Below are 72,089 nucleotides of genomic sequence, written 5' to 3'. Positions count from 1 at the left end.
AAGATGTAATTGGTATCTATTGATTTTTCCATGTTCAATGTGATACTAATTAAATTTAAATATAATTGAAAATATTTCCTTGCAGGAAATAGTCGTTGTCTCTGGGTTGCAGGATTAAAAGTGACTTTTGTTTCCCTCTTTAATTTTTTCTGAGTTTTAAAAGTTTATGACAGACTACACATTTATTATGTTTATTGTTGTTGTATTAACAATTTATTTGTTTTTGTTTTAATAAATAAAGGGTCATTTTTGAAAAATAAAATTGTACTAATGGTTTGTATAAAATAGATAGATATACTGTTTTCCTTTCTGCACCATCTCAAGGTTACTCTTCAGGAGTCATGGCTTTATTCTTTTTGCCTTGTTTTTGTTTATCTCCATTGTACAAAATAATATGCATATCTTGACATGTGCTGATGCAGTCATTTAAATCACTGTTTATTGATTTTCTTTTATGAAAGACCGCATTTCCCTTTCTTTCATACCACCCTTCCAAATTCCCACCTACTTTCTTTAAAAAGCTCAATAAATTTTTTTGGTTAACTTGATTGTAAATTTGTATATTATAGGACAATATAAGTATTATCTAGTAGTAAGAAAATTGCGTACAATGTAGAAGTTTTATTACCTATGTAACTTATTTTCCCTGAAATTAATATTTGCTTCATGTTTTATTTGCTTAGTTTCCAGTGTACCCATTTTTACTCATTATAAACCTGTCAACAACATTATTCTGCAAAAGCTCAATTCCACTAGAGATTTTATCATTTCCACTTTTTCCTGAGTGTCATCTTTCATCCTATCCTGCGAGCCTGAGGCATTTGTTTTCTAAAACTGCTCTGTCCATAATTGCATAACTAGGTGTGCTGTGTTGTTTGGAGTTTCCTGTGTTTTAAAGACGTCTCCTTCTTCTCTCTTCTTGCTAAATCTTTTTACCTCATTTAGTTTATCCTCTTGTTTTTTGGATCACATGTTCTAGTAGCTCTGTAAAAATCAGAAAAACGGGCAGTATGTTTCTTAAAACTTTACATATCCAAACATAAATTTATTTTATCCTTCCAATTAACAAGCTAAATGCAGAATTCTATTGAAAATCATGTCCTTTCAGAGTTGTGAGGACAATGCATTGATCTATTGTTTTCTGGCTGTTATTATTGAGAATTTCTGAAATACTGTGATTCCAATTCTTTTATATAAGATCTTTTCACTCCAAATATTTTAGGAACTTTTTGCTATCCTTGATATGCTGAAAAATTTAAATACTGTGCTTTAATTCAGGATTTCTTTATTGTGCAGGACCGTTTGTTAGCTCTTTATGTTCAGAGACACATGTCCATAATTTATAGGTAATATTGTTGTATTATTTATTTGATAGTTTTTTCCGCCTGTTTTTATCAGTCTGATTTTCTTTAATTTTTGTCATTGAAATACTGAAACTTTTAAATAGTCTTTTCAAATTTCAAGATTTTTTTTTAAATTTCCATAGCTTTAGTTTTTGAGCATTTTTCTTGACTTCATCTTACATCCTTTCCTTTCTTATTTCAGTGTTGTATTTTTAATTCCCAACAACTATTTTACTTGATCTAATTGTCCTTTATTCTTCTTATTTTACCAATGTAATTTTTATTTTTCTCTTCTTTTGTTGTAGCTTGGTAAGTTTCTACATGAGCTGGCATTAGCTTTTTAGATAGCTCAGTCCTTGCCATACTTCAGGTCTTAGCTTAAAAGACATCACCTCAGTTTTCTTTATAGCAATTCAAATTTGAATTTTGAATTAATCATTTTTTACTTGTTTATTATCTCTTTACTACTGCTAATATGTTTTATGATGACAGAAACTATCTTTTGCTTATAACTGGGTACCCTCAGTCATGTGTAATGCCTGGTGCATGATAAATATTGGTTAGGGTTGATGAGAAAGGAAATAAAATGGTGTACAGTAGGAAAGAATATATTGGGTAAAGTAATAAGTGCACAAAATGAATGCTATAATAGTAGAATTTGAATGTGCTACATTAGTGGATATAGGAAACCCTATGCTGGCAAGTAAGATATTACAGAGAATTAGAAAATGTAAGAAAGCAGAAATTCAAAGAGTGCTTAGATTCTTAACAACACAGAATAAGAAGCCAGAACACAGCCAGAGTTTGATAAAGTGGGGAAGAGGGCCCAGGTGAGATGGATGAACTGCCAGGTACGATTCGGAGTTGGTTTGGCCATAAGACCCAATCCTCAGGATAATGACATTAGGATGAAAAACACTTCATTCATTAAATTAATAGTACTAAGGTATGTAATACCATTGGCTCATGCTTGCTTCACCTTGGAATAACCTTTTGGAAAGAAATTATTGGAGGTTTCTTCAGAGCATAAGAAAATGGCTTTGGTTGTAAATATACTGCACTGAATTTACAATGCAGAGAGCTTCCCGGTGCCTTAAACCTTGAACCCACCGTAACTCCTGTAGATGCTCTTGTAATCAGTAATGGAAAACTACATTATTTCATTTTTTTTCCTTGGTTCCTTTTTTTTTTTTTTTTAGTAAGGAAGGAAATCCCTGGGCTGAAACAGAATATGACTCATTGAACCCATTCTTCTGATGGTTTTGTGAAATAGCTTGGGGTAAAAGCAGTTGTAAGAGCTTGTTGTTTTCTTAGTGCCTTGCCACCGCCATGGAGCGAGCATAAACCCCATGTAAAAAGCTAAAACAGGTAGGAAAGGGGAACTACCAAAAAGTTATGTCGAATAAATTCGATGTATCTTTATTCATTTCTCCAGCAGGAAGGTGTGTGACCTTGTGAAGGTCATTTAGCTCTGAGTGCTGCCTGAGAATTGTGACATCTGCAGTGTGCGCTGTAGGTCTTTTGCAGAATAAGTGTCATGAGGGACAGTCAAGTAGGATGAATCATTGCCTAGACAGAATATAAAAAACAGTCCTGACATTGAACTGAATGGGTGGCAGAAGGAGGTTATCACATTTTGGTTATCATCAGGACCTGACACACAGTGAGAGGCTCAATAATCACTTTGGATATAATGACATTTCAATATTAAATTTGTAGAAATGCTGATGCCATTTTGACATGGGAGCAGCCCAGGTTCGGGGGTCTTCCACGGTGGGAAATTGCACTACGAGGAGAGTAAAACACACAGTGGTGTGTAGGGTTGAGAAATTGTATGAAGGAGAGAAATAAAGTTCCAAAACAAACTTCTGACAGGCATGAAAAAGTATAAGGAAGTTATAAGTAGAAAATCAATCAAGGGATAGGTCTAAATCATTAATCAGAATAAAAGCCACAAATAAATGATTACTTAGACACTTTGAAAAAGAAGAATTACCACCACCAGGGACTTTTTGAGGTTAAAGTTGTTTCAAATAGAACTATTTATTTAGGAAGTAATATAAGTTTCATCTTTTCAGAGGGCCACTGGCAGACACATTGGGTGAAAGCATTTATTCTGACAGAGTGTTTCTTTATTCTGACTCATTCGTTTTATTAACTATTTATCTCTTGGGGAATTGTTTAAATATTTAATCCTTCTTAATATTTATTATGCAGCAGGCCAAAGACGGCTATGTTTTTAAAGGAACTACAGTATCTTATCGTTCTGATGGTCTGGAAGTTTATATTCACATCCAAGAATTCTTCCTGCTTCTCCAAAAACTCATCCTTTGCTTTATTACTCTTCATGGGAATAAGGAAACAGCTGTGCAGTATAAGTTATGTGCTCTTTCTTTTCTTCTTGACAACTATTATCAACTCATTCTTACCAAAAAATGACTTAATAAACTTCTCTCTTCTAGCCTCTTTTAAAAGACCTATGTAGTTTCCAAAACTCTTAAACACTGTAGGAACTTTTTCAAAGCCTATTTCAAATTGGGGTCTGTATCAGATGTAATAATCTTTAGAAAACCTGATCAATATTAATTATTTAGACATGATACCCTCCTCATTTCTAATTAGCAAAAGTTTTATTTTTTTCTTTGTATTTGATATGAGCACTTTATGTACCCTTTACCCCACACCCCAACAAATCTAAGAAAATAAATTATGGGCCCAGACATTTTATTGATTTTAAAATTAACTTATTCATCTGTGAAAAGCCTAAAATGAGAAAGGTAAAAAACCCAGGTCATAATATATCCTAGAAATTCCTCTTTTAAAAATATCCCGTATTTTGTTCAATGGATTCCCATGTTTCTAATGAAAAAGAAACACCCATTTTTCCACTCAATTGCAATATTAAGAAAAAAGGCAGGGGAGAATACTTTCTATGGGAAAAAGATGCCAAATTGCATGGGTTTGAAAACATTTGATTCCAGAAGACATTATGAGATCAGTCTATTCTGAGATGTCCTCAGAGTTATCCCTGAGCTGTCTGCAACCTGACCTTTCAGTTGTTGATACCAGTTGTTTGTGTCCTTGTTTGATTGTTCCTTTTCCTCCCTATCACTTACAACAAAAGTTACATTGTTCTTAATCCTAGGATCTTATCTAAATTATTTGCCGTTCCACTAAACCTCAACATTTTTTTGCTCAGGCTTTCGATAGTTTGAACTCCCAACTTAAAAATTCTGTAATTTTTTTCCATCTTTCATTGTTTATTACTATATGCTTTTATTTAGAAACCATAGATTCTAACAAGAAATCAGGATTAAAATTGCGGGTCTGAAACTAATGAGATGTTTGAACTTGGGCAAGTTCCTTAACCTTGTTGAACTTCAGTTTCTTCATCTGTAAAATGGAAAAATCAATACCTACCTCATAATATTGGTGTGAGTAGCAAGTGAAATAATGTGTATAAAGGAATAAGAACGGTGCTGGCATTGTTAAAGCTAAAAATACTAGTTTGCCTTCTCATTCCTCATTGATTTCCTTTTTCAAGCTAAAACTGGATTCACTTTGTCAGAAGCAACTGGAATATAATGTGCAGAAGAATATGGCTAAGCAGCTTAAATTTGTTGTTATCATTGTATTAAATGATCTAAAACTGTATCAAATTGTGTACAATGAATTTGCTTACAAAGGAGGACTCCTAAATTTAGTTGGTCACTCATTTTTGTCATTTTTTAAAAAAGTTCCTGCAAAAATCTTGAATTGACATTATTTAGCCAGCAATAGCATCAGCTAGTAACAGAAAGCAGTTATAAGGAAAATGAGCATTAGGAGATTATTATTATGTCAAAATATATGTAAATAAAAACATCACACACACACTAAAATGTAGAAGAACAAAGCCCCACTGGAAAACAAAACAAAACAAAACAAAACACAAAAAAACAAAAAAACAATGGTAACTGCTTGGCACATAGTCATCTAATTGGAAAGCACAGTTTTGATACATCCTTACTTTGGCAAAATATTAAGTCCATTTTCCACTGGATTGTTTGGAGACTATTAGTATTCAGGCTTGAATCCATGGAATAGGGACATGTATTTGTGCGTCACAGATTGAAGGAAATAATGATGACAGAAGCAGCCTCTGCCTCCTATCTAGTGCTGCAGAGACATCTTAATAGAGGTGAAAGAAATACTTTTCTTTTTTAAAACCATTTTAGGAAGTAGTTATAGACCTCCAGGGCAGAGCAGAGAGGTAGATCAGGAAATATTTATGCAGAGGAGGGATACCTATAAAAACTGTAGAACATTGATCATAAGGGATTGCAGAATTACTCTGACACTAATTCAAATTGGAGCACGACAGTAGCCACCAAAGGTGTTTGTTTTCAAGACAGCACAGGCAAGTGGCAGATAGGCAACTGTTGGAACAGAAAACAAAGTCATTGTCTTGAGAATTTGATCTTGTAATCATGCAAACTTCACTTCTAAATAATAATGAGAGTTCTAAGGAGCCTTAAAAATTATAGCCTAATTCTCTCCCTCCCTTGCCTTAGTCTCTCTCTGGGAGAAGTCATAAGTGGGTACTCAAAGAAGCTCATTCACACTTGGAGGCTAAGAGGACACTGAAGCAGTAATATGCTAAGTGCTCCCCTAGTGGGATAAAAACCTGAATATGCTTCCCTGAGTGTAAAATGTTATCAACAAAGACCTTGGCACTAGAAAGATAAAAACCTCATTGAACACATGGATATGTTTTCTTTGACTCTGATTTATAGCAAGAATGTCCAACAGACAAAATCATAAAATTCGACTTCCATACATTTGTACTATGCTCAGCTCGACACCAGATTTTCTGAGGACAGTAGCTCTACATCGCTTCCTCCTTTACTATCAGAACAAACTTTGAGCTAGCTGTCACATAAAATGGAAGGTGATAAAAGAAGCCAATTCAAATTAAGGATTTAATTATACAACTGTTTAATTTGCCCTTTCCCTCCAAAAGGGGGAAGGGTTAAAATAAGTGTTGTGGAGACCATGGTTCTTATTATGTAGATGAAGTCTCATAGGTGGCCTTCCTAATAAATGGTAAATGTTTCCTGTTTAGACCTTTAAAAGGTGCTAGCCTCTCAATTCATCTCTTCAGGATTGGGAGGGCCTGGAAAGGGAAAGATCTAGTTATATTAATATAGAGATTATTCATAGATGGAAATATTCCCTCAAAAAAGATGCCTTTGCAGGTCCATTTCAAAATATAGAAGATATTTAGGGGTAAAAATATCTTGATTTCTTTCTTTTTGTGTTATGTGATGTTATACTAGAGTCAGATTGGAATTTGATATCTTATTGCTACGAAGAATCTGTTTTGTCAGTCTTAAGATCACTGTTTTAACGTTAATGCTGGTCAGTTGCGTCTAAACTGGAAAGGGAGGAGGTTATAGTGAAGCATGTCTGACATTATAATTACTGATATTCTGAATTACTGTCATGGCCTGAACTAGTTTTTCAGGTTGCTTTGGGATCACCTTAGCCAACAAGAGGGTCCATTCAGTCTGTTGGGGGGCTTAGAATTTTATTTTTGGTTTACAACATGGCATATAGCAGGCTCTGAAGGAAATCAAAGTATTTTACCCCAAAATATATTTCTTTGACCTATTTTAAAGTGGCCCTACAAAGCTGTCACTTGTAGGGGAAATCTGCATTCTGTGGAGACTCTCTCCCTTATTAGGTCTTTTTGGGGAAGTCTGACACAGTTTAGATTTGATAAGAGACATTCACCATCTATTTTCTCTGAAGCCTCCTACCTGGAGGTTTCATTATATGACAAGAACCTTAGCTTCCATAACCCCCCACCCCTTACTTTAATTTAAGCTGACTTCAGTTCTTGAGGCGGAGCTTAACTCTTTCAACCAATTGCCAATCAGAAACTTTCTGAATCTACCTGTGACCTGGAAGACACCCCACTTCAAGGTGCCCCCCCTTTCCAGGCCAAGCCGTTGTATACCTTACATGTATTGATTTATGTCTTTGCCTGTAACTTCTGTCTCCCTAAAATATATAAAACCAAGCAATAGCCCAACCACCTTGGCCACATGTTCTCAGGACTTCCTAAGGCTGTGTCATGGGCCATGGTACTTAACCTTGGCAAAATAAACCTTTAAATTGATCGAGACCTGTCTCAGACACTTTTTGGTTTACACTAGAAAGTGATTTCACTCTGACAAATCACTTTAGCAATATTTCGTATTCTGTTGCAATAACTTGAAAGAGTTAATGCACCACCTGAAAAGCTAACAAATACAACCATCAGGAAGGGACTTAGGTGCTGAAGGAATTGGATTCATTATGTAAAATGGTGCATGAACTCTCACTTTTTCAAATTCCTGGAGGACTTTTTGAAGCAAATGGAAATTTTGTGCTTGCATTAGTCTACCATATAGATTACTGTGATGAATTTAAAATCTTTGCCAAATGACTTAACAAACAAAACAAAACAAAACAAAACAAACCCTCACACAGATGCCTCCAATTTGAAAATACAACGTAAGCATATCTATTTTGTTACTCCCATTTATAGATTTTCCAATAATTTGAAAATAAAACCTTCTGGGTTTACATGTCTGTGGGGAGTTTGGGACTTTAGGTACACATATTTGAGAATCTTTTGCATAAATCTGCATATGTTTACATGCAATGACAGACATACTGCCGCTTCCCAAATGTGGCTAGGGTAATTTAATCTTCTGCAACATTTTGCATGGCATATGTAGGTGTAATATGCTCCGAAACTTTACCTGAATATATGCAAAGTACACTTAGCTCATGCTTACATAGTTCTCATACCACAAGATGTAGTTAGATCTGAGATAACACTTTATAGCTTTACATCTGTACATTTAAAGAACTCAAACCAAATTATCCATTGCAAGAAATGAGCTTTTTAAAAATTTAAAGATACTCCTAGATTTGCTTATTGTGCATTCTTTGAGCTGATTTGTATTTCTTTAACTATTTTCTTGGTTTAACTTTGTAACTATTGATATTTATTTTTCTAAATTATTCAACAGTTGTAAGTTGGGGCTATTGAAAATTGTTATAACACTGATTGTAAGAGCATTTACTCCAAAACAGTAAAACTATAAAGAGTAAAAATAATAAAAAGTAATATTGGTGTAAGCATAAAGAAAGCACTTATACATTTTTTAAAGGGGTAATATTACAAAATTTACAAAACTTATTAAATCATATAGAATATTATGTTTTTACTTTTGTGTTGCTAGAAACACACTTTCTTTTCTTATGAGCCTTTGATTTCATAGGCTGACTCTTTGTTCCAAATTCCTTAATTTGAATAAATACCTAATGTTTTGTTTACCCAGAGAATATATATCTATTATAATATTATAGAAATACAAGTAAGCAAAAAGAAAAAAATAGCACCTTTAATCCTGTTATCTAAAGCAATGTTACCAGTCCATCCAGATATTTTCTTCTATCATACTTATTTGGCTAAAGTTTTTCATATAGATTTTTTCACCAAATTATATATTTTTATATATATTAAATATTTTTCATGCCATTTGAACATTATTCTTCTATAACATCTTCTTTACTGGCTGCATAGTTTTCTAATCATCACAGTTTTGAAAGCAACTTTCCTGAATTCTCTCTTTTATGTATTATAGCGATAATCTTCAAATGAAAAAATATCTTTTTGAATAAGAATTTTTAAAAAAATCTTATTTTCTGAAAAAGAGTTAAAAACAGCTCATCACCTGCTCACCAGTGGCTCCCTTCCATCATCTTCTCCTCCTTCATGACTGGAATGTTCTATAATGAGTGCCTGTCATTCATACATCCAATTTACCTCCATCTATATCATAGTTATTTGGAATAGCACCTATGAGAGAATGAAGTGACCACACCTGGAACATTATTTTCCCACGTTAAAAGAACAGAGCTGCACTTCTTTTTTAAGGCATATTATTTAGAACAGCTAATGAGCCTTATATTCATGCATGATGGTAAAAATTTAAAACTCCTGCCATTTTATTTTATAATTATGTCCTAAATTCTCAAAAAGTTAACAGATATATATATAAATTTATATATATATTATATATATTATATGTAATATAAATATATAAAACCTGATTAGGTCATGACACTGCTTAAAGCACCTGGACCAGTCCTGTTTCTTTTGAACTAAACTAAAATCCTAAATGAGGCACAGCAGCTCTTCTATTACCAGTCCCTGCCTTGCTCTCTAACTTCTTATTCCATCACTACCTCACCCAAAATTCTCTATTTGTATTGAATTTTAGCTCACATAGAGACGCTGCTCTTTTCTGGTTGGAATGCTTCTTCTGTTTTCACTTGATCTTCTCTTCCTCCAAGGTTTAGCTCTGGCATGTTCTCCCTTAGAAGCAGTCCTTGAACTCCCTATTTTGAGTCAGTTTCCCTTTCTCTGTGCTCATAAAGAACTGTAATGCTATGTTTTGATGTTCCTTCAGCTGTGAGCTCCTTGAAGACAGGAATGAATGAAGGAAATTAGTTTGCTTGTGCCTTTGAAAATGATCTTCAGATGTGTGCTTATGTATGTGGCCCTGCAGATGGCCTTTAGGATGCTCTCTTTGATTCCTTCCAAGAATAAATTGTGCATGTGCAAATCTGTTCTCTCTGCATATTGCAGAGCATATGAATGCCAGAGCCCAGTGGCTTGCTGCTGCTGGTCATAATCTAGCCTGAGTAATAAGTATGCTCTGTGTTATATAAACAGCCTTATTTTTTTTGTCTCTGCCTCAAATCTATGGCTGAAAGAATATATATGTGACATTTGTTAGTGTCTCTCATTCGTTCATTTCCCCGTCCATACTCTAACTTACTAGGCACAATTATAAGCATCCAGGACAAAATGATGTTGCTATTGATACAGAGCTACCAATTCACCCATAGTCTTTAGATTTCTGAGGTATGCCTTTGCCCTACCACATTTTTCCTTTTGTTGCCATGTTATTAAGCACTCAGACATTAGAAGCCACAGAATATAATTAAAAACATGGTTCCTGACCTTGAGATACCTTCAAAATACATGAGGGTGAGAGTGTAAATAGATAATGTGTATATGGGGCACAAAAGATATAAACATTTTAGAAATCCTAGTAATGTAAGCAACAATATCAACTAGTATTTAATACCTGCCTCGTAAAGTATGATGATTAAATGAGTTAATATACATAGAACATTTGGAGAGTGTCTGGAAGTATTAAGAATTTTATAAGTATTTGCTATTATTATTATTTACTAATTATACGATAGATGCTGTTGTAAGCATTTTACAGATATGAACCTTATATAACTCTCATTTAAATCTTTATAATAGCTTATGAAATTGATTGTATTATCATCCCATTTTATATGTGAAGCAACTGAGGCTCAGAGACATAAGTAACTTGACATAGGTCATCTAGAATTCAGGCCCCCTCTCTCTAAACTTACTGACCTTTCCACTGCAGACAGCTGCCTCAAATTTATCTAGCAGTTAGAATTTCTTTTATTGTGCTACTCTGAAGTTATCTCCGAAATGATTTTACTTCATATTTATTGGAAGTACTAAGTGCCTCTTGGTTATAGATAAATACAGGGTAATAGTGTCAGTGAGGCCTAAGAAAAATGGTAGAACATTTTCCTTTTAATTTTCTACTCACTTAATTTTTTTAACATCATATGGCTCTAGTATAGGTCACATAGAGTTCACTTTTACAGGGAATGGTTATTTTAAAATACTTTACTCAAGTCTCCTCTAACTCAACATACAATTAATTTTAGATTTGGTATTGATAATTTTCCTCTGCAAAGATAAATTAACTCTTCAAATCAAAGCTGTAGAAGTTGAGTATTGACTGTAGTGAATAGTAAGGCTTCCTTAATTCTTTCCAGCATCACCTAAAGAGTTGTAAATTTTCAAATCTCTGCTTCTGTTGGTGGGAAGCACAGTTATTTATAAGCATAAATTACAAATCAATAACTAGCTATTGAAGACAAATTTTAAAAAAACTTCATTCTTATTTGTGTTTTTCTAGTTATATCTTCCTCCCTTAAAGGTTATTTTCAACTGTAAGTGTTAACCCTCATGTTACTTTGGGTCTCTAAAGGGACTAATTATTCACATCTGCTTCCTCTGAATTTTAACCGGATTGAGACATGAGCTTAAGAGCCAAATACAGAATGAACTGTTAACATTATTATCAGTGAAATGGGCATATAGCTTGGATTTAAAGCTAAATTGGGTTTAGCTCTGAATTTACTTGTCTCATGTCATTGCACATGAGAAACTTAGCAACTCAACCTCATCTCTTCAAGGGGCAGCCCTTCTCTCTGTGGTATGAACTAGGGGAAGAAGGAGTGGTACATTACTTACAGGAAGGCAGGCTCTATGAGAGACTGTGCTATCCATCCATGCTCAGGCCCTCTTCCTAATGCTCTAATCAGATTATCCCATGGCTCTTCCATTTGAGGTGGTGGGTAGAGGTTAGAGGTGAGGTAAGTGGTGAGGTGGAGAGATTGGACAGTTATCGGGGAACCTGCCCTGATAGTCATGTAGGTTCTTTTCTATTTTCCCTAAGCATCAGCTGGGTTGAGAAATAAAGGGACAGAGTACAAAAGAGAGAAATTTTAAAGCTGGGTGTCCGGGGGAGACAACACATGTCGGTAGGTTCCATGATGCCCCACAAGCCGCAAAACAAGCAAGATTTTATTAGGGATTTTCAAAAGGGGAGGGAGTGTACAAATAGGTGTGGGTCACAGAGATCACGTACTTCACAAGGTTATAGAATATCACAAGGCAAATGGAGGCAGGGCGAGATCACAGGACCACAGGACTGGGGTGAAATTAAAATTGCTAATGAAGTTTCGGGCACCATTGTCATTGATAACATCTTATCAGGAGACAGGGTTTGAGAGCAACTGGTCTGACCAAAATTTATTAGGCGGGAATTTCCTCTTCCTAATAAGCCTGGGAGCGCTATGAGAGACTGGGGTTTATTTCATCCCTACAGTTTTGACCATAGAAAACGGCCACACCCAAGGGGACCATTTTAGAGACCCACACTCAGGGGCGTATTCTCTTTCTCAGGGATGTTCCTTGCTGAGAAAAAGAATTCAGCAATATTTCTCCCATTTGCTTTTGAAAGAAGAGAAATATGGCTCTGTTCCACCCGGCTCACCGGCGGTTGGAATTTAAGGTTATCTCTCTTGTTCCCTAAACATTGCTGTTATCCTGTTCGTTTTTCAAGGTGCCCAGATTTCATATTGTTCAAACACACATGCTCTACAATTTGTGCAGTTAACGCAATTATCACAGGGTCCTGAGACAACATACATCCTCCTCAGCTGACAGGATTAAGAGATTAAAGTAAAGACAGGCATAGGAAATCACAATGGTATTGATTGGGGAAGTGATAAGTGTCCGTGAAATCTTCACAATTTATGTTTAGAGATTGCAGTAAAGACAGGCATAAGAAATTACAAATGTATTAATTTGGGAAACTAATAAATGTCCATGAAATCTTCACAATCCACGTTCTTCTGTCATGGCTTCAGCCGGTCCCTCCATTTGGGGTTCCTGACTTCCCGCAACAGGCAGTGGAAGAAAGGAGCAAAAACTGTGTCCCAATATTTCTTAGGAACTCTTATTTTAGTCTGAGGTAAAGACATGAATAAGTTTAGGGTAGGTTCTTTTACATATACATATTTATAAATTCTGAAAAGATCTAAGGTGATAAAGCAAAACAGTATGTCATATAATAAGAACTTAGTGGGAAAGACAGACTTTTTAAGAACCCGTAACCCATACCAATGGAGTGTATTAAATACAATAAATACAATGGAACCCCAAAGCACAGGATACTATGGGAAACAGTGGAGAAACCCTCACTCAGCTTAGGAAGATGGGAATCTTGGGGAAAGTTCCCAGAAGAGGCACTATAATATCAGAATTGTCAACATAGAAGATTGCCATGTAATGAAGAATGGCAGTGGTGGTGATGATCTATGGGGAAGAGCGTCTTCTATAGAACTTTGGGCCCAGAGAAATCTTGAAATTCAAAGGAATGTAAGAACAAAGACTGTTCAGAGAAAATCACATCATTCAATATTGGAACACAATGAGAATGAAATTAGAGATGCAGTTAGAAGCCAGATAATGGAGGTCCTATAACTTATGTTGAGAAATTCGTATTTTACTGGAATGGTAGTTGGGAGTTATCACTAGACATAATGAAGGGTTTGGTATGGTCATACATGAAGTCTTTTGGTATCTCTGTGGTGACATATTGTAGGGCTATGAGTCCAGAATCTGGAGAAGACTTAAGAGTTATAATAATCTAGATGAGAGCAAATGAAGTTGTGGGAAGGAGTGTTTTTGAGAAATTTGAGGCAATCCAATCCATGAAGTAGGTAGAAAGGTAGATACAGTAAATTATTGAGTGTGGAGTTAAGGCACAGAAGGAGTTAAAAGGGTGTTTACATACATTATTCACCATGACATGCAATACTTTGTACTTATTTCTAACATAACATTGAATATAATTATTTGTTCCTTATATGATTATTCTCTGAACTCTCATAAGTGTAATATTACCAATATTTTTTTCTGGAGTACAAAGAACTAAGAGATTTTACTGATAAAAGATAGTAAAATTTGCTAATCGAACGGTCTCTCTGGATCAAATTCAGCCAATATGAATGAGGTTAAGTCCATGAGGAGAATATAAGATAATCTTCATGTTTTGTTTTAATCTCAAAATCCTAAAACTGTATTTGACAGAGGAGAATTTTTTAGTAATTGATAAACATGTCTAACCATTAGTAAGAAAAGTATTTTTGTTTCAGCAGCAGGGTTTATATTTATAGCATTTACATTGTGTAAAACCCATTATATTCCTATATCCTCAAAGGTTATATTCCAAGGGCAATTTCTGGCTTTATACTTTTGGGATCTGTGTATTTATGAGTGTGTGTGTGTGTCTGTACATATAAAATTTGACTTCAGCATATATTTTAAATACTTTTTTAATGTTTTCCTTATTCTAATGATGGAAATGTTTTCAGTTATTTGTACTGTTGTGTCAAGTCTCCTTTGAAGACCAAAAACAAGGCAAAACATAATAAAACAAACACAGAAACAAACAAAAAATGTCCAAATACTTCATTGTACAGTACGGTGCTCAGCAAATTCGTTTGTCTGGCCACCCTTTCTCCACCCCTTCCACATCCTTTGTCTAGGAAGTTCCTTTGAACATTCTTCATCTATACAATATGATATTAATGTAACAAAGATGCATAATTTACTGTGGCAACCAGTTGTAGGGGCACCTCACTTAGCCCAGTGGGAGTTGGATATAGGAAGGTTTACCTGAAGAGATACTGTAATACCTGAATAGTGATGGTCAGTGTGGGAAGACCCTGTGTAATGAAGAGTTGTGGAGGTGGTGGTGGTCACACAGCATAAACCAGCACCGAGACAGAGTTAAATACTTTTCTGAAGGTGATCAGTATACTCATACTGAGTTCATTTAATTTCTTCCTTGAGGACAGATAATACAGGATAACAAATTCCGTCTCTTTCTGAATACTCTTTTTGAGCAGAGGAGTAGGGACCTGGGAAATGTTGCCAGGAAACATTTTATTTCAGGTGGCTTAGGAATTGGAAAAAGCCTGCCCAAATTTAGTGGAAGAATACAGTACATCCGTGGAAAGAATCAGAGATTAGAAATAAAGAGAGGGTTTTACAGCACTCTCTACCCTGATTTTAATGCATTTTTAAGATTCAGCTGCATCCCTGCTCTTGGGTTTCTTAAGACACTAAACATCCTTGGGATGTATACACTATACTCAAGGAGTTTTCTATTATTCCAAAACAGAAGGGTGCTATATACACCGGAAAGTTTCTTTTTCAGTTGTTGATTAGGCTGCCAGAAAAGACAAAACAACAACAAAAAACCAAATATGTTTTGTGATAATGTGGTCTATCTTTAAAGCTCATTCCTACATGTTTTTCATTTGACAATACTTTTACCAAAGTATTATAACTTCTAAGGTATAGTATTTTTCAGTGGTTGTGCTTAAGAATGCATCCAGGATTTTAGAAGGGGTAGGAAGAGTATCTCAACAAAATCACTATAAATTGACCTTGTTAAGCAAAAGTCTAACCACTCAATCAAAGTAAAATTTACTAGAGTGAGAGATAACTGTGGGAAGGGAGAGAAGGACAGGAAAAAAATATACTGTTGCCCAGGTTGTTCTATGGAGTTCAGAGAAATATGGCAAAACAAGCTCACTTGCCTGGGATGGATGTAGAAAGATAAACACTGGGGTAAATGTGAGTTCTTTTCGGTGGAAAAAGGGGTAGGTGAATTATCTCTCCCAAGTTGAAATATGCCCAGTTTTCTTAATTTTTATTTCTAAGATAACAATGATAGATCCACCAAACTAATTACTATCAAGGAGATTGAATGCAGTGGCTGTTTGGGATAGCTTACAGTGTAATGCAGTGACTACAGTTGCTTGGATATACAAAACCTTAACCCAGAATCATTCTTAGAGTAGTGAGAATTTGATATTACAGAGAACTGATGGGGGCTGGGTTTATGAGATCTTATATATGATGCCAGACACAATGTGTGATTCTGGAGAAGAGAATAGAGATAATGATTTGATATCTTCATAGCCCTAGAAACTAGTTTGGTATCTGGCTCAAGATAGGCCCTTAGTAAATGTTTAGTAAATGAATGAATGTGGATGTTCACTTCTCTTTCCTATTTAGTGGGTTCTGTGTTGGTCAGATGCTTACTGCAAACAACAGAATTAAATTCTATCTGATTTAGGCAGAAAAATAATTTATTACATTCCCTTTGGGTTATTCCAAGTATTGATTGCAAGGCTAGAAAACTAGTTCAGAGATGACAGAGTCAAGAACAAAGCCAAAAATAACAAAGCAGAACTGGCACTATGAGAACATCTTATGCCACTACAGTTGAGCATTATTTGTTGAAACTTACCTCTCAACACATCTGATAAGAGAAAATGGATCCCACTTTTACCACTTACTCTTATTACCCAGAGACCAGTTACAAAGACCATGGAGGAAGGGCAGATTTCTTAGCTCCCATTTAAAGTCTGGAGCAGACTTGTCTAATTAGAGGAGTCAAAGACACCCTCCCTGGGCAGAAGATAGGCTACAAAAATAAATATCTGCCTCTTTCAGATTTTAGGGTGAGAGGTGGGCTATACCTCCCACCAGGAATGCTAAAATGGAGGATTTCCCAAATATAGAAACAAGATTTAGAATATGAGCATCAAAAAAAAAAAATGCCTACCTCAAATGTCCTCTGCAGATAGACTTGAAAGGTTTATATATACAAGATGTCATGCATCAGCCCTGGTTCCTGATTCTGTAGATAATACAGAATAAATTGAGTATTATTTAAGGAGTTCATTTGCACTTCTTCACACAACACAGTGATTACCAGCTCATCATCAATTCCTACTTCCCCTTTCCCGCTTTACATATCCATCACCAGTAGGACTGAAATATTTTTCAGGTTTTAAGCATATGACTGAACACATATGATATTTGCGATTCTTTGAGTAGTTAAATCAATATTCAGCAACATAAGGTTATTGACTAGAACTTCAATACAATGGAACATTATACTATTTTAACTACAAGATTTAAATGGAAGAACAATTCCACAGGGAACTGGGAAAAACACAAAATAAACAATAATTATCAGAAACATTTTAGATAATCAATGATTAAAGTGAGCAGAATGACTGGATTTTAATCCCAGGTTCAACACTTAAAATTGTGTGACTCTGTGTCATTTACTTAATCTTTTCATGCCTCGGTTTCTTCATTATTACCTAACTCAGATGATTGTTATCAGGATTAAATAAGTTAATGACAGTAAAGTGCTCAGACTGTGCTTGTCATGTAGAAAGCATTTATATGTTTGCTCTTAATTTTTGTACTATAATATTAAATCATTATTATTTAAAATATGCACTTCCTTAATATGTTCATCCATAAAGGAGCTTGATCTGCCTCTTTGATGGACTGTTCCCTGTGGATTTTCTTCTTCACTGCTCACCTTGCGGTTGAGGACAGTGGCAAGAGCTTTGACACTGGCATTGGGAAGAAGCCAGGGAGCTGAAGATAAGCTACTGCTCTGAGTGGCCGTCAGTAAAATTGTGACGTTTGTTTTCTGACATTTTGTACTTGGTGACTCTGCTACCTCTTTCTTCAATGGCCAATACCCTTTATTATTTTTCCATTTGGACCTCTATCAAAAATGATGTTTATAATTATTCCCTATATTTGTATTATGCTTCCAGTTTACAAGGTATATATATATATATGTACATGTTTGGTCCTAGTAAAAACTATATGACAGTTGAGACAATTTAAAGATGAGTCTGAGCTTAAAGATTTTAAGCGACTTACTCAGGGTCATGCCAATAATATCTGGCAGCATTAGAATCAAAGCCCAGGAATTCTGATGCTTAGTCTAGTATGGTATCAAGTTTTTCACAATAGTCATGTCCTTTTTAAGTGGAATATTCTCTAATCTCAGGCATATTTGTACAGGAAATAATAGGCATCACTCTAGAATGGTGGGTCTCTACATAGGAAATTTGAAGCAACTTTAAGTCCCAAAGGAAGAATAGAGAAAAAGCTTTTTAAAGGGCCTCAAATTACATCAGGTAGCATGGTCCATAAAGAAGACAAGTACCATTGTGCCTTGAATTTTCTGAAGAGTTATAAATGTGATTCATGCTATCTAATGGCCATGATCAAGATTACAACTGAGAAATTTCAGATTCCAGTTAGTGGTGGCATCATACATGCTTATCACCCTCTTAATAAAGAGCAATTATGTAAATATAAGAAATATTTAGATTATACTCTAAATGAGAATGGGTATTGGCTATTTTAATTGCAAGATACTTATATATTTTTTAGTTCCATAATATTTTATTTGAATAAAGATTATTTGTAAAAGATATAGAGCAGAATGTATAGTAAACTACTATGTATAAAATGAAAGGGATAAATCAGACTAATTTTATTGTATATACATGAATAAATTCTAGAATGGTACAAAAACTTACAGCAATAGTTACTATGAAGACAGGGGAATAATTGGGTATAGGACCCACAGCAATTAATGCATTTTTAAAAATTAACATATAAATGTATTACCTAGTTTTAAACTATATATTCAATTTTTAAAAAATCCAGAGAACTTAAAAATATGTAATATAGCTAGGAACACTCTGACAAGGAGGAGCATGAGAACCAGTCTAACAGATATTTTTATATATTATAAAATATTGAAAATTAAAATGGTGTGGTAATAGTGCAAGAATAGAGAGGTATATCAAGAAAACGAGTAGATATTCCAGAAACAGACAAATACATATGCGGATTAAGTACATGTTAAAGTAAGCATCTAAAAATCAACTGGAGACAAGATGGAGTATTTAGTAAGTGGTATTAGGAGAACAGAAGAGATATCTAAAAAAATCATTTGGACTAGTGTCACAATGCTTCTTAGGATGTATTTCAAATAGGTGAATATTTAAATGTAAATAATAAACTATAGAAGTGCTAGAAGAAAATATGGGATAATTGACATGGAAGGAAAAGAAATTTCAGAATTGGACTCAAAGCAAAGGACATAACAGATTGTTAAATAAGAGAGAGAGAAAAAAAATGTACCAAAAGTCAGAGGACAAACAAGCTGAGGAGAAATATTTACCTCTCCTACCACAGACTGTGCTAATCTATTTAACATTAAAAATCTGAAAATCAATAAGGAAAGCCCCAAAAATACAACAGGAAGCAAAAGAGAAAAGATTTTGAAAATAGAGCTCACCATGGAGGAAATGAAACCTGGTTCACATACACAAGGAAATGCTCAAAATCATTTATGGTAAGAGAAAAGTAAATTAAAGTAATTACTTCAGCAAATTTTCCGAAGTTTCACGATACTCTGAAGGAGAATCTATAGGGAGATAGGCACTCATATATGCTATTGAGAACGTAAATTTGAGTAATCCTTAAGGTGGGTAAATTGACAAAATACATATATATTTTTTCTTTTATTATTATTATACTTTAAGTTTTAGGGTACATGTGCACAACGTGCAGGTTTGTTACATATGTATACATGTGCCTTGGTGGTGTGCTGCACCCATTAAGTAGTCATTTAGCATTAGGTATACCTCCTAAAGCTATCCCTCCCCCCTTCCCCCACCCCACAACAGTCCCCAGAGTGTGATGTTCCCCTTCCTGTGTCCATGTGTTCTCATTGTTCAGTTCCCACCTATGAGTGAGAATATGCGGTGTTTGGTTTTTTATTGTTGCGATAGTTTACTGCGAATGATGATTTCGAATTTCATCCATGTCCCTACAAAGGACATGAACTCATCATTTTTTATGGCTGCATAGTATTCCATGATGTATATGTGCCACATTTTCTTAATCCAGTCTATCACTGTTGGACATTTAGGTTGGTTCCAAGTCTTTGCTATTGTGAATAGTGCCGCAATAAACACACGTGTGAATGTGTCTTTATAGCAGCATGATTTATAGTCCTTTGGGTATATACCCAGTAATGGGATGGCTGGGTCAAATGGTATTTCCAGTTCTAGATCCCTGAGGAATCGCCACACTGACTTCCACAATGGTTGAACTAGTTTACAGTCCCACCAACAGTGTAAAAGTGTTCCTGTTTCTCCACATCCTATCCAGCACCTGTTGTTTCCTGACTTTTTAATGATTGCCATTCTAACTGGTGTGATATGACATCTCACTGTGGTTTTGATTTGCATTTCTCTGATGGCCAGTGATGGTGAGCATTTTTTCATGTGTTTTTTGGCTGCATAAATGTCTTCTTTTGAGAAGTGTCTGTTCATGTCCTTCGCCCACTTTTTGTTGGGGCTGTTTGTTTTTTTCTTGTAAATTTGTTTGAGTTCATTGTAGATTCTGGATATTAGCCCTTTGTCAGATGAGTAGGTTGCAAAAATTTCCTCCCATTCTGTAGGTTGCCTGTTCACTCTGATGGTAGTTTCTTTTGCTGTGCAGAAGCTCTTTAGTTTAATTAGATCCCATTTGTCAATTTTGGCTTTTGTTGCCATTGCAAGTCAATTCTAAGCCAAAAGAACAAAGCTGGAGGCATCACGCTACCTGACTTCAAACTATACTACAAGGCTACAGTAACCAAAACAGCATGGTTCTGGAACATAGATCAATGGAACATAACAGAGCCCTAAGAAATAACGCCGCATATCTACAACTATCTGATCTTTGACAAACCTGAGAAAAACAAGCAATGGGGAAAGGATTCCCTATTTAATAAATTGTGCTGGGAAAACTGGCTAGCCATATGTAGAAAGCTGAAACTGGATCCCTTCCTTACACCTTATACAAAAATCAATTCAAGATGGATTAAAGACTTAAACGTTAGACCTAAAACAATAAAAACCCTAGAAGAAAACCTAGGCATTACCATTCAGGACATAGGCATGGGCAAGGACTTCATGTCTAAGACAAAATATATTAAAACTATGCACACACATTCTTTGACCTAGTACTTTTACTTCTTTCTGGGAATTTATACTGGAAGTATACTTACCTCTGTGCAAAATTGCAAATATATAAGGTAATTCATTCCAGCATTGCTTATATTAGGTTGAACTATGTAAAATTGACATTGATGTGAATCAAAAATGGTTGAAGGCTGGCAGTTTCATATGATTCAGCCTATAATAGCAAAAGATTGAAAAAATCCATTAATACAATGTGGTTCAAAAAAAATTGTTGTATCAAGGTAAAATAATAGCCTGAAAATAATTAAGATAGTCTGTGTATACATCGATGAAAAGATTGCCAATACATGTTGTCATGTGGATAAAAACAAAAGAAAACAACAATATTTTTAATAATAGAGATTATATAGTGTATTTTATGTAAAATGAGGGAAACGAATAATATTTGTGATATTTAATTGCATAAGCATAAAGAAACCCTAATATTTATAATAGTGGCTAGCTTTTGGAGGGAGGTGGGCCCGGGCTTCTGCAGATGGTCATAACTTTTGGAGGTGAGATTCACATGGAACTGTAAAATGTATGGCCATCATCAGGAAAGGCAACTGTGTGGACAGAGCCAAGAGTTCAATGGGAAAGGGAATTTGTACATTGCATATGTTTTAATATGATTGGATATTTGAACTACAAAAATGGTCTACCTGTTCTCAGATAAAATATATCTGGTATTTATTGTATAAAACAGTTTCTTCATGTTATCTGTGGGCCAGATTTTTCCTTATTCCTATAAGACTGTAATCTTATAACAGTATTAATACAATATTCTGATGTAGAGTTATTTTATAGGCATTATGAATCTGTAATGGATTAGAATAAAAAATATGTTTAGTAAGTATTTCTTTAACTTTTAAAAAATGTTTCCAGCAGGCTGCTTTGGTGTAATGATAGACGGATTTGGAGCCTCAGCTCTGCCTCATATGTACCTCCTTTGTGGGCTTTAGATAGCCAACAGTTCTCAACCTCCATTTTTCTTAGTTGCAAAAGTAGATTAATAGTTAAAACCACCATTAAATAAAATTTCTTTGTAAAATGTTTTGCATATCAAAATTTTTATGAAGTCAACATTTAAAAAAGTTCATTTTGAAGCATAAGTATTCATAATAATAGAAGTTATTGGGTTTTACTATGTAGATAAAGTGTCCAAAAGAGTTGTGCTATGTGAACTGCCATATGTATACAAAATACAATCTTACAGATCCACAGGGAATTGGTCAATGGGAAGAAAATAGGGTAAATATGGGTGTTACAAAATGCATAATGAACCACAGTACACTCCGGGCTGGGGCAGATCTTCTGCTTGTGTTTTCACCACCATCACCACCAATTACACCACAAAAGAAGCTATTACTTATTAAGTCCCAAATATTTGTTAGAGTCTGCGTGGCACGTTGTACTTATTCTATCCCACTTAACTGTTATAAAAACTCCTGTGAAATAAGTATTACTATTTCTATTGTACAGTTGCCTAACAGTGAATAGCCAGTTAAATGTGTAAACAGGTGATTTAAAGACAGGTCTTTTTGATCCCAAATCTCAAATCCTTATTAATATTCCACTTTCTTTCAGACTTTAGTGGGCATTAACATATAACAGAAATGCAGATTTCTGGACTTTGCCTCAGAGATTCGGCTTTGCTTGGTCTGTACTGTACCATCTCTCCCAGCAGCTCTAATGCTGTTGGACAGTAGTTACTGAAAGTAATTCCATGCTATCCCCAACTCCTCTTGGCCTTCTTCTATAGCAGATAATCTGTAAGTAGCTCTGGCTAAGTCACTGTGTTTGCAGGAAAGATGGCTACCACGGAGCCATAGTTTATGCTTTGCTTTTGGTCTCTGCGTGTTCAATGTCAGCCTCTCAGATGATGATGTGGAGAAAGAGAAGGGGTCGTAGAATCCACCTTCTTTGTTGGAATGGAGGCAGAGAGGTTAGAAATAATCTGGGCAATCTGGGTGCTAAATCCATCCTGGAGATTGAACTTCAGGTCTGCAATAGGGTGTTACAATGTGTAGCTTCGAAAAAGCACAGTTTGGATAATTAGCCAGGTTTGCAAACAACTGGGATAAATGCTTTCAAACATTTTTTTTTCTCTCTGTTACGTGATTAAGAGCCACATGGCAAATGTTTCCCAATTCAATGCTGTCTTATTAGGTTAGCCATTTCTTCATATTCTCAATAAGTATTTTTTTTTTGAATCCTTGCCTGTACAGACACAGAGAAAAGTGCATGGATGGCTGCAAATCTGGATCAGGCATATGGAAGACGAGGCATAGCCACAAATGCTGTGCACCACTAAGTAGAAAATTTGCTGAGAACCAAGATGCAGTGAGGATGGGTGCTATAAGAAATTACAAGAAGGGGGAGATCAGTGAAAGGATCAGGGAAACCTTCACAGAGAAAATGATATTTGACCTAAATCTTGCAGGATGGATATGATTTTAACAAGCCAGTCTAAAATGGAAAGTAACAGAAGGCTAAAAGACTGCATGAACATATGTAATAAATATGTTGAGATTTGGCGAAAAATACTTTTGAATAAAAAAATAAATTAATGAATTTCTATGTATAAATGCCACATATTAAAATGCAATTAAATGAAATAATTTATACCATAATCAACTTAATACTAGTAAACACTGTAAATTAGACATACTAAAGAATCTAGAAATATAATAATAAACAAGATTCTACCCATATACAGGTTATTGTCTAATAGAATGCAATGCAGAAACTGCTATATATTAGAGGTATTTGTCAACTACCTGGGGATTGTTTTCAAAACTGTATTCCACAATGTATATATACTTTAAAACATAATGTTCTACACAATACATATATATAATTTTATCTATCAATTTAAATAATAATAATAAAAACTAAAAAATAAACCTGTTTCCTATACAATACAGGGTGCCTGGGAATGGGCCTGGGAATTGTTTACATGTAATTAAAAAAAATTGCCTCTGGTCAATAAGTATGGGAATTGTTGGTTTAAACAAATTCAGTCAACTATTTTTTCTGTGCGACTTTACAGAGCCATTAATATTCTAAATGTGTCATGCAACATTTGTCCAACTTCCTTCAACATGGTCTCCTTTTACTTCTTTATTATTATTGCTATTACTGTAGAGCACCTATAAACATCTGGAGCATTAATGTTCTGTTGAACACAGATTGGGAAGCTAAGTACTGGAAAACACAGCAAACGAGTCAGTAGAGATATTCGCCAGGAAAGAGGAAAGAGTTATTTCATGGAAAGCCTTTAGCTTTTTTCTATGAAAACTAAGGACAATTAAAGGTAGGTAAGTTAGACTGTAAATAGCCATTGTAATAATAGTATACAATTTTATTTTATTCACAAGTTCTATATTATTTAATAATGTCATACACTGCATTTATTAAATAAAAATTAGTCTGGTTCCTGTGAAATATCCTTTCTTTATATTCTAACTATGTTTCAGAAAGAGTAAAAAAAAAGTCTATTTACTGTGTAGTCATGTAGTTCCTACTGTCAAAGTGCGAGCATTTATTTCTCCAGAAAGCAGTATGTCAAGAAGTCCTGAAATAATCTGTGCAACAAACCTCTATGACACAAGTTTACCTATGTAACAAACCTACACATGTGCTCCTGAACTTAAAAGTTAAAAACTAGAAGCATTGCACTGCAGATATATATTAAGTTTTCAAAAAATATATGTACTCATTATGAAAAGTAAAGGGTCTTAAATATGGAAAATAAAGAGTTCCTGTAGCCCTAATATTTGTTTATTTATTTATTTATTTTTTATTTATTTTTTATTATACTTTAAGTTTTAGGGTACATGTGCACATTGTGCAGGTTAGTTACATATGTATACATGTGCCATGCTGGTGCGCTACACCCATTAACTCGTCATCTAGCATTAGGTATATCTCCCAATGCTATCCCTCCCCCCTCCCCCCACCCCACAACAGTCCCCAGAGTGTGATATTCCCCTTCCTGTGTCCATGTGATCTCATTGTTCAATTCCCACCTATGAGTGAGAATATGCGGTGTTTGGTTTTTTGTTCTTGCGATAGTTTACTGAGAATGATGCTTTCCAATTTCATCCATGTCTCTACAAAGGACATGAACTCATCATTTTTTATGGCTGCATAGTATTCCATGGTGTATATGTGCCACATTTTCTTAATCCAGTCTATCATTGTTGGACATTTGGGTTGGTTCCAAGTCTTTGCTATTGTGAATAATGCCGCAATAAACATACGTGTGCATGTGTCTCTATAGCAGCATGATTTATAGTCCTTTGGGTATATACCCAGTAATGGGATGGCTGGGTCAAATGGTATTTCTAGTTCTAGATCCCTGAGGAATCGCCACACTGACTTCCACAATGGTTGAACTAGTTTACAGTCCCACCAACAGTGTCAAAGTGTTCCTATTTCTCCACATCCTCTCCAGCACCTGTTGTTTCCTGACTTTTTACTGATTGCCATTCTAACTGGTGTGAGATGATATCTCATAGTGGTTTTGATTTGCATTTCTCTGATGGCCAGTGATGATGAGCATTTTTTCATGTGTTTTTTGGCTGCATAAATGTCTTCTTTTGAGAAGTGTCTGTTCATGTCCTTTGCCCACTTTTTGATGGGGTTGTTTGTTTTTTTCTTGTAAATTTGTTTGAGTTCATTGTAGATTCTGGATATTAGCCCTTTGTCAGATGAGTAGGTTGCAAAAATTTCCTCCCATGTTGTAGGTTGCCTGTTCACTCTGATGGTAGTTTCTTTTGCTGTGCAGAAGCTCTTTAGTTTAATTAGATCCCATTTGTCAATTTTGTCTTTTGTTGCCATTGCTTTTGGTGTTTTGGACATGAAGTCCTTGCCCACGCCTATGTCCTGAATGGTAATGCCTAGGTTTTCTTCTAGGGTTTTTATGGTTTTAGGTCTAACGTTTAAGTCTTTAATCCATCTTGAATTGATTTTTGTATAAGGTGTAAGGAAGGGATCCAGTTTCAGTTTTCTACATATGGCTAGCCAGTTTTCCCAGGACCATTTATTAAATAGGGAATCCTTTCCCCATTGCTTGTTTTTCTCAGGTTTGTCAAAGATCAGATAGTTGTAGGTATGTGGCGTTATTTCTGAGGGCTCTGTTCTGTTCCATTGATCTAAATCTCTGTTTTGGTACCAGTACCATGCTGTTTTGGTTACTGTAGCCTTGTAGTATAGTTTGAAGTCAGGTAGTGTGATGCCTCCAGCTTTGTTCTTTTGGCTTAGGATTGACTTGGCGACGCGGGCTCTTTTTTGGTTCCATATGAACTTTAAAGTAGTTTTTTCCAATTCTGTGAAGAAAGTCATTGGTAGCTTGATGGGGATGGCATTGAATCTGTAAATGACCTTGGGCAGTATGGCCATTTTCACGATATTGATTCTTCCTACCCATGAGCATGGAATGTTCTTCCATTTGTTTGTATCCTCTTTGATTTCCTTGAGCAGTGGTTTGTAGTTGTCCTTGAAGAGGTCCTTCACATCCCTTGTAAGTTGGATTCCTAGGTATTTTATTCTCTTTGAAGCAATTGTGAATGGGAGTTCACTCATGATTTGGCTCTCTGTTTGTCTGTTGTTGGTGTATAAGAATGCTTGTGATTTTTGTACATTGATTTTGTATCCTGAGACTTTGCTGAAGTTGCTTATCAGCTTAAGGAGATTTTGGGCTGAGACAATGGGGTTTTCTAGATAAACAATCATGTCGTCTGCAAACAGGGACAGTTTGACTTCCTCTTTTCCTAATTGAATACCCTTTATTTCCTTCTCCTGCCTGATTGCCCTGGCCAGAACTTCCAACACTATGTTGAATAGGAGCGGTGAGAGAGGGCATCCCTGTCTTGTGCCTGTTTTCAAAGGGAATGCTTCCAGTTTTTGCCCATTCAGTGTGATATTGGCTGTGGGTTTGTCATAGATAGCTCTTATTATTTTGAGATATGTCCCATCAATACCTAATTTATTGAGAGTTTTTAGCATGAAGGGTTGTTGAATTTTGTCAAAGGCCTTTTCTGCATCTATTGAGATAATCATGTGGTTTTTGTCTTTGGCTCTGTTTATCTGCTGGATTACATTTATTGATTTGTGTATATTGAACCAGCCTTGCATCCCAGGGATGAAGCCCACTTGATCATGGTGGATAAGCTTTTTGATGTGCTGCTGGATTCCGTTTGCCAGTATTTTATTGAGGATTTTTGCATCAATGTTCATGAAGGATATTGGTCTAAAATTCTCTTTTTTGGTTGTGTCTCTGCCCGGCTTTGGTATCAGAATGATGCTGGCCTCATAAAATGAGTTGGGGAGGATTCCCTCTTTTTCTATTGATTGGAATAGTTTCAGAAGGAATGGTACCAGTTCCTCCTTGGACCTCTGGTAGAATTCGGCTGTGAATCCATCTGGTCCTGGACTCTTTTTGGTTGGTAAACTATTGATTATTGCCACAATTTCAGCTCCTGTTATTGGTCTATTCAGAGATTCAACTTCTTCCTGGTTTAGTCTTGGGAGAGTGTATGTGTCGAGGAATGTATCCATTTCTTCTAGATTTTCTAGTTTATTTGCGTAGAGGTGTTTGTAGTATTCTCTGATGGTAGTTTGTATTTCTGTGGGATCGGTGGTGATATCCCCTTTATCATTTTTTATTGTGTCTATTTGATTCTTCTCTCTTTTTTTCTTTATTAGTCTTGCTAGCGGTCTATCAATTTTGTTGATCCTTTCAAAAAACCAGCTCCTGGATTCATTGATTTTTTGAAGGGTTTTTTGTGTCTCTATTTCCTTCAGTTCTGCTCTGATTTTAGTTATTTCTTGCCTTCTGCTAGCTTTTGAATGTGTTTGCTCTTGCTTTTCTAGTTCTTTTAATTGTGATGTTAGGGTGTCAATTTTGGATCCTTCCTGCTTTCTCTTGTGGGCATTTAGTGCTATAAATTTCCCTCTACACACTGCTTTGAATGCATCCCAGAGATTCTGGTATGTTGTGTCTTTGTTCTCATTGGTTTCAAAGAACATCTTTATTTCTGCCTTCATTTCGTTATGTACCCAGTAGTCATTCAGGAGCAGGTGGTTCAGTTTCCATGTAGTTGAGCGGCTTTGAGTGAGATTCTTAATCCTGAGTTCTAGTTTGATTGCACTGTGGTCTGAGAGATAGTTTGTTATAATTTCTGTTCTTTTACATTTGCTGAGGAGAGCTTTACTTCCAAGTATGTGGTCAGTTTTGGAATAGGTGTGGTGTGGTGCTGAAAAAAATGTATATTCTGTTGATTTGGGGTGGAGAGTTCTGTAGATGTCTATTAGGTCCACTTGGTGCAGAGCTGAGTTCAATTCCTGGGTATCCTTGTTGACTTTCTGTCTCGTTGATCTGTCTAATGTTGACAGTGGGGTGTTAAAGTCTCCCATTATTAATGTGTGGGAGTCTAAGTCTCTTTGTAGGTCACTCAGGACTTGCTTTATGAATCTGGGTGCTCCTGTATTGGGTGCATATATATTTAGGATAGTTAGCTCCTCTTGTTGAATTGATCCGTTTACCATTATGTAATGGCCTTCTTTGTCTCTTTTGATCTTTGTTGGTTTAAAGTCTGTTTTATCAGAGACTAGGATTGCAACCCCTGCCTTTTTTTGTTTTCCATTTGCTTGGTAGATCTTCCTCCATCCTTTTATTTTGAGCCTATGTGTGTCTCTGCACGTAAGATGGGTTTCCTGAATACAGCACACTGATGGGTCTTGACTCGTTATCCAACTTGCCAGTCTGTGTCTTTTAATTGGAGAATTTAGTCCATTTACATTTAAAGTTAATATTGTTATGTGTGAATTTGATCCTGTCATTATGATGTTAGCTGGTGATTTTGCTCATTAGTTGATGCAGTTTCTTCCTAGTCTCGATGGTCTTTACATTTTGGCATGATTTTGCTGCGGCTGGTACCGGTTGTTCCTTTCCATGTTTAGCACTTCCTTCAGGAGCTCTTTTAGGGCAGGCCTGGTGGTGACAAAATCTCTCAGCATTTGCTTGTCTGTAAAGTATTTTATTTCTCCTTCACTTATGAAGCTTAGTTTGGCTGGATATGAAATTCTGTGTTGAAAATTCTTTTCTGTAAGAATGTTGAATATTGGCCCCCACTCTCTTCTGGCTTGTAGGGTTTCTGCCGAGAAATCCGCTGTTAGTCTGATGGGCTTCCCTTTGAGGGTAACCCGACCTTTCTCTCTGGCTGCCCTTAACATTTTTTCCTTCATTTCAACTTTGGTGAATCTGACAATTATGTGTCTTGGAGTTGCTCTTCTCGAGGAGTATCTTTGTGGCGTTCTCTGTATTTCCTGAATCTGAACGTTGGCCTGCCTTGCTAGATTGGGGAAGTTCTCCTGGATAATATCCTGCAGAGTGTTTTCCAACTTGGTTCCATTCTCTGCATCACTTTCAGGTACACCAATCAGACGTAGATTTGGTCTTTTCACATAGTCCCATATTTCTTGGAGGCTTTGCTCATTTCTTTTTATTCTTTTTTCTCTAAACTTCCCTTCTCGCTTCATTTCATTCATTTCATCTTCCATTGCTGATACCCTTTCTTCCAGTTGATCGCATCGGCTCCTGAGGCTTCTGCATTCTTCACGTAGTTCTCGAGCCTTGGTTTTCAGCTCCATCAGCTCCTTTAAGCACTTCTCTGTATTGATTATTCTAGTTATACATTCTTCTAAATTTTTTTCAAAGTTTTCAACTTCTTTGCCTTTGGTTTGAATGTCCTCCCGTAGCTCAGAGTAATTTGATCGTCTGAAGCCTTCTTCTCTCAGCTCGTCAAAATCATTCTCCATCCAGCTTTGTTCCGTTGCTGGTGAGGAACTGCGTTCCTTTGGAGGAGGAGAGGTGCTCTGCGTTTTAGAGTTTCCAGTTTTTCTGTTCTGTTTTTTCCCCATCTTTGTGGTTTTATCTACTTTTGGTCTTTGATGATGGTGATGTACAGATGGGTTTTTGGTGTGGATGTCCTTTCTGTTTGTTAGTTTTCCTTCTAACAGACAGGACCCTCAGCTGCAGGTCTGTTGGAATACCCTGCCGTGTGAGGTGTCAGTGTGCCCCTGCTGGGGGATGCCTCCCAGTTAGGCTGCTCGGGGGTCAGGGGTCAGGGACCCACTTGAGGAGGCAGTCTGCCCGTTCTCAGATCTCCAGCTGCGTGCTGGGAGAACCACTGCTCTCTTCAAAGCTGTCAGACAGGGACATTTAAGTCTGCAGAGGTTACTGCTGTCTTATTGTTTGTCTGTGCCCTGCCCCCAGAGGTGGAGCCTACAGAGGCAGGCAAGTCTTCTTGAGCTGTGGTGGGCTCCACCCAGTTCGAGCTTCCTGGCTGCTTTGTTTACCTAAGCAAGCCTGGGCAATGGCGGGCGCCCCTCCCCCAGCCTCGCTGCTGCCTTGCAGTTTGATCTCAGACTGCTGTGCTAGCAATCAGCGAGATTCCGTGGGCGTAGGACCCTCCGAGCCAGGTGTGGGATATAGTCTTGTGGTGCGCCATTTTTTAAGCCGGTCTGAAAAGCGCAATATTCGGGTGGGAGTGACCCGATTTTCCAGGTGCTTCCGTCACCCCTTTCTTTGACTCGGAAAGGGAACTCCCTGACCCCTTGCGCTTCCCAGGTGAGGCAATACCTCGCCCTGCTTCGGCTCATGCATGGTGCGCGCACCCACTGACCTGCGCCCACTGTCTGGCACTCCCTAGTGAGATGAACCCGGTACCTCAGATGGAAATGCAGAAATCACCCGTCTTCTGAGTTGCTCACGCTGGGAGCTGTAGACTGGAGCTGTTCCTATTCGGCCATCTTGGCTCCTCCCCCTAATATTTATTTTGAACGTTTTCCCTATGGATGAGTGTCCTCAAATATTTCTAGACTACCAAGTTAAAGGGAAACTATATTAAAAGTACTTCAAAAATTTAATTAGATTATTCTTTCATTATTTATTAAATGGCAGCACCGATACAGTGTTTTCAAAGTTTTTTTTTTAAGTCCATACAGATGAAAATATTCATGGAACTGTTCTTTAATCACTATAGGAATCACTCCCTCCTGGCATCCTTGGTTACTTACACATTGTCATTTTTGGTTGGAGTTAATTTTTGTCCCCGTGAAATGGCTAACCAAGGTGTAAAAACATATATAAGCTAAGGGTTCTCTACTTACTATGTAGCTAAGGAGGTTCATACGCAAGAAAAATATTGTATTAATGACATATGGTCCAGATAAAGGAGTTTCTGAAATGGGTATTAATGTTGCCAACTAAAATAAAGTAAACTTGAATATTAAAAAAAAGCAGGCCATTTTGAAAACTAAGTGATCAAGAAAATGAGGCTAATTTCCTTTTAAGTCGGAAGATACTAAGATTGTGCAGCTTTTCTGAGCAGATTTTATTGAAGGCCAGAGAAATTAGGATATTGTCTTAAGGTTATACAACATGTTTTTGAAAGAGCCAGAACTCAAATGCAAATTCCCTGTCCACTACTTTTTCTATTACATATATTCTGTCATCTTTTCTGATTTTCTAGTTTTAGACAGTTTATCAAATTGTGTCCTCTAAATTCTCTTTAGGGCTATGTTGTGCCAAAGGCTGAGTTGCTGTCATTTTCTTATGCTGCCTGTCAAAAGAAAATAAAACGAAATAGTCAGTATTTAGCACCTACTTTGGTGGTATCCGTATTTGAGGTTAGAATAGTATAATGTATTCATGGCCATGGTTTTCTCTGATGGTAGCACATATCCAAGTCAAAAATAGTTTGGCCCTGCCTTGACTGTTATAAAGTAAGTCATTATTTTTAAATAATTATGAATGCATTACAGCTTTCCTTTAAATTCTGTTAATTTTGATGCTTTTAAAATCAGCGACATAAATAATGTCCTAATACTTCAACTCTGGCTCATATATCCAACTGCATAGTTGACATCTCTACTTGAATGTTCAATAGCTATCACAAAATTAACATATCCAAACTTAAATCTTCATCAACTTGTCCTTCTCCCAATGTCTCATACTTTACTAAATGAGCAAGCATTCAACCAGTTGCTCAGACCCAAAACCTTGGAGTCATCTGTGATTATTTTCTTTCTCTTTTACCCCACATCCAAACTATCAGTAAGTTCTGTTGGCTCTATTGTCAGAAATTATTCAGAATCTAACTGACTTCTTATCATCTTTATCAGTATCCTCCTTGTTCAGGCAGGAGCCATCACTGTCCATACTAGTGAAATAGCATGCTAACTGGGCCCTTTGCTTCTGCTCTTTCATTGCCATAACTTTTCTCCACGTTAGATACTTTGAACCTTGTAAAACTAAAATTGAATTATTACATTCCTCTTTTTAAACACCTTCCCAGCACACTCAGAATAAGATCCAAATTGCAAGCTCTTTTCTTGGCCTATAATATCCCATAAGATCTCAAGTCCTTTGTGTCTGTTCTCATCTCACTTTCCCTGTGCTCACTCACTTCAAGTTCCACTAGTGATCTTGCTGGATTTTGATCCTATAAGGCATACTACTACCTCAAGTCCTTTGCCTTTGCTCTTTCCTCCACTTGTAATACTTTTTCCTTTACTTTATTCTGTTCTTTTTTCAAATATCTCTAATTAAAAAATAATTTTCCTGACCACCTTACCTGAAATAATACTCTCTTGTAGCCCTAACCACTTACCCTGTTTTATTTTTCTTTATTTCTCTTAGTATCACTTAACATTATAATATGTGTTATATTGGCTTTTATCTGTCTCCTTTACTTTTGTCTAGAGCAGTAAATAATTGCAATTGTTGGCTTTTCTATTGCAAGTTTCTAGTAAGTGCATGAGTTATGGGTGACATCTAGTAAGTATTTGTTAATAACTTGTAAATGTGAACAAAACTAGACACATACAAACATTGAGCCGTAGCTCTAATTCCTATAAAGAACACTCGACTGAATCAAGGTGATCAAAAAGTCTTCCCTGGGAAGAGCATCTCTATACCTTGATCTAAGGGGACAATGCAGGCAGTTAGCTAAGTGAAGAGAAGAAGAGGAATCTTCTGAGTAGTGCAGGGTCATGCCAAATAGAAGAGCCTAAGGCAACAAGGCCAGTGTGGCTGCACCAGAGAGATCAAGAGCATTCATGAGCAGAGAAGTGTTACTCACTGAGGGATGGAGAGGTAAGTAGGAGCTGGATCATGCAAAGCCTTGTTATGTGTGATAATCGTGCTGTTTTGTTGTAGCAATAGGATGCTTTTTGATGCTTTCAGTAGGGCATTGTCATGATCATATATATATATTTTTTAAATATATATATTATATATATACACATATATATTTTTTATATATACACGTATATATTTTATATATATACACGTATATATTTTATATATATACACGTATATATTTTATATATATATATACACACACATATATATATTTAAAGGTGCATGTGACCATGGTGTGAAGTTTGAAATTTAAAAAAGTGGGTGAAAATCAACTAATTCAGTGGTGAGAGAAATCGTTGAGGAAAAAATTATCAATAATTTACCAAGGGGAAGGTGGTGGGAGCTGTTCATCTTAGTTCTGGGAAATACAGGCGTGCATTGTTTGTTGAAAATTAAAAAAGAATAATATAACCAATTAAAAGCCAATTTTTTTTTTTTACTATCAGAAAGTGCCAGTAATTCTAAACAATGTTAGTGACTAAATTAGTCTGTTAACTTGGTATGCCCTGGAAATAATAGATGATCATAGCTTGGACCAAAGATTCAGTCATTTATTCATTCAAAAATATGTTTAAGTGCCATCTATGTGACAGGTTGTGTTGTAGACATGGGAATGCAGTAGTGAAAAAAAATTCTCTTCTGCAAGGAGCCTATATTTTTGTACAGGGAAGACAGACAATATTAAATACATGATTAGCATCTCCACTGGTGATAATTTTTCTTAAGATGCCCAAGAGGAAATTTTAATTAAGCACTTGGCTATAAGCTCCAAGTGCTGAAGCAATAGCTGGGCTAAAGATATAGTTTTGTATGTCATCTGTTGGTAGGTAGCTGCGATAATCATGCATGTAAAAAAAAAAAAAAAAGGAGCTTAAAAAAAGAGCTTTCGAAAGGAGTGTGCAGCCGAGAGAGGAGTCTAAACCCTAGCATGTAGGAGATGCTCCAACATTTAATATTCAGGCAAAGAAAGATGAGCTTGCAAAGAAGATAGAGAAGGAGCAGTTAATTAGACATAAGAGCATATCAAAGACTGATGTAGTCATTATAAAATAATTAAAAGATCAATAGCTCAAAGAAACGTGGCCATAGTCCCAGTGCTTGAAGGGTGTGTTGCTTCTCACTTGGAAAATTTTGAAATTGCCTCTATTAAACATTTCTATTTTTCCACTAGAAAGATGGAGATGACTCTGGGATAGATAGGCTAATCTTTCGAAGACACCCATTTCCATATCACTCTCTTGCCAAAACATTTTTCAGTGGCATCTTTCTCATGGAATCAATTAGAAGTTCAAAGTTCTGACATTCAAGATGCCCCATGGTTTGGCCTAAACTTCTCTTTTCAACTGTGACTTCTACTTACCCCTTACATGAACCTTCTGTTTTGGATCATCTAATTCTTGTCATTCCTGTTCTAGAAATTCTTCCCATTTTTATTCTTGGAATCATGAGAATGTTTTTTCAAAACTCTAATATGATCAAGGATGAAGGCTGTTAATCATGTGTTTGTGTCTACCACAACATCTAGCTCACATTTCTATTTGTTCAGTATTAAGTAGATCTTTATTGAGTGCATATTTCATGTCAGGTACTGCAAAGAGCCAAACAAATAGCTGCTAGCTGAACAACTGTAGTTCTTCTCTTTAAAGTGCCAGATGGCCGGGTGCAGTGGCTCACGCATGTAATCCCAACACTTTGGGAGGCTGAGGTGGATGGATCACTTGAGGTCAGGAGTTAGAGACCAGCCTGGCCAACATGGTAAAACCTGTCTCTACTAAGAATACAAAAAAAAAAAAAAAAAAAAAATTAACCAGGCATGGTGGCAGTCGCCTGTAATCCCAGCTGCTAGGGGAGGCTGAGGCAAGAGAATTGCTTGAACGTGGGAGGCAGAGGTTGCAGTGAGCCAAGATTGCACCATTGCATTCCAGCCTGGGTGACGGAGCGAGACTCCATCTCAAAATAAATAAATAAATAAGCAAATAAATAAATAAAATGAATAAAAAATAATAAAAAAAAAGTGCCAGAATGAGCCTATCTTACAGAGCAGAGAGCTCTGGTGTTCAAGGTGATAGGCAATGACAGAGATTATCCCTAAGCTTATTTGGCTAATTTCATTTTTTTCTTGTACTTACGTAGCTCAGGTTAGTTTCAACACTATCACTGTTTTAAAGAAAAGAACAATTCCTCTTTTCCTTTTAAAATGATGAAACCTTAATATTTAAAAACCTCTCTGTGCAAGCTGTTGGTATGAAATATCACAACATCACGTCTGATAGTTCAATTTAAATATTAATGAAAACCTTAAGCTTTATCTGGAACAGTTAATTTGGAATTTCAATTCATATTCACATCCTCGTGCAAAAGAGGAGAGAGAGAAGGGGGAGGCTGTGTGTTTTAAAGGATTTGTGAATAAGATTCCCCAACAGACACACTGTTTGCAGACAAAGCAGCACAGATGTTACTTGTCTGTCACAAGAAATGCCAGCCTATAATGAGGCTCACCTGATTTGGTGTGCGTGTGTATGTGTGTGTTTGTGTGTGTGCATGAACATGTGTATGACAAAGCTAACCTATTGCAAAGCCAAATAGCAAGTGCTTGCCAATCTGCCATATTCATACCATGTTGCATAGGAGAACACAGTAAAGAGAGAGAGAGGCAAGAAAAGGAGGCTCAAGTCTGAAATCCCGTTTAACATGGGGCAAAGCAAGTGTGTCTTTCAGATGATCTAAAATCTGTGAACTTATTTTCTGATCGATAAAGCCCTCCAAAGTTTAATTATATACATATAATTGTAAACATTCACAAAGTGAAATTGTATATAATAAGTAAAAAAATTCATAGGTAAATGGCCATTTAGCAAATGTATTTCTGTGTCCCTGTGGATCCAGACATAGAAACAGCCTACTGCTCTTCAGTCTTTTTATGAATGCCTCCAAAAAAGCATTCTTGAATTTGGCTCATTGTGTTGTATGAACGGTGATTGATCTTGTCAGGCGAAAGTCAACCACACTTAGCCCCTTGCAAAGCAAACAGCACGGGCAATATCTTAGTCAAGTTCTCTTTGCTGCTGCTTCAGCTGTCAAAGTCACTGGTGCAATGCAGCATTCAAGGTAATTTCCATTTAGTGGTGAAAGCTGTTTTCTTCAATTTCTTGGCTTCTTTGTCTTTTCACTTGCCCCCTATCCATCTAATACCATTCCCGTGTCATTGGCACACTTATATTTACCTCACCTCGCTGATTTCTCCCCACCTGCGTGACATGCCTAGAGCCCCAGTGCTGCTGATGCATTATCCATCCAGGGCTTTGTTGTGTGGTGACATTCCAGAGCAGAGCTCAGCCCACGGGCATCTGCCAGTGCACAGGAACTCTCCTTTCTGGCAATTATTCAGTTTGATTACACACGATAATAAGCTATTAAGAGGCACTCATGCACAGCCCTTTATTTACCAACAGTGGAAATCTCCCCGTTTGCTTCCACTGTGTAAGAAAATAATTGTAGTGAAGTAAACAAAAGGGAAGAGCAGTCACCTGTGGTGGGAACAGTGCTACAGGGTAGTGAGTTTAAGTCTCCCAAATAACAAAGGTGTCAACAGATCAGTCACATCAATATTCAAAACTATCATGTAGATAGAGCAACTGGAAAAGAAGTATATCCAGTGTGTATGATCCCATAATCTAGTTTTCAGAAACGCTATTCCTGGTAGAAGGGGATGGTTTTATATATAGTCACACCTTGTGAACAAAATGCATATTTGGATATTGAAGAATGCTTGCACAAAGCAAGTTACCTGTAACAAACACTTTAACACTATTGAAAATTCCATGTTTCCATTAATAATCCATAGACTTCTGCTTTATTAATTCGGTTACAAGTGTATTTTCTGTGTCAATATTTACAGCAAATAATGCATTGCATAGAAGTTCCTATTATTAACATTCTCAAACTCTAGAAAGAGTGCCATTGTGGACTGATGTGTGAAGTGCACATAAGTACCAGTTGTTTCTGGGTCTCTTTCCACTGGCAAATTTAAACAAGTAGTTTAAATTCCAAGTGGAATCATTTATCTGAGCAGCAAGCTATCTTTAACAAGATACCCTAAATTCTCTCAAAAGTAGTCACCTTAAATAATTACAAACATCCACTACAGAGAATTCTATCTTCTCTCTAATGCCTTTTTTTTCCCTCCTATCTGCAATCCTATCACCCCTACCCTCTACACAGGCATTTTGGAGCCTGGAGGAAGAAAAAGGAAATTAATTTGTTTATCAGGTAGACTTGAAAAATAAGTGATTTTCCTTTGAAGGTCTCTTTCCTTCCTTTCACCGCATTGAATTTAGTGCGCTTCCTTCCCAACTTTTTCCCCCACTTGTTAAATCATTGCCTCCTCCCAGGGCAGCATCAATAAAGAGACCTAGAGATCCTGTTTTGCATTTGTTTACCCTCAGCCACAACTGGGAATATGATTCCTAGCAGCATACAATGAAATCTTGCTATTGTAGGGGGAAAACAAGAAGATGAAAACTGTGATGCTTATGGAGTTCACTGCAACAAGAATAGATTGAGCCCATGTGGATATATGCTTCACCTATGTATGTATTTATAAACTATTCTCTGTATGTCCGTATGGGAAGTTGGTTGAATTACATGCATAGTCTATGCACTGTATGGAGGGAAAAATGTGAGAATAACAATACTAATTTTTTTTTACACACTCACAAGTGCACATAAGTACTAAGCTCGCATATCTATTTTCTAAGTATGTTCTCCAGTAATTCATCTAAGAAAGTCAGCAGGTGAGATAAATGTTTAGATATAAATAAAACTAGCTCTTAGAAGCCCATTTAGCTCCCTGCAAAAAAGATCTCTAAACACACTGAGTATCTTCTCTAAGTAAGGCCTTCATCAAATCACAACTATAATTGGGTGGATACAAAAAGATAGGAATCTAGTTGGTAATTACAGAATGCTTGCGGTGCCTACATGAAGTTTTTAGTCTGAACTGCCCAACTCCACAAACAAATATGTGAAATATCTAACATTTCTCAGAGAACTAGAATTAAATTGCTATTATTTTGGAAATGCAAACATTATTAATCTAGCAAATCATTTCTGAAAACCTATGAAACATTAAAATATGAGTACTGCAAAATTTGATACTTGGAAATCTTGGAAACTAGAGACAGATCCAAAATTACTCTGATGTTTGCAATTTCTAACATGATATAAAAATATTACCACCTATTGTTTAATTCCTTCTAAACCAAGATAAAGTAGATACTCCATTGTCCAAATTCCTCCCATCCCAATCTTGTGATATTACATGTCCATAAATGTTACTCACAGTGGGCAGAATTTCTTGTCTCTGAATGTTATGTTGTTGTTGTTGTTTTTGTTGTTTTTTTATTTGTTTTTTTGTTTGTTTGTTTGGAGACTGAGTCTTGCTTTGTCACCTAAGCTGGAGTGCCGTGGCACAATCTCAGTCCACTGCAAACTCCACCTCCTGGGTTCAAGCAATTCTCCTGCCTCAGCCTCCCTAGTAGCTGGGACTACAGACATGCATCACCACGCCTGGCTAATTTTTGTATTTTTAGTAGAGACAAGGTTTCACCATGTTGGCCAGGCTGGTCTCGAACTCCTGACCTCAGGTGATCCACCAGCCCCGGCCTCCCAAAGTGCTGAGATTACAGACGTGACCCACTGTGCCCAGCCTGAATGTTATGTTTTACTATTAGAAATGATCCCACTTTATTTTATAATGCTTTTTACAATTAAATATTCCAAAAGTAGCTTTAAAATAAAGTAACAGCTTTATTTCCAGAAAAATATAAGTTCATAAAGTCTACCTTGTGTAAAATTCACAGAAACAAGCCAATCCATTCTCCAAGTATTTTAAGAAATACACAAATTTTCAGAAACAAAAATCTGCATATATGAAAATCAAACTGTTTTTGTTTGTGATTGTTATGCAAACTCCAATTTCCTTCATTTCTGACCAAGAGAACATTCTTCTAAGTTTCATTCCAAATAGAAATTTCTTTCCTGATGGCATCATTTAATAAAGACCAACTGTCATCCTTCAATCTAAGAGAACATTAAATCATACTTTCTGTATCTTAAAACATAGACAATCTTTTCAAATTGCAAAGTTCTCACAATGTAATGGAAATTTTAACTTGTTTGGCTTTGTGGGCTATTCAATAGTTTTCTAGGTAAGTAATCAGAGAAAATATTCTTGTGTGGTTTTGTGCATACATCATTTCAGCAGTGTAGCTAGCTCTAAAGCAAATAAAACTGGGGGAGAATAGTGAGTTTAACAATGTCAAAAAGCAGTTGGTATTGGCAGTGGTATTGGTATCAACTTGTCTATTACAAAGACCACTCTATTAATATTCTTCTGTGGTGAAGACATTTAGCATTGTAAGAAATGGGATTATTACCAGTTATAGAAATCCAAGAGAAACCTTGGAAATGATTGTTTCTACTTTATCCTTTGGTAGTTTCTGTTACAACACTTTGTTCATTAAAATCAGATTCAATCATAACTGCCGCACTGATTTAAAAACATATCTTATGAAGAGTTCCTGCCTTTCCCAGGCAATTCCTGTTTCTAATAATGTCCTCTCCCTGTTGGTCCACTTGACATAGCTTACTCATCTTTCAAGAAGACCCTGCTCTTTGTGGTCTGTTGTGTAAAACTGCTGTCTTCCAATGCAGTTTAGCCCTCTCACTCATTAGGCTCCCACAGACCTTCGTCCCAGTTCTGGGAGAGCCCTGGCCCTGTTGCATAAGAATGATTTATCTTCCAGTCTGTGTTCCTGACTGGAATATGAGCTTCATAAGAGCAAGGATTATACCTTTTTCTGCTGCATAACCTCAAGCCATATCTGACATACAATAAAGTGCCCCAGGGGGATAGAGACGAGTGCTAGGGAAGTTTCTGTTTAAATGTACACAACGGCAACAAAAAATGTATGACTGTATTTCCTTCTCATTGTCTTTAAGCTCTTTTTGTTTGTTTGTTTATTTTGTTTGGAGGGCAGTAGTGTTTTCCAGGGAGGTTTAGAATAAATTGCAAGCTCCTGAAGGACAGGGAACTTGCTTGAGTTGTTTCTTCTTAGAGCCCCCAAATACAAGCGGTCTGTGCAGTGAGCAGTGAGTGTTGAATCAACACTCCAACGCTCATTGCTCATCTTTAAAGTAGGTCATAATGTCAACTGAAAATAATATTGTCTTGTCAATTATAAGTGTTATAAAACAAAAAAGATTCTCTTTATAAGTAAATTCACCGTCTGATATTAGAAAACAATTGAAGTTTAAAATACTTTTGCAGTGATAAGCCACAATTAAAGCAAATCAAATACATACACTAACAAAAGCAAAGACATTTATTGTCTCTTTGTTGTCTTCAAGGCATCCACTTATTGATTAATAAGTTCATTAATTTATTTCCTCATTCCTTTAGCGATCAATAATTATTGCTATTTTAAATTATTATGTATACATAATAATTGTATATATTTAGGGTATATGTGAAATTTAGATACAAGCATACAACATGTAATGATCAAATTAGGGTTGTTGGGATATCCATCACCTCAAGCATTTATTATTTACAGGAGACCTATTGTGTAGGCACAATTCTAGTTTTCATGTGGTTTGCAGTGTAGTGATGAAGACAGACATTGAAGGGATGAATGGACAAATGATAATAAAAATAAAAATATAAAAAGTCCTGATTGCTACTGGAGAAAGTATAAGGGAACTCTCATCTTGTCACTGATGGAGGAAGATTGAGAGACTGGTGTAGAACAAGGAAGAAGTCCTTGAGGAAGTGTCACAGATGCCGAGTCCAGAGGCAGGAGGAGAGCTTGTCAGTCAAAGGGCTCAAGGGAAGGAAGAGAAAATGGTGAGGCAATGTTCTAATGCATGAATGTGATTTTTATGTAGCACAAGGGCAAGGTAGGTGGATGTGACAATGGAGACATAAGGAAGTGTAAATTGAGGATATATAGAGATAGGAGTCAAAGACAAATGTTTCATGAAGTATTTATGAAGTTTTTAGTTTTTTTAATCAACATTTATATTATTAGTATTCTGAAAATATTTTAGGCAAGTACAAAAAAATCCTAATTTTTGATCTCAAAGAACTTTACATTTATTGTAATTATTCAGCCCTTTATTTATATGAACTGCTAATAATTTATTTTCCAGGGGTTATAAAAATTTGTGACTAATTAAGAAGGCCTGGCTCTCATGAATGGAAAGAGGTCAGTGAGTATAGTGAAAGCTTAAAGGGATGGAGCCTGAGCTAAATTGTAGCTACTCTCAGTGTACGCAAATTTCCAGACAAACACCATGTCTTAGAAGAGGATAGGTCAAAATCTACCGGCAAGTGGTGTTGGAAAATTGACCCTATTAGAAGGATTGTGCAGTTGGGTTCAGAAAATGGGAGCTCTCCCAGTAAACTCCTGAAATTAACTTCTCTACGTAGATCGCATAAGTGACAAGCTGCTGTCTTTTCCCATAGTGAAATGCAAAGCCTTTGTGTATCAACGAAGTTAAAGCAAGGTGTATCACCATGGCAACCATAACTCCAATCTCAAGCCAGAAAATGGACATTTTATTATGTGCAGAATTTTATTGAGATGGTGGTCTCCAGCAGTTCCCAGAGGTCTGGTATCAAAGACAGGGTAGGAGTAAGTCGGAAGTCACTATATATTGCTTATCAGACTGTTACGTTGGTTGTTAAGCAGCATCTCTGTACAGCTCATTTCCTCTACTTTATTCAGAGATGGTTGTCTGTCTGACAAGCATAGTTTTGGCATTATAGGAAACTAGTTAGCTACTGACAACTGTTTCCTCATGATTTTGACTTTCTGTGTTATCCTGAATTAATTGTAGGTGATTCTGTAAGATTTCTAGGCATTATCATGTATTTTTTTCAATGTTATTTATGAACACTTCAAGTAAAAAGTAAATACCAAATTTTTCATCTTGTTTGCCTAATTATTTGTTCATAAATAACAAACTGTAGGAGACTTAACATACCTGGAAGCTAGTTTGTGGCATATCTGCATTGCATATTAATGCATTCACTCTGTTTATTAATATAGAAATAATCAATATAAATTGATATTTGTGAGTGATGTTACTAAAAACCTTGTGGGGAAAGAATTAAAGAATTAAATAGCTATGATGCTGATTATGTAGCCTTCTGAAGAAATTAACTTTTTTCCCACATCTTTTGTTAAATGCAAACAAAAATTTTGCAAAGATTTAATTTTTCACTTTGAATTAATGATATGCACACATCAAGAGACTCACAGAAAAGCATATTGTTTTAAATCTTATTAGAAAATTTCAGATTATTTTTTCTTGTGTAGTTTCTAAGTTAAAAAAATGACTACTTATAAATTCATGAAAACCAGTCTTTCATTATGAAAAGCCTGGAAATACTGATCAAACATATTGAACAGCAAATGAGGATATTAACAACTTTTATATTAAGAATTTAAACAGTTTTGCTTCTTATTTCACATACACATAGACATAAATTATCTTAGATATCAATGATTTATTTTCTCAGCACCTCTGTTGGAGGAATAAAGAAAATAATATGAGCAACTTAATTCTGAGGAAAAGGCAGAGGAAGAGAAATCACTTTCAAATATTTTTTCATGACTAGAAGTTCCTCCTTTTATTTACATTCAATTTGCACTTGATTCCTCATTAACATATGCCTTTATTCATCTTTTCATTAGCAGGGAATCATAGCAACCTAGGAAGAGACAGAAAGACATTGTAAGTTTTCTTACACAATAGATTGGAGGACAGAGTTGTCTTGTTTGTATAACTTTAGCCTTTTTTTATATTACTGAGGAGTCATAGAGCACTCTCACAGAGATCAACCCTGAATTAATGACGTTGGGATGATGAATGAGCAATTCATCTAAAGCTTCCTTTGGATAGGCAAACAGTCTTAGACGTGTGTGAACTACTCTCCAGGCAGCTGGGGAATAGGTCAAGTCAATGCCATTCTTTCCCTGAAAGTACTTTCTGTTCTAGGCATGAGGTCCTTTCAAGGCAGCAAGAAGTATCACATAGATGACTCAGCGTCATGCACAGGTGCTGGTTGGATTCAGTTCTTGGACCTGGGATCATAGCCTATTCAGATTATCAGTGAGATGTTAAAGAATTCCTGTCCAGGATCAAAAACAAAGCAGGCATTCTCTCTTTTTTACGGTTGGTTTTCCATGATCCTTTTAAAGTGCAAATTCTCTGTTTTCCTAAAATTAATAGTTAAATCACTGCCTTAGATTTTGACTTGTTAACTGTTTTTTTTCCTCTTTGTGACATTACTGAACTATCTTACATAAGCTTGACTGTCCTGTGCTCATCTATAAAAATGAAGATCAGATAATCTAAGTCACAGTGATATTTCCAGAGTTAAAAAGATAACACGTGCAAAATTATTGCAAAATCTTTGGGACGTAGACAGTTAGTACTCTTCCAAATACATAAATCAGAAATTTAGCTCTCCTGAGTATTTTATTTTTATTCTTCAACTGTTACTGGTAGATAAATTATTAAAGATTAAAAATATAAAATTGTGACTTAACTAAAATGTCTATATGAAAAATTAGAACTTCATTAAAGAGTTTTAGATTAAAGATTTTATGATCTGCATCGGCAATTTCCTAATTCTATTATATTTTATAACCCTGCTTTAGATCAGTGAAGGATGTACATCTTCACAAGAGTACAGCAGAAGCTGGAAAAGTCAGAGGCTGAGTAGCATCTCTGATTCTTTAATATCAGGTCACTCACTTATTGAAACCTCTCTTTGTCCTTGAGGAGTTAATTAGATTTCCCTTATTTCCTTTGCATTATTAAAGATAAATAATAATTGTAAATTGAAGAAGCACTTCTAGATCCTTTCATGGTGATGGATAATCATTCAGAGTATAAACTAAGTGTTTAGCCATTTGTAGACTCATAGTGCATTTTAGAAATAAGTAGAAAAAAAACAAAAACAAATGCTCTGATGAGATAAAAGTTGGAATGTATTTTGTATCTGAAATGATATTTTTTATTCTTCTCATTTTTTGTATAGTTAGACATTTAATATAACCAAACTTATGTAACATGAGGCAGAGTGTGGTCTGAAATCTTTACTTCAAAGTTATTTTGAAAAAAAAAATAGAGCCAGAAATGGCATTTTGAGGTAGGAGTAGTCCCTTAACTACTATTATTATATAAGCTTAATGCTTCCTAAAATTCTACTGTATCAGAACACCCAGAATAAATTAGTGCTCTCTTATTGGTGGCTTTGGGGTCTTGTACAACTAAACGAAATTTAATATCATTTAAAAATATCTTATTGTAATAAAGAAGTCAAGATCATAATTTTAGTCAGCATCATTCTAAGATCTGGCAAATGTTATCCAAACTGAAGGAGCTAATAATATGCATTTTTTTTTTTTTTTTTGAGACGGAGTCTCGCTTTGTCGCCCAGGCTGGAGTGCAGTGGCGCAATCTCGGCTCACTGCAAGCTCCACCTCCCGGGTTCACGCCATTCCCCGGCCTCAGCCTCCCGAGTAGCTGGGACTACAGGCACCCGCCACCACGCCCAGCTATTTTTTTTTTTTTTTTTTTGTATTTTTAGTAGAGACCCGGTTTCACCATGTTAGCCAGGATGGTCTCGATCTCCTGACCTCGTGATCCGCCCACCTCAGCCTCGCAAAGTGCTGGGATTTACAGGCATGAGCCACCACGCCCAGCCAATAATATACATTTTTATCAAAGTATCACAAACTTATATTGTAAGGAACTGTCAAAACAAATCTTACATCCATATTCTAGTGGCTGCTACCCCGAATGTACTTATAAATCAAATTCTATGCCTTTTTTCTAATTTTGTTGTAAGCATTAATTGTTAAGTTATTGTCAAGATTGACTATGGTCATGAAATTATGAATCTTCAGGAAGATATTCTGGTACTTTACCAGGCTTTGCAATGAAACAAATCCTCTTCCTAATTTCCAGGAATATGTCATTGTTTTTATTTCTTCTCTTGTTTCTGAGTACTCAGTTTCTGAGTACAACACATTTTGGGGGAAAACTTTACAGTGCCCACTATGACTTACTTTAAGGTTGGTTTAGGGTGAAATCTGGTTGCAATTTAATCACTTCAACTTTTCTTAAAATACAAAGGCAAAGAAAAGGATAGTTGAGAAAATAAAATATTCCAAAAATAGTTTGTCATGGTGACCTCTTACAAGATCTTGCTAGATTTCAACTGTCAAGGAAGAACTAGTCAATAAAATGAATATAATATTAACTGTTTCATTAATGTTTAAGTTACTATCTCAGTAACTTTTACTTCTTTATTCATTTGACATATATTCACTAAGCATTATAAGATGCTTATAATGCTTAGCTAAATGTTGTAAAATTTTAAGCAACTAATAGTTTTAGAGAGGAAGGATGAAGTTAAATTAAAACTTAGGGATATTTTATATAAATAATTCAAATCAAAATCAAAACAACTGGTAATAACATAGGAGTCCAGAGAAAAGGGAAAGGGATTTCTGAAGAAAAGCCAATTGATGATGTGTCAGGTAAGTAAGGCTTTGAGAGAATGAGCATGGTTTGTATAGGTAGAAGAGAAAGATCATTCTAAAAAAAATGAGGCTGGGTGTGGGGGCGCACACCTGTAATCCCAGCACTTTGGGAGGCCAAGGTGGCCGGATCACGAGGTCAGGAGATCGAGACCATCCTGGCTAACATGGTGAAACCCCATCTCTGCTAAAAACAAAAAATTAGCCGGGCGTGGTGGTGGGCGCCTGTAGTCCCAGCTACTCGGGCGGCTGAAGCGGGAGAATGGCGTGAACCCAAGAGGCAGAGCTTGCAGTGAGCCGAGATTGCTCCACTGCACTCCAGCCTGGGCGACAGAGCGAGACTCCGTCTCAAGAAAAAAAGAAAAAAAAAAAATGAGTAACATAAGTTGAAGCCTGAGAACAAGAAAGAATGTGTTGTATTTAAGTGAGAGTCAGGGAACCATGATGGTCTTGATAAAATACGTATAGTAGTATGAAATAGGGTTAGATAGAGTTTTGAAAGCCGGGCTGAGGTTTAAAATTTATACAAGGACTAAGGGATTGGGGAAGTTTTAGGAGAAACCGTATTCTGCTGATGCTAGTAAAAATTGGTTCATTATTTCTGAAAATTTTTAAACCCTTTGACTCAAAATTGCCACTTTTAGGAATTCATCCTAGAGGAAAAAAATCAGAAGTGATTTAAAAACGAGTGCTCTACAATATTATAAATAATATTGAGAAACTGAATTTCAATTAAATGTCCAAAAATAGTGATACAGTTAAATGAATTAGAATTCATCTTGGAACGTGAAATGCTCATGAAACCTCATGTTTTAGAAGATTATTTATCACATAAAAGTTTAATACTCTTTAGAAAATTAGGCTGAAAGTAGATACTGGTACTATTAAAAATATTATTTCTGGTTATCAGTTGATGAGGGATATGTGGGGTGATTCATTTCTTTGTTCTTTTCTGGATTTATAAACTTTATACATAGGGTATATATTATTTTGTAGTACACGGTGTTTTTTCACAAAATAAATAATCTTGAAATAATTTTCCACAGGATATTGTCGTAAAGAGCTCTATATTTTAGGAAGGCCACCCGGTGAGAGTGTAGAGCTGAGATGAAGGGAGGCAGGAGCCATGTATTGTAGAACTTATATTGAGAAGATATTGGAACTCAAGGAAAAGGTGGGTGAAGGAAATATGATTGGGATTTGATATTTACATGGACATAGGTATGAAGGAAAACATTGTCAAAATTTGGAGCCTACAAATTTGATTGTAATAAAAGTCAATTCTTTGAGTGATAAAAACAATAATGGGCCGGGCACAGTGGCTCACACCTGTAATCCCAGCACTTTGTGAGGCCAAGGCCGGTGGATCACGAAGTTAGGAGATCAAGACCATCCTGGGTAACATGGTGAGACCCCGTCTCTACTAAAAATACAAAAAATTAGCCGGGCTTGGTGGCGGGTGCCTGTAGTCCCAGCTACTCGGGAGGCTGAGGCAGGAGAATGGCGTGAACCTGGGAGGAAGAAGTTGCAGTGAGCCGAGATCGCGCCACTGCACTCCAGCCTGGGCGACAGCGTGACACTCGGTCTTAATAATAATAATAATGATGATTTTAGTATTGAATTGTTAAATTTTAAGGTGATGAGATTTGCCCAAAATATGGAGTTGGAGCTTATGTAGAAAAAAAAGCAGAAGCTAAAATATGCATTTAAGGATCATCAAGTATTATGTTAAGCTATTGGAGATGATCAGTTACATAATGAAAAGAATGGATTGCAGAAAGAACAAATGCCAAAACCTGAGCCTTGGAGAATACTTTAAATCCAGAAATGGAGGATAATAAACAGCAAATAACCCAATGGAAAATGGTTAATTGGCAGTGCATGGGAGAAAAAAGTAATTCTCAATGTCATTGGAAAGCAAAAAAAGAGTAAGGCGACATTTCAAGGGGACGATTGTTAGTGTTGTCAACTATTGTAATATTTTGAAAAACATGTGGCAAAAAAGTCATTGAAATAGAATATTAATAGGCGATGAACGTGGGAGAAGCTCAGGTACTTCTCTGGTAACTGCAGACTTCAAGCTGGATTAAACACTACCGTTTAAAACTTGGGTGCAACACTGAGAAGCTGTGAATATTTGGAAATTGACTTCCACTACCGACCTATAGTCCATGTGCACGATGGCACCAATGAATAAACTGAATAATGAATGCTTTCAGTATTTTTTTTTTCGGAAAATAACTGAGATATAATCAAGAATTTCACAAAGTGTTCTGAAAAAAAAAGAAAAAGAAAAAACTCCAGTTCCTTGGGACATTACTAGTGTGAGAGTTACATGAACAAAGTATTCTGGAATAAAATGACTTTGGGAAACTGAGTTATACAAAGTTGAGAAAATCTCTTCTTTAAAGAAAGTCTTTATGTTATGTTAATTATTTTAATTATTTTTGTATACACTGTAGATTTCAGATAATAAGCTTTGGAACAAAGTGATTCCTAAAATTAACTGTGACTAGAACTCATTTTTTCAGGCAGTATCTCTCAGACTAGTTTTCTGTTGACTGGACAGTGGGAAATGATGATAGACTACTGTTGTGAGAAGCTTGGCCTTCCCCCTCGCCCCAAGGACTTCCTATCCTACAGCTTCAGGTTTTATCTATGCTTAGAACAATGGAAATGCTAATTTACTGTTCATTGTAGGCTATCCTCTTCATCTTTCTTCACACTTTTTATTTGCGATTACTTGATAAAATATTCTTTAGAAGAGATACCTGTAGCCAACATAAGACTGGACAGATGCTATCCTTTTCTTCAAAAATAAAACTTGACTTTTGATCTTTGACTATGTTGAGCATTTCAGTGCTTTCCTTGTAGAATAGGTATCATTCCACTATAGTACATATTTTAATAATAATGTAAGAAAATTATTTTTAAGACTGAGATATTAAGCTGATATTTAATATTTACTTTCTTTTTATGCATGAGCATTAGCTATTTTTCAGCCATACACCTGAATTGAATTACCCTTTTCCTCTTTCTCTACTTACTGACTTTTGTTCTTTAAGCATCACTTTATCAAAAAGACTTCTATGATTTCTAAACTGAAAACTCCTACTTTGTGCCTACTGTTAAGGAATAATTTACTACTCCGCATTGTGGTCTTTTCCATTAAATGTGTTTTGAGCAACTAATTGCAGTGTCTAACATTTAGTTATTGATTAATACTTGATAAATGAATGAGTGAATAACTGAATGCCATCTTCTATATATTTATGAATTCTGAGAATCCATATAAAATGTTTAATTACAAGAGGTTTTAAAGCTGAAATGACTCGGTAATGCAATATGTATTTTTTATTTCTTAACCAATTTCTCTGGAATTTTCTTTACACTAAAAACTGTTCTAGAATACAAGGATTTTATTTAAAGCTACAACTTACAAATATGAAACAAGAAATGCCTCTCAGTATCTCATATCCCTTCCCTTTTTTCCCTAATTATCTTCCGTTTCTTCATTCTTTAAAATGAACAGATGGGCTGTTCTAAAGTTTTTACAAATCTACTTGCTGAACATTCTTACAGACTAAGCAACAATTGAAAATGAAATCCACCAGTTGTTTTACTGCTCTACCATCAACTGGAGCAATAAAATGATTCCATGAGGGAATTGTTGCCACTAGAAAATGTGATAATGCCACTTTCCATTTCCATTTACTTTCATAAGTGATAATAGATAATTTCTTCTTGTTTTTCCTCCTATCTTTTTCTGCATGTAACAGTGATTTCAAATTCTTTCAGCTGCAGAAACTTTCTTTAAAAATTATCTTCTGCATATTTCTAGTTACACAGAAGTAGAACCCCATAGTGAAGGGTCAACTCCCACCTTCTTGTCTTAAGCCTCTGGAGTGGCCTTTGAGATATATCCATGGAAAAAACAGTTGCAAAAACACTGGGCTGAAAGCTTTACCTTTCCCTAATGAGTGCCATTATAGTTGACATTTTAAACCAAAGTTTACCTTTCTATGGCAGGACTTTTGGGGCTTCACAGTTATGGCCAATTTGTTAATACTAAAACAAATTATATAATTTTTAAAGTCATTTGATGCAATGAAAGCTTGGTATCATATTGTGGCTTGTTTGCTTGTTTTATAGAAGATCTATAAACTGTGTTTTGCTCTGAAAATAACTATATAGACTTAGAAAATAAAAGGAGTCTAAATAATTTGGAGGATTAATACAAATGCGACATAAAGAAATATACTTCTAGGCTAGTAATCTGAATTATTGACAGAACAATAAAAACCAAAATTGTCAGCTCCTGACAGCTGTTTGATAGAAGATAGAAAATGTGGTAGGACTTCCCATCTAGTTCACATTATGCAGGTGTCCACATTTTAAAAAAATCATAATTGGCACTAATTAAGAGCATTGCTGGCAGCTTCAGCAAAAAGGCCAGACACTGAGTGGGCAGGAAGATCTGCTTGGCCTCTAAGCCCCCGAGTTCCCGGCAGGTCACTGCTGAATTGAATTAACAAAGCTACTCTTACACTTTAATTCTGTGGAAAGAGAAAGTCAATTTTCTGGTGCCAGCAAAATAAGCAATTCCAGTGTGTTTATTCCTATACATTTATTAAATACATTGAAAGGCCCAACCTCAGGATCATCTTTGATAATATGAATGGCTGCAAATATTTTCTATCTTGTTTGTCCCCTGTAAGAAGGCAAAGCAGCAGGATCACTAGCACAAGTTCTGCAGTTAACATTCACACCATTGACAGGAAAGATAATTAAGTGTGTGATGAACCTGCACCAACCGATAACCATAAATTTTGCTTTTAGGACTTGTTGCAAGTTCCTATTTTATGGCCTTTGTATTTCAATGTAATGTGTTGGTAGTTTTTGCTACCAGATCCATCTGTGATTTTAATTTTGTTTGCACATGAAAATAAAGTTGGCAATTAAACTTATTGTCTTGGGATTTCCATCCTGAATAGTATTTTTTAATATTTTTTAGTGATGATAACATTGTAAGCGTACAAGAGTCTCCTTGGCTGGTAAGAATAAGGATGTGTCCGTGTAAGCCAATCAGTGTGGAAAAGGTGCTCGAGGTTGGTTTTCAAACAATGTATTTACAAATTATTCAGCCTTACAGACCCACATTCAGTTTTACATTCAGATGCAGTCCAGGGTTGGGGGTGGGAGGAAAATAAAGCTCTGAAGTGGGGTACCTAATCATATAAAGGTTTTCAATTTTGTTAGGAATAATAGAGAAGCAATATTGAGAGAGCTGTAGGGTTAATGAACACGGATGTGGCTTTCATGTGCAAATTTCTTTTGATTAGATGAAACAACAATTCCCAGAGTTGGGACTGGTGTCCACACACTCAGGCCTGCATCTGCATGTAAATGGCTTCATTAGAGGCCAAATCTGTGTGCACAGATGAACTGTGTAAGGCACTCAGAGAGTCTCTGCTTCATGAGCCACTTTCTTGCTGTGTCTTTTTCCCGTTCAGAAAATTAGTGGTAAATTTTCCTTTTTGCCAAAGCTTTTGAAAAAAAAGGGATAGGAAGCAGTGAACTGTTAACATATTTGTCCTCTTTTTCTTATTCTTACAACTTGCCGATTGAAAACATAACTTTTTCTACTTCCAAGTAAAATTGAACTTTCTCAATTTTATCTTGCAATTATTGAGGTTAGTGTTCTGTGGTTTACCATTTATTAAATGCTGACAGAAGAATGGTCCTCATGTCAATCAAGGGCATCACCAAACATTCAAATAACTTGGCTGTTGGCTCATTCTACCTAGGTTGAATCGGACCTCTGAAACTCCCTGGCCTTTTTATGATTGAAGGCTACTGAGGAGAACAGTCTTTTCTTTGAGAGAAAAGAGTAAAATATATTCTCAATATGTGCTTAATGACATCCTGAGCATCATTTTAGTTTGAGATATTTCTGGGAAATTTTTATCCATAATCAATTAGTTTATTAATTGAACTGGCTTACTATCAGTTGTAGCCTACTTATTTTAGATGGAGCATATAGGTGCTAACTTTGTGGGCACTAAAGTAATAATACTTATATAATAGAGATGTGATGTTATGTTACTTCTGCTGTAATATTTTAGAGATGTAGTTTTAACTTTGTTTTATTTACAAGCTATAAAATGCATAGATGGATAGTAGCATCACATGCATTCTTTTGTATCTGGTTTTTTTTTCTCTCAGTTTAATGTTTTAAAGATTCAGTCACTTCACCGTATTACTAGTTTGTATCTTCTTATTGCTGAGTAATATTCCTATAAATATACCCCAATTTTCTTATCGATTTATCTATTGATGTTCTTTTGGGTTGTTTCCAGAGTTTGGCTATTATGAATAAAGCTAATATGAACATTGTGTATAAATCTTTGGATTTATGTTCTCATTTATTTTGAGAGAATACTTGAAGTTGTAGTTGCTCATTTATATGGTAAGGATATGCTAAACTTTATTAGAAATTCCCAAGCTATTTTCTAATGTGTCTGTATCATTTTGCATTCTCACTAACAACATATGAGATTTCCAGTTGTTTCACATCCTAGCCAACATTTGATATTAACAATCTTTTAAATTTTAGCCCTTCTAATGGGCTACATTTGCATTTCTTTGGGGATTAATAATATTGAGCATCTGTTCCTGTGTACACTGGCCACTTGTGCATTTTGTTTTATGCAGTCCTGTTCACAGTTTTGCCCATTTTTAATATTTTTGTCTTATTGAAACATAAGATTTCTGTATATATTTGGATACATGCTTAATTTTAGAGATATTTATTGCAAATACTTTCTCCTAGTCAATGTTATGTCTTTTCAGTCTTCTAGTAGTGTCATTCAAAAAGGATTTTTAAAAATTGATGAACTCAATTTGTTCATTGTTTTTTTTTTGATAGTCAACATTACTCACGATTCTTTATTTCAGAATTTAATGTACAGACATATATTTTGACCATACCAAATTCACCTGTCCTGAAGAGAAGCATTTTGCTACATGTAGGTGAAGATGTTGATGAATACCCCATATATATATATATATATATGTATACATACACACACATATGCACACACACACACTTGTGTGTGTATATATGTATGCATATATGTATGCAAAATCCCATGCATAGTAATACGGTTATTGACAGTATACGAAATAGTAATTGTTCATTGCTTCTCTTATGGTTTTGCTTTTTATGAACTGTCTAAGAAATATTTGCCTTCCCCAAAGTCACTTATTTTCCCCTCAAAGTATTATAGTCTTAGCTTCTATATTTAGGTCTAAATCCATTTCAAGTGTGTGGTGTGAGGTAAGATTTAAATGTTTTTCTTTATAGATATTTAGTTATCTCTGCACCATTTATTTTTTAAAAACGCTATCTTTTTGCCATTTTATTGCTTTCAGACGTTATCAAAAATCAAGTAAATATTTTGGGAGGTTTATTTTTGAAGTTTTCCCTCTATTCCATTAATCTCTGTCTTTAAGCTACTAGCATATTGTCTGGATTATTGTACCTTTAGAATAATCTTGAAATCAAACGGTATAATTCTTTCATCTTTTTTCTTCTTTTACAAAACATAATTATTTCTTATTTTTTACATTATCATATTAAAGTGGCTTATTAATTCTATTTTTAAAACTGCTTAAATTTTGATTGGAATTGAGTATAGTCTAGGGGTCTATTTTGAGAAAACAAATATTTTGACAATATTGAATATTCTGATTCATCAACAATTATTTGGATTCTTAATTTTTTCTTAATGTTTCATAGTTTTCAGTGTACATGTCTTACAAAATGCGAATTTCCCATAAATATGTTTTTGTAGACACTATGTTATATGTTCTTGTTTTAATTTTGATTTCCACTTTTTTTCAGAGTATAGAAACATAAATAATTTTTGTATATTGACCTTGTATTCTGCAAACTGGGTAAACGTATTTATTAGTTTTCTAATGATAGTTTTTACTCTTAAACCAACCTTATATACTTAAAATAAACCCCAGGACACAATCTTTTCATACATATCTGGTTTGGCTTTGCTAATATTTCATGACAACTTTTTACACGTATGTTTATGAGGATATTGGTGGGTAGTTTTATTTTATTGTAATGTCTTTGCCTGATTTTATCAGTGTAATGTTTTCTTTATAAAATTAACTGAATAATTTTTCCTCCTAAATTTTCTGGTAGAATGTGTAAATAGCTAGCATTCTTTCTTAAATGTTTGATGAAACCCATTAGTAAAAACATCTGTTTTTTTGTATATTCTTTGTGGGACCCTTTTTAACTAAAAACTCAATTTTGATAATACATATAGAAATACTCAGATTATCAATTTCTTTCTGAAACAGTGTAGGTAGTATGTCTTTTAAGGAATTAATTCACTTCATCTAAGTTTTCAAAATTATCAACATATGGATTTTTTTATCATTCTTCTATTACATACCAAGAAATTTACCAAATTTATTAGTCTTTGAAAGGTTTCATTGATTTCCATTCTTTATCTATTTTCTATGGTATTTGTTTTCTTTCTTACCTTTAGTATTTTCTAACTTTGTTCACCATGGGTGCTAGTTTCTCTTCTTTTTTGGTTTATTCATATAAAAACTTAGATACTTGATCTTAGACTTTTTTTCAATTTAAGCATTTAAAATGAAGGTTTTCTTACACATTAGCATCATCCTATGCATTTTGATATATTTGCATTTTCATTTTCAGTTGGTACAAAGTATTTTCTAATTTCATTTATAATATCTTCTTTGAAGTATTGGTTATTTAAACTTACATTTTTAAATTTCCAAATACTTTGAGCTTTTTAAATATATTTCTGTTATTGACATCTGATTTAATTTCAATTAGGTCAGAAAATATACTCTTACAATTTAAATCTTTAAAAAATTTATTGAGACTTGTTTGACGGTCACACATATAGTCTATCTTTATAAATGTTTCTTGTGCTGTTGAAATGAACATGTATTCTGATGTTGATAGTGGTGTATTCCATGTCAGTTAGATCAAGTTGGTTAACAGTGCTGTTCAGGTGTTCCATATTATTATTTATTTTCTCTCAGTAGTGTTGAAATCTCTACCTACAATGTGGATTTTATTTCTCCTTTCAGTTCTTTCATATTTTGCTTTAAATATTCTGAAGATTTGTTGATGGGTGCTTATACACTTATAGCTGTTAGATTCTTTTAATGAGTTGAACCTTCAATCATTATGTGTTTTCCTGCTTTATCCATCGTAACAGCAACTGTTTTGAAGTCTACACTGTCTGATATTTACAAAACATCTTCAATGTTTTTTATGACTAATATTTGCAAGGCCTATCTTTTAAGCTGTCTATTTCTTTGTATTAAAAATGGGTTTCTCAAAGAAAGCAAATAGCTGTTGCTTTTTTTTTTAATCCAGTATGTCAATATATCCCCTTTATTTGGGGTGCTTAAATCATTTGCATTTAATATAATTATCAAATGTGTTTGGGTTCATATCCACCATCAGGTTAATTTAAATTTTTTTCTCATCTGTTTTTCTTCAGAAACTGAGGACATTTTTATTATTCCATTCTGATTCTCTGATTGATTGATTTATCATACCTGGTAAATAACACGGTTTGTTTTATTTTATTAGGAGTTGTTCTACATTTTAAAATACATATCCTTAATTTATCATAGTCTGCTCTCAACTGATATTATACCACTTTACATATAAGAAGAATTTCTGTTTTAAATTTATTCAGGTGAATTGACAATCACATAAGCAAAGTTTAATATAAGTCAGGATGTAGGTTTTGTGTGACACATTGTGAATAAATCTGATTTGAAATCCACATCTCAGCCAATTGGTACTGGCTGAAAACACATCTCAGCCAATTGGTACTGGCTGATTTTTCACAGAAAAGCCATTATTGGCATCCTAAAGATCTAGACTTGTCAAGGAACATAAGGCAATTTGATAGAAAGGGTGGGGACATGTGGGCTGTGTCTTATATATCCATGTATCTACAAAGCACAACACAAAATCAGGTCAGGTACATCTGGAGTTCTAAAAATATATTTGATTGAAAGACAAAAATATATTTGATTGAATTTAAGGATGACTAGCAGAAGCTGGAGAAAAAACCCAAAGCTCTGTAGAACCATTCAATTGTCTAGAATGCTTTTGCTACGACTACCCGGGCAGAAGCATCAGACTTATTCTAATTTTATTTAAATAAAATTTCATATATCTGAACAATTTTTTTTGTGGGGAGGGAGGTTCAATTTGTTAGGTAAAGGATTTTATTTTATTTTCTAATAAAACTATCAAATATACTCCTTTGAACTGAGATAGTTATTCTGCTCCTATGTTTCTAGAAGGCATCATGCACTTGAAAAATTCCTGAAGACTTGGTAAGTCAGAGTGGCCTCTTTCTTCATTTTTTCTCCCCTTGTTCATGAGGACCATGGAAAGTTATGGCTATGGAGGAAAGATAGAGTGCTGGGAGAGGGTTTGAAGGCAGGAGCATCCCAGAGGCAAAAAAGTGAATGAAAATATTCTGATAAAAATTGTCTTATACTGTATGTCTATGTATTTTGTATCCAAAACATTTTTTGTTCAAAACTAGATGACTAATTTTAATACAATGTTGGGAAGCTTCTCCTGTTCTGTTTATGATGAGCTGTTTTATTTTCAATTGTTACATCTTTTACTCTTTTATGGAAGGGAAGTGGGAAATAACATGTTTCCAAGACTTGTTTTGGTTACTTTTCACAAATCGTGATTTAAGACATTCTTTCTGAAACATATGGTCATTAGTTATCTTTATCATTAGGAGACAAAAGATGACATATTTATTATTCAACATATCTAAATAGTTTTGTTTCATATTCATTTTTTTCTCTGTAACAAGGACAAAACATCTAGTTTCACCCAAGTTCTTGAAAGATAATATGTTTGGGCTGGTTTCGGTGGCTCATGCCTGTAATCTTAGCACTTTGGAAGGTTAGGTGGGAGGCTCACTTGAGTTCAGGAGTTTGGGGCCAGGCTAGGCAACATAGCAAGACCCCAACTCTACAAGAAATTAAAAAAAATTAGCTGAGCATGATGGCACATGCCTATAGACCCAGTTACTCAGGAGGCTGAAGCAGGAGGATCTTTGAAGCCCAGGAGTTTGAGGCTGCAGTGAGCTATGATTGCACCACTGCACTGAGCCTGAATGACAGAGTAAGACTCTATCTCTGAAGACTCTATCTCTGAAATAGATAAATAAATAAAATACAATATGTCTGTATCAGTTTCCTACTTTTTAATTAAATAATTGTTCATAAATTAGTACTATCACTTTTTTCAGTTTTAAAATTGAATTTCCATAGAAGTAAGTTCTTTTTAATATTCTAAGAAGTCAGCTTAACTCTTAGAAATATGTTCTTTTCAATGTCTCATTGATGGCTGCATTCAACACTATTTTTTAGAGACTGTATTTGCTCCAGAGGAGTTCTTTTGATGAAAGAGATCAAGTCATATAGGAATGTTCTTCCCTCTCCATGAGTGTAAGCTGTGTGGGTCCTTTCAAAACTTTAGGTCTCAGTGAATCATCACATGAGAGGTAGGTAAGCTTTATTCTGCAACTTCATCAAAGCATATTACTTTCATTTGATGTGCTTATCAAAAATTCAAATCTTTTATTTTGTTTGACTTTCATGTCTCATAATTCAGTAAATCATTCTACTTATGAAAAACCTGTAATTAGCAAGGTCCTAGTGAGATAAAAGGATGTGGAACCACTTGATGCTTAGCTTGAGTAGGGGAGCAACAACATAAATATGGAGAGCAATGATTTTCATAAGAGCTTTGAGGCAGGGGAGAAAGCTTTTGGATTATAGTAGAGCATAATACTAATGATGAGCAGAATTTTTGGTAGACACTTTCAATAGAAATGACAGTTTAGACGGAAAGGGCAGAATGAATACAAGCATGCTGATTAAAAATATAGCCCATATCCTAGGAATGCCCAGTAGTGTTGTTCATGTCAGTGACACTGAGTGTAGAGAAACAGAGATTAGGGTTGAAAAGATACAATCATGAAATACTGGTTTTTAGAGGGTGATCTCAAAATTAGCTGGTCTAATCTAATTTTATAAATGAAGAAAATGAGGAGCACAATTGTTTAGAGTCCAGTGCATGCCTCGGATTTTCTCGAATTCCATTTTGTCTCTTCAAAATGTTCTGTCTATGTGTCATACTCCAGAGAGCCCTAATCACATTGTCATGTGTTCACATTTGATTTGGTAAAAAAATGGTCATTACTGAAGATTTTTGAGGAGAGAAGTAACATGATCAGAGTCACACTTAGAAAGATTTCTCTGACAGCTCTCTGGAAGATGGATTAGAGAGGAGAGAGACTGAAGGAGGGGAAATAAGTTACAATTTGATTTAACAGCCCAGAAGAGTAATAAGAGTCTACACTATAATGATGACAACAGTAATAAGGAAGAGGAGATGGGAAAATACACACACACACACACACACACAGACACACACACACAATCTATGTATATGTTATATATATAGTTAATATATGTAAAACATATGTATAGTTATATATAAAACATAGATATAGATGTAGATATGGCTTAGGGTAGAAGTGGCTGGATTTATTATCTAACTGAATGTGGGATTCCAGAGTGAAGGAAAAGTGATCTTTGACCCGGAAGTTCGGAGTCATGGTAATTTAGAGTAAGTCAGCATTATTAACAGAGAGAGGCCAATCCACTGACATAAGAAGAACCAGGCACACACACACACACTCAATGCAGACACAGAATCATTATGAAAAGATTTATTTCTTCTATGAGAAAAGCATTTTTCAAAGAGCTGGATGACCTAGATGGGCTAGAGATTGTGATATGGAGACAATTCTGGAATCGTCACGCCAGAGGGCTCGGTTGTATGACCAAGCATGCTGTCTCTCCTAGGGTACACCATAGGACAAAAGGAATGAGTAAAAAAGAACCTAAGATATATTCACATAGCTGGGCTATAATTATTTAATAAATAGAACCAAAAGAGATCATATTTTTATATATTGGGAAGCCACGTTTAGATAATTTTATGTAAAAAGAAAGGGTTTGACTAGCTGGGTCTATAGGATGAAAAACCTTGCACTAGAATTGTGTATCCTGACTCTCAGTTCAGTTCTCTTTCCATTGCTTTTAGGATGTTGGCTGCAAATACATCAAAGGCAAAACTGTAAAGAAAAATTATAGGAAAATTTAAAATACATGGAAGGGGTAATAGGATTGGAAAATTATGTTAGATACTCGTGAGCTAAGTTCTCAAGCGACATTGTGAGACATGCAACCCTCCTTTTCTCTGGCTGAACCAACTACTTTCATTCTTTCATTCTAGTAGCCACTAGTTATTTTTGCTAAACTTCTAATTCTATCCTAATTAAATGGGGTGAAAATAAGCCACTACCACATTCAAAGCAGCTTGTGTGTTCTCCTCATGCTTCTGAACTGGGGGACTGTAACATTTACAAAAGGCTGGTTTTGCAGTAGGCTTTTCATGTTCTAGTTATATGACCTTAGGCAAGTAACTTGACTCTTCTGGTTTTATTTTCTTCAACTATAAAATTGATAGGGTAATAATAAGATCAAATTATAGGGTTGCTTTTAAGACTAAAATGAGTAATAGATGTAAGCGCTTAGAAGACTACCTGGCATAAAATAAATGTTCATTATTTTCCCCAGAGTTAGAACGTGTTCTGACTTGAACAAAGCATTACTCTCCCCTCACAGTGATCTATGAGCTATTTATAGCTCCATGTATTGTACAGTTTCTTCATGAAACCTTTTTACTGCTTTGATGCCCCACCTTTGATCATTTTCCTGCTTATAGCCAAGAATACCTGATAGAAAACAGGTGCAAATGAGAGAGGATACAGCCATATTTTGTCATAAAAACTTTCATTCCTTTTTAAAGCTTTGCAAATAACTGATCAAGGAAGCAGTATATATTGAGCATATCCCATATGCATGTCGTTGTTTATCGGTATAATTGTTGGTATATATCACTCAGTATAATTAAGACACATTAAAAACATTTTTTTCTCTTTCTTTTCTTGGACTTGGAGCAAATATCCAGTATGCCAAATTATATTGAGACCGGGATGTCTGATATAATTGTAAGAAGTGGAGAGGTAGACCAGTTCTGAGATTCATAATCCAGACTCTGCACTGGATGAGGACTGATGCTTCTTGCGTGACCTCCCAAGTATTTATTTATGTAACACCTATTGAATGGAGATGTGTGAAGATGTAAGGGTAAAAGAAAGGTTCCTCCCTTCAACAGCCTCCATTCACTCTATATAATGCTATATATCCATTTAAGCCTGAATGTAATTGAAATCTAATTCAATATTACTCCGGCAAAAGTGAGAAAAAAAAGAGTAGTTTAATGGTAGATTAATTGTGTAGGGGAAGCAAACTAGTCAATTATTTTGTGGGTGTTTTCGTGTTCCTTGGAAAGAATTGTGAGCAATTAATTAGTATGCAGACCTCGTATTCTCTAGCGGTATCTTGACTATAGCTAAAGAAGAATAATATTTGGCAAGAAGTGATTATAAATTATGTTAAAAAATCAAACATAAAAGAAAAGTGAACTTTCTGGTTCCTTAAGTAGGCCTATGGAGACACAGTGGCAGAGCCAGGTGGATTATTCTCCTTGATTTTCAAAATCAGTGTTTTAATGGAGGGCTAATTACATAGAAGAGAAGAAATGATGGTATGCAAGAAAAACAAATTGTATAGATAAAAGCTCTTTTTGTGTGTGGTGGGGAGGAGATTTACACATTTTGGAGGTAGATTTGGACAGAACTAGAATTTCCATGTATTTTGGCGTTGGGCAGCAGAACAGCTGAAGTCTTAGTAAAACACATACACACAGAGATGTGCACACACAGGCACACACTCACAGAAGCGTGCCTCACACAGCATTCCTGTTTTTAAAAAACTATTAAAACGTGCCTGTGTTTCCCTCTATTGTCCTTCTTGGTACCTCTTTCTTCCTTTTTTTTCTCCTTCCTCCCTTCCTTTCTTTTTCCCATTTAGGCTGGAAACCACTCTTTCTCTATTGAAAAACCTTCACAACTGCGGTCATTTCACATGCAACTCAGTTCATTAGTTTCAGACCATCTGCTGCCCTCTTGTGGCCATACCATCCACCTACCCATGCCCCAACTCTAAGACCCTGATGGTTTTTATCAGTTGAAATGTTTTTTTCTCAGATGAAACGGACATCTCAAATTATAAACAAGCTATTTTTACTGTCATATATTACACCATTATCTTCTAATACACTTCTCTAAAATATGTAAAAAATATATAATGTTTGTGATCATATTAAAGACAATATATTGCTATACATCATGGAGTGATTGTTATATCTTTCATGGATATTTGAAAGTAATGCATTTCACTCATTCATGTGGAGTCTTCAGTAAGTATAAGCCACTTTATATTAGTAGATAATGTTCTAACATAGAATGAGCCATAACTCACCATATAGTAAAATTATACCATGGTAAAAATTCTCTGAGAAAGGTAGCAGGTAATGATAATTCTTGATCAAAATGATTTGTTTCAAGCACGTCTCATATAATACTTTAATAATTGCAAGAAAGAAATGGTTTCAGGTAGAATTCTTAAATATGTCTTTTTATAGATTTGGGAAATATGTTTTTCTAACAGATTCTCAATTTCAGTACCAACTATACATAAACTAATATATTTATCTCCAAAGTCTTTACGCTTCAATTTATAGTCTTCCTTTTTTACATCATGATTCCAGTGTTCTTTTTTGGTCACAAGAATAAAGCCAAAGTTAAAGCAAGGATAAAAAGAATCATTTTATTAATGTTGATATGCATGTCCCTGATATTCCTTATTGCATTCCTTTTTATTTTCAGTTTCTCATTACCATTTTAAATTAAGGACAAAGATATTTAACTTATTCAATATAATGCTTTAATGAAAACCAAAGAGCTAATTCCAAGTAGCACCATATACTCAGCTACTCTGAATGCTCAGCAAAGCTGACAATTCCATTTAAGAGGAACCTTTTTTTTCTTTATTTGGGCTGTGGCTTAAAGACTATATTAGGTAATTCAAATGTTTCTATTGCAATAATTCCAAATCAAAATATTCAAGGAGATGGAGGTAAAAGAAACAGAGATTAAATGTTAAAGTCCTGGTACTACTGGAGTGTTAATGTCTGAGACATTGTCACACTGGCACAGGTTGTGCTTAGGGCCCAGCAAAGAAGAACATCAAATCATTTTAGAAAATTATTTCATGCTTTATATTTAAAACAAAATCAAAATCAAAATGTTATTTTTATGTTAAATAGATGATTTATCTATTTAAAATAAGATAAATGATGATTTATCTATGGGAAAAGGCGGAAATCTGTTGTAATTCCTAATACTCACTTAATGGTTTAGCTGGTTATGGTTTGAATTAAAAATATATGGGACATATATATTCTTTATCATATTTAGGGTCGCTAAAGTTCCTAAAACAGTTCTTAGCATCGTCAAGCCGTATGATTAAACTGATTCTTTGGAGACTGAGAGTAGAGAATAATGATTCAATGAGAAGCATATGGGCTATTGAAAATATTTCTAAGCTGATGACTATGATGTTTCCTTAAACATGAATCACTGATTATTGGTCACTGAACATGACTCTTCACCAAAAATAAATGCCCTTTCTCTATGTTCCTTACTATCCTCATCTCTGAAATGGAAAATAGAATTGTGATCGAATCTGAAAGTATCATTATTTAATTGATACCTGAATAAACCTAAATTTTCTTCTTCTTCAGAGCTGAATGAAGGAGGATATTTTTCACGTGGATTAAAGTTATTTAACTATTCAATAACAGTTTTAAGCTGTCTTGTGACCACTTGTCTTTACTATTTGAAAACAATCTAACCTGGATGATAGAGCCAAAGGCGGTTGTCTTAAGTTGTTTTGGAGATGATTAGCCTGTACAGTATATACAAACTTTTCCTATTGTTTAAACAAAATAAATCGTAGATAACTATTTCTTTCCAGAATATCATCTTAGTTTATTACTTTAGCATTCAGTTTCACTAACTGAACCTAGATCCATGCACAACTTAAAAGAGAATATTTTCTTTGCAATATTTGTCTTGTAGAAACTAACAACAAACAAAAAAACTTTTTCTTGCTGCTGTTAAGCAGGGGAAATTCTGGCTTGCAACTCCATTCCCCTCTCAATAGGTACCCCCAGTTCAAATATGCACATGTTGCAAGAAAAGGCCAGCTTCGTATTTGGAAAATGAGCTGTAGATACTTTTGTCCACTATAAAGAAAAGATGTTCTTACCGCTTTTCCTTAGGGTTTTCTGGGACAAGAAAACAAGCAATTAAAAAACAATCACATGTGTAAAGTAGCATGTTGTTTGAGTTGTCGCACAGGCTAAGCAAGAAACTAAATCATTGAAAGTTCGAACATGGCTAAATTGCAAGTCTAGAGAACATTCTCACACTGAGGAATGCTTGTTTATAAAATTTATAAAGTAAGAATGGGGACCTGGACTGCATTTCAAATTTAATATGATTATTTAGAAATAAATTTAAATTATAAATTGTATGAAATCCTTCAAATGCAAATATTTTAAAATTGCAGTACTGGAGGGTACAGTATGCTGCAAATCAGAAAGAACATGTCTCAAAGGCAAGATTTTAAAAAATCAATTTAGATTAATTGGAAATAGTTCCGGTAAAATTCTTGGACACGTTTATTATTTAGTATGCATCGGAGCTTAGCTATTTAAAAATTATTAAGCACGACATTTATTGAATAATATTGTTGTTTTTATGTTAATTAGCTGATTTTTTTTCTCTGAATGAACCATGCCTTATCTGAAAGATTTAGCTGTAACTTTACTATTTTAAGAAAACTAACAAGATCACATCCCTGCCTTTCTCCTTTTTCCCATTTCTTTCTTCCTCCTTCTCTCCCTGTCTGCCTTCCTTCCCTCCCTTTTCTCCTTTCTTGCCTTGTCTCATCCCACCTCTCTCTTTTCCTTTCTTTTCTCTCACCCACAAAATGGCCATGTGCACAAGCCTAATGGATGCCTCATTCTGTGAATAAACTGGCGGTGTTGATCTACAGCTGTATACAGACCACATCTTTCTTCTAAAGCTGCAAGGCACACATTTAAACTCAAATCTCAGAGACTGCAACACTTAGATTGAGTACAAATTGGTATGACCAACCAGACCCAGCAACCATCGATCTTCATTCTTCCTGCCACCCTGAAAACTGAAACCTTTTGTAGCAAGAGGTAACTAAAATTCTGAAGTCGGCTTGCAATAAAGGGAAGCAACAACTTTAAGATTGGACTGAAATATCTGACAGCTCTCTGAAACAAAACAAAAACAAAATGTACCCAGGTTTCAGTTTCGCTCTATTTGGTTTCTTTTCTTGTTAAATAAGTGCTGGCACATAACTCATTAGACACCTTGTGGGCCGCCCCACAAAGATGTGGGCGGTTCAATTTAGAGTAAGTGGGAGGTGTGTAATTCAGAGTTTACACTTCTAGATAAATCAGGCTTCAGCATGAGATTTTTGCCATATACTTCAGATAATCTTATTTCCCTAGCTGCTGGCTCAAATTTGAATTTCAACAGAAATACAAACAATACATAGAGGGGGAAAGTTTTCCAATAACAATTTCCATTAATAATGAAAATTCGTTTGAGGAAGTAAACACCTCTTAGAACTTGTTTTCCTGATTCATTCCTTCATTTTGGAGTAGACAGGAAAACTATGTCCTTATCTAGGAGGCTGAAGGCAGATCATCTGTTTGGTCTATTCTCAAGTGGTTCTAAAACCTTTTGAACTAGTCTTGGAGACATGTTTAACTGTTGGTCAGAGAATGTGCTTTTACTAGAAAGAGCTTCAGCAGATTCTCTCTTCTTGGTGTCTAGTGATTTCTGCCCAACCCTTGGCCTTTCCTGGGACAGTTTGTGCTCAGACTGGATGATCACATGTCTCCAAGTGTAGCTTGACCTAAGTCTGTTAAATGGGTAGACAGGGCATTATAAGTGGTTGCGGATTTTTCTTCTATCAGAAAAATATATATTAAAAACAAAACAGCAACAATAAAAAGTACAAGACAAAAACAAGCAAACAAACGAACAGAAAACTGGAGTATCTCTCATTTGAGAAATATCCCTTCTCCCTCAAGATGATTAGAATTCTGTGGCATATAGTTTCCACAGTTATCAAGATGAGGTTTACTATTAGGCCTCAACAGACAAAATAACACCACAACACACTGCTCTTTGCCAACTATATGGCCAAAGATTTACAAATGAATAACTATTTCACTCAGTGCTAATTATGGTATGATGGTAGTAGCATTCTCATTCCCAGCTGTTGCTAGTTGTGGTAGACTATTTGCAAAAAATGACAGAAGTTCTCTTACGTGAAAGAATCCCCCCTTGCCATGTAATTTTGCAAATCCCCTCATCAACAGATGGAGTATCGTTGCTCTTCTCTTTAACCTGGGCTGGCCTTGTGACTTTCTTTGACCAACAGAGTGTGGTGGAAGTGATTCTTGACCCAGACATAAAGACACTTTTATGTCTGCATATAAAATCATGAGAAGCTTTCTTGCTCTTCTTCTGCCCTTGTCTGTAGTGGAGAATCATCTGTTATTGCTATTTGAGATCACAAGTCATTATCTTCCTGAGGAATGGAGTCTGTTATTAAATTCACTCTCATCTTTCTGATTTAGATTTCTCCTAATACTGATTTCTCCTAATCCTCCCTCAGAAAGACTGATTTCTACTGCTTACTTCTAGGCACAGCTTACTTTCAGAATACACATTTTGACCAAACTCTTCATAAACTGTGTAGAACCAGACAAGGGTGGGGTAAGTAAATAAAACAAGGCACTTAGATTGGATGCAATATTTAAGGGGCACCAAAAACGCAAAAGTCAAGAGAAATAATAGTTTAATGCAGTATTATAAAAAATCAAAATCAATGCAAAAGTCCATAATGAACCCACTATCAGAAATTTAAACAAAGACATGATGAGTATGGAACCATGTAACATGGATTTGGGCTAAATATATCTAAGTTAAATGTCTTTATTTTGACAGTTGTTACTTGTGAGGCCTCAGAAAATTTATTTATATTCTCCAAATCTCTGTTTTGTCATTTGCATAATGGAGCTATTATTTTCAGTGGGTTATTTAAAAGAGTAAATAAAATAAGGCATAAACTACTTAGCCTGTTCTTACCACATATTGCTACCCAGTGTTAATGATTTGTCACTCTTTATTCTATGTGTGTGTTTTTTCCTTTTGAAGTTTATCATTTATTCAGCAAATATGTTTGAGTTCTCATCAATGATTTAATTGGTCTCAGCAATGGATATGGAATTATGATTTTAATGGTCAGCAAACACAAGCATAGGCCTTGACAATCCATGAGCTTACATTTCCATAGGTAAGATAGACATTAATGAGTTAATCACAACACACATTTTAAAATACAATTTAGATAACTCTATAACATAGGGATTCTACTTAATCAGACAGTGCTTCCTTGTGTAAGTACAAAGCTGTGATGTGTGCATTAATAATTAAGTGAATCCAGAGAAAGATAACATTCTTGGATAGAGAAAGTATAGTTCTTCGTAAATAGTTGAATAAAAAGAGTGTTTGAGGAGCGGTCAATGATGACAATTGTTCTAAAAATGTCCATTGGATTTTGTGACATAGAGGTCACTGATCACCTTAAAGAGGGCTGTGACTCCAGGTTTGGCTTAAATGAAGAAAAGGGGGAAATAAATGAACCCATGAAGTAACAATACTCCTATTAATACTCCTATTAATAAGCATTTTTCCCCCAAGATACCAGGCAGACATAGAATAGGGAGAAGAAGGAAGATTTTTTCTTTTCTGTTTTTTAATTGTTTCCTAATAGAAAAGCCTTGACTGTGGTTAAATTTCAAAATAGGAAGTTTCCATTTCAGAGGGAAGAATTAAATATACAATCAAGAAAACAAGTAATCAAATCAGTCTAGTGCCCCTGAAAGTAGAAGAGAAAGGGTTTCAAACCATCATTTATAGATAGGTGGAGAGGCAGTAGATCATGAATTATGAAGCAGAGAAGGATAAGGGGTATAAATATAGGTGATTTGCACGTTGTGTAGTGGAAAGATAAGAGGAAAATATCACATTTAAAATTGGAGGTGTCCTTTTCTCACTATGATTACCCTGTGATAGTGTAGTATAGTGAGCTCAGTTTCATCCCTGAGTGCAAGTATGGGATCTTCTGTCTATCACTCTATTAAATGACTAGGGACTTCCTTTGGTCTTATGAGTTGTGCTGTGCGGTGCTGGGAAAAGGACTCTCCATGAAGTTGTCATGGTAGCAAAAATGAAAAAAACAAAAAAACAAAAAACTTGGCATTGGTACTTATATTATTTTTTCATTGCTGCTCTAACAAATTATCATAATGTAATGGCTTAAACAACACAAATGTATTATGTTACTGTTCTGTGGATGAGAAGTCTAACACAGATCTCACACTGTGTTGGGGCTGCATTCCTTTCTGGAAGGAGTGCAGGGAAGACTTGGTTTCCTTGCCTTTTCCTGGTTTTCAGAGGCCGTCTGCTTTTGGGGGCTTATGATTCCCTTCTTCTTTCTTCAAAACCAGCAACATTAGCCTGAGTCCTTCTTGCACTGCCATCTCTCTATCCTCTAATTCTTTCATTCACTTTTAGGAACTCATAGGATTATTTTGGGCCTATTTGGGTAATCCAGTATAACCTGCCTATTTTAAGGTCAGCTGACGAGCAAATTTAATTCTTTCTGCAACCTTAATTTCTCTTTTCTATGTAACATAATTTATTCACAGGTTTTGAGGATTAATATATGAACATCCTTGTGGAGGGCCTTATCTTACCTACTACAGTAATGCAGTAGTAGGTTGACTGAGATTAAGGTTCAGACTCTGCAATATTGCCTTAGGGAAGGTTCTTGATGAAGACTGGTCAGGGGCCCTAAACTCTTATGTAATATTTCTGGAGAAGTAAATGGCACCAAATGCAAGCGTCCTTTGGAATACTCATATAGAATTCCTGACTAGTCATCTTCTAAATCCACCCTTCTAACTTAAGGTCCTAATCTTCTCTTCCACTACTTTAGAATTTCTAGAGCCTCTATTTTACTCCATGAGAACTACAATTCTGTAGTGATCTCCATGGGTTGCAAATTAGACTAAATGGATGTCTAAATATTTGGAAAAAGTGTTTTTTTTGTTTGTTTGTTTGTTTTTCATGAAACCGAGGAGGACACTGTCTCCTCAAATCCATTGCTCTGGGTCTCCACACCTGTAAAGGAATAATCAGGGGTAAAACATTGGCATTCTGATTCTGTCCTGCTGAGGTCACCATTCTTTACATAACTTTTAATACAGCAAGACAAACCAAAAAACGACAAAAAACCAAGTGTAGTTTGACTGATCTGCTAAGGAGTTTTCTTTTGTTTATTGTTTATGACATATATGTATTTTGAATTAGTCAGCTTATGCTGCCAGAACAAAATACCATAGATTTGATGGCTTTACAGGAATTTGTTTCTCACAGTTCTGGAGGTTGAGAAGTCCAAGTTTAACATGTGCCCTGATTAGGTTCCTTCCTGAGGGCTTTCTGCCTGGCTTGCCAGCAGTGACCTTCTCACTGTGTCTTAATGTGGTGAAGAAAATTCTTTCTTACTTAGGTTTCTATTTTATTCAAGCCTTCAATGGATGGGATGATGCCCACTCACATTGGAAAGGGCTATCTGCTTCACCCGGTCTACTGATTCAAATGTTAATCTCATCCACAAATACTCTCATAGACACACCCAGAAAAAATGTTTAACCAAATATTTGGGCATCCTGTGGCCCAGTCAAGTTGACATATAAAATTAACCGTCACAAGTCCAACCCTTATCAACTTGGCACCAACATACATTTCCTTAAACCTTACTTAATCTTCAAGTACAGACAATAATATGGTCATAAATCCACTAAACATGATACAGCTACACTGTGTACAACTGAAAATGCACTGATACCTTCCCCGGAAAAGGAAGTAAAGTCCTTGAGTGATGTTTACTCTTCTTCTTGATATCTCATAACTAAAACACTATGATGCAATCAACAAAACTTAAATACTATGGTATAAAGTCCATATGTCTTATACTACATATGGGAATAAGAAAGGGAAGAAAACAAAGATATTTACGTACACACATACGTATGTATAACAAAATATGGAGAAAGTATTCATAAAAATTATAGTTCTCATTTACATAGCTGATCATATGGTTGTAGCTGGTATTTATAACATTCTTCCTCTACTACATATTGTTTTTGGTTTTCTTTTTGAGTCAGAGTCTCGCTGTATCGCCCATGCCAGAGTGCAATGGTGCAATCTTGGCTCACTGCAATCTGTGCCTCCTGGGTTCAAGCAATTCTCCTGCCTCAGCCTCCCTGAGTAGCTGGGATTACAGGGGTGTGTCACCATGCCTGGCTAATTTTTGTATTTTTTTTATTTTTTATTTTTTGCCAGGCTGGTCACAAGCTCCTGACCTTAAGTGATCTGCCCACCTTGGCCTCCCAAAGTTCTGGGATTACAGGCCTTTACTACATATTCTTTATTCCCTTTGTCTTTGGCAAACATCTCAGCTGGTAATGGTTCTTTACCTGGTAGAATGACCGAAACCTTCATAACTGAAGGGTCTCAGCCATTAGTAGTTCTGCCTGGATTCCATTGTTTTAGTTTTCCATTGGCCTGAATCACAGGAAATGGTAATACTAAGAGATACCCTAAGGGATTCCCTGTATTACAGACATAGATTTATTTACTTTTATAGTGGCATAGCAGTCCAATTTCCCCTTGGCAGTTGGGATCAATTAGCCCATCCAGCAATGTAATTCCCTTCTTTGCTGTTGATTCAGAGGCACGAGGATTCTAAAGGGGCCAGTCAGCAAGCAGTTCTAACTTCCAGTTCGATGGATCATTGTTTCCCCTAGGGAAGAAATTCTTCCTCTGGAATGAAGACCTCTCAGCCAGCGGAGCATAAACTTAACAGGAACAAGAAACAAACATTTTGCTAGAGGGTCACCAGGGGTGATAGAGAGTGGTGTCACTCCCATTTCCATCCCTTGAATCTTGACTCTATGAATTTTGGGTATGGGAAAAACAGCACTATATGTTGGATATTGATCAGTAGCATATGAAGCCTACAGGAGAACTTTGCAGCAGCTGTGCAAGGTATTGCCTTCTAGGTGGCACCATCGCTGAGTCTTCAGAAGGCCATTCCACTATCCTATTAAACTAGTTGCATCAGGATGGAGGAGAACATGGTAAGGGCAGTGATTCCATGAGGATGGGCCCCTTGCCACACTTCTTTTGCTGTGATATGAGTTCCTTGATAAGAAGTAATGCTATGTGGTATAACATGATGGTGGATAAGGCATTCTGTAAGTCTGTGAGTGGTATTTTTGGCATATTTGTGTGTAGTGTTGGCAAACCCATATCCACAATGTCTATTTCCATAAGAAGAAAATGCTATGTCTTCCATGATGGAAGTGATCCCCTATATAAACCTGCCACCAAGTAGCTAGCTGATCACCCCAGGGAATGGTGCCATATCATAGACTCAGTGTTGGCTTCTGCTGCTGGAAGATTGGGCACTCAGAAGTGGGTGTAGCTAGGTCAGCCTTGATGAGTGGAAGTCCATGTTTCTAAGCCCATGCATAGCCTCTTTTCCTGCTACCGTGGCTAGTCTGGTCATTAGCTCACTAGAAAACAACAGAGGTGGCTGGGGAAAGAGGCTGACTGGTATCCACAGAAAGTGTCATTCTATTCGCTAGATTATTAAAATCCTCCCCTGCTTGGGTCACCATTTGGTTAGCATTGAAATGGGACATAAATATCCTCATATTTCTTGTGCATTCTGAGAGGTCTACCCACATCTTTCTCACAAATATCCTTGCCACCAACTTTGGAATCATGTTCTTTCCAAGTCCCTGACTGTATACCAGTAACATGCCTGGCCATTTCTTCTTTCACGAAAAGATGTAATGCTGGAAGTTCTGCCCACAAGGAGGATTTCCCTTCCCCACTGTTCTTCAGAGATGTTCCAGAAAGAGGCTGTTGTGTTACAGCTGTCCATTTCCAGGCAGTGCTTGCATATTGTGCAGAGCCATCTATAAACCAGGCCCCAGTCTTCTCTTCTTCTGCCAATAATCGTAGGGACTCTCCATGAGACCATAGGTGCAGGATGGAAGAGAGAAGGTAGTGTAGCTGGAGTGGGAACCATGGGCATTTAGGCTAGTTCTTCAAATAACTTGACATGGGTACTTGTGTCTTCAGAGCTTGCTCAGGCCTGATTGTGTACATAGCACTTCCATTTGATGATAGAGTTCTGTTGTGCATGCCACACTTTTTGGCTTAGTGGGTTGGATAACACCCTGTTCATCAGGGGCAACTCAGTCCCATGGTAACTTGGTGGCATTTGTTTAAGCACTCAGTCTCAACTGAGGCCCAGCATCTGGCCAAGAACTGTTTCTCAGAAGAAAAGTAGTTATCTGCAGAGGATGGCTGAACTTTGCTCCAAAATGCTAAGGACTTGCACTGTGATTCATCTTTAGGGGCTTGCCAAAGGTGGCAAATGGCATCCCTGTCTGCCACTGACACTCCAAACAGTTGGATCTGCTGGATTATATAGCCCAATTGGCAGAACAGCTTGCACAGCAGCCTGGACCTGTTGCAGAGCCTTTTCTATTTCTGAACCACATGCAAAACTAGCAGCTTTTGAGGTCACTCAGTAAATAAGTCAGAGTAACTAAGAAATATGTTGCCAATTCCTTACCCAACTAGAGTAAGTTGCCTCCAAAATGCAAGTAGCCCCACTAGGCATTGTGCCTCTCTTTTGGTTGTTAGAGGGTCATATGCAACAACTTAGTTTTCACCTTAGATGGGTAACTTGACAAGCCCTATACCACTGAACCACTAGAAATTTCACTGAGATAGAAGGCTCTTGACTTTTTGTCAGAAGTATTTTCCACCTTCTGACGCACATATGTGTTACTAATAAGTCTAGAATTGGTGCTACTTTGTGCTCGCTTGGTTCCATCAGCATAAT

This window comes from Gorilla gorilla, chromosome 15 (assembly GCF_029281585.2).
Source record: "Gorilla gorilla gorilla isolate KB3781 chromosome 15, NHGRI_mGorGor1-v2.1_pri, whole genome shotgun sequence".
Taxonomy (NCBI): domain Eukaryota; kingdom Metazoa; phylum Chordata; class Mammalia; order Primates; family Hominidae; genus Gorilla; species Gorilla gorilla.
Note: the sequence above shows the minus strand (reverse complement) of the source record.